At 47.1% G+C, this 66,448-nt stretch overlaps 1 protein-coding gene across 1 annotated transcript; it reads left to right on the forward strand.

The window, feature by feature from the left end:
* The first annotated feature begins 19,441 nt into the window (after positions 1-19,441).
* On the forward strand, positions 19,442-32,659 carry LOC8041644. Its single transcript, XM_042289190.1, has 3 exons — positions 19,442-19,496; positions 31,000-31,281; positions 32,316-32,659. The coding sequence occupies exons 1-3, from the start codon at positions 19,442-19,444 to the stop codon at positions 32,657-32,659; spliced, it is 681 nt and encodes a 226-aa protein (XP_042145124.1).
* Positions 32,660-66,448: the final 33,789 nt, after the last annotated feature.

Raw genomic sequence — 66,448 nt, forward strand, 5'->3', positions numbered from 1 at the left:
TACAATAAGTACATCGTACTCAAAGTACTACTTCAAGTAGGTTGAGAAAACTTGTACGTTACTTAAGGTACATCCTCTGAGCATGTACTTGTACTTTACTAAAGTAGTTTTCTGGTACTTTCCGAGGGACAAATTCAACTCCCGACTTAAAAGTGCATTCTCCAAATTTGAAAAAAAAAAAAAATGGCGTATTATCATGTGAAAACGCGCTATATTCCTTCAAAACGCCACCTGGTCATTTCGCTAAGTAAAGTAATGGCGGCTGTAAGACTGAGAGAAATAAGTGCCTTGTAAGTTGATTGTGTTCAATAGTTCGTCAGCGGGAGTAAAACAACTATTCTGCGGCGACTTGACTTCATCCCAATATTTGCTGCCATTTCCAAAAAAAAAAAAAAAACTGATACACCCCCCCCCCCCCATTACCCTTGGAGCAATGCACATCAGTTAAAAAAAAACTGTATAGGGGATGAAAGGGCATCATGAAAGATTCTGTTAAAATGTACTTGTACTTCACATTGAAAGTACATTTTATTTATAGAACTTTACTTCAAGTACATTGCACCAGGTAGTTACTACTTTAGTTGAAGTACATAACCTCTCATTTACTATGTACTTTACTTCAAGTGTCTGTTTAGATGTACTTTGCGCAACCATGTAAACAAGCAAAACACTATCTGTAATATCAAGCTCACGCAGTGCTAAACCTCAAAGTAGAAGTGATATGATACATCAGCAGCACATCGTTGACCGAAAAAAAAAAGTGCAAAACATTTAGGCAGGCAGAAGCAGAACCAGCTATTAAAGCATATCTGTGAAAACGCAAGCTGCTTTATATCTGGCTAGCAGAATTTCGCTAACGGACCAAAGCCTATGTACCTTCTTATCATAAAAATATAAAAGTAACTTCAAAAGTAATTCGCTATCTTTTTACGGTGGTTAGTAATTTACTACATTACTTTCCATCTGAGTAATTTCTACTCTACTCAAATTACTTTTGAGGCCAATACTCGACAACTTAACTTAATTACTTTTTTGAGTAACTTGTACGTGTCTGGTCTAAAACAAGTCGTGCCGCGCCATGTGCCAGCTCAACGTACAACGCTCGGGTTCGAGCAGTCAAGCATTGTACTCCAAATCGTTTGCCCGAATCTTTATTCGTTACGTTTCAAACCTGCGGCGAAGTGTTGGCATAAGCGACCTTCCAGAGGCTCGATTTTTTCCGGGGAAGCGTTGGAAAGATTACGGTGCTGATGAGCGTCGATAAACGCGCAATGTCAAGTTTACGTGGTAGCGTTGCTTGTGTTCAGAGCGACCTGAGAAACACGCCGACACGACAGTGACAACTGTTCCGACGAGCGACGAACAAAACTCTCGAAAGTTCAGTTCATTGTTTTCCCGCTATGTGCCGACCGTATGGGCCTCCTGCGCTGAAGCTTTGAAGAAGCTGTGGCGCCCTCGTTTTGGGTAGTACAAGCTTGTGGCTCCTTCTCTGTGATTTTTTTTTTTTTCCTTTTGTGTATTACAGAAGAACTGAAAAAACACCTTTGGGCGTCCGAAATCGGCTACATTCAACGCCGCAAGACAGTCGAAAGTTCCGGATTCATGCCACCACCGGTACGCGTCTCGTACCTCTAAGCGGTGACGTTAGAACATCTGGCGTCCCGACGTTTTTTTTTGTTTTTTTTCCCTCCCCTCTATGTTTCTTTGGGACGCGTGATACGGCGTTTCTTAATTCGCGCTCTTATCGTCCTAGCTTTGGCCTGTGCTTCGACAGCGTTAGTTAGCATTTTTCGTTGTTTTTTTTTTTTTTTTTCCCTTTTTTTGTTATCATGCTTCGCGCCAGAGCAGGCACGCTTCTATATGTGTGGCAGTCTGAGTCGCTCAAGTTTGTACTACCCAGAACAAGTCCTAACAAGTAATTTTTCGCAGCGCCTCCTGGGCAACGCAGGATGCCTATTGCAGGAGCCGCGAACAGTAAGATCAGTGTTCGCAAATACGCAGCTAGAGGGAGGAGAAGGAGGAAGGGCCGAGTGCATCGGTGCATGCCCCGCTAGCCTCTGGAGCCGGGCCAGAAAGCAAGGGGGACGCAAGAGTGACGACGAGAACGGATCACGCCACCTCCCCCGACGATGTCCGAGCGAGCGATAACGGGCCGCCACACCGCGCGGCGACGATTGACGGTCCAAAACAAACGAAAGAGGGAACTCCTCCGCGTGACCGGCGTCTCACGGTCTGCTTGCCCGCATCGTGGGGAGCCGTGGCAATGTTCCTGCCGGCACCCCGGCGCCGACCACCTGCGGCAGCAAGGCGAAGGACACCCTTATCGCTGTCCCGCTTATCTGCGTCCCCGCGTATCGCGTTCATCTGTGCACCTAAAAAGGTTACGGGCATCGCTTTGGTGAGAACCGCGGCCATTAAACGGACCGCCGAGATGACAACTCCCCCTCCTCCCCCCTGATTTCCCCGTTGACGCACTTCTTGGGACATCCAGGGATATCGCACTCAGTGGCAGGGAGGGGGAGGGCATCTGAGGACGAGTGATGTTAGCGCGCCCCAGCTTGGAGTACGTGGAGCGAAAGCTCGCGCCGCAGAAGAAGGTAAAGATTCGGGGTTCAATCAATACTGCTTAGAAGACAGGACCTCCTTAAACATAATCCACCATACACAGCGCCTCACAGCGATAGCGACGAGAAGGGGACGCGTCTGCCGTTTTGCCATGAGATCTCGCTGAGCTTCAGTAGGAAGATTTGCCGTGGGAAGGGGGCGAAGGGGGGGGGGGGGGGGGGGGGGTTGAGTTGAGGATCCACTGATCTCTATGACAATTGCTGGATCGCGTTTGCCCGCTCCGCGAATGCGGCCACTGGCGGCAATGTTTTTCGTAGAGTTATATTACCTCTGACCAATGTAAGCTGCTGCAGCCGCTATTATCCATCCATGGCAGACAGCGTTGTGGTAGTTGTGGTGGCAGGCTGCCATCAAAATTGCGTGGGTGATATTTCGTGCTTGATTGAAATTGTTTGACGAAACCTATTTTTGAAACTCTGCGTGAACGGCAGCCCGATCTTTGAGGACCCGGTGAAAGTTTCACGAAATCGCAGCACCGGGGAAAAGCAGCACAGCACGCATCGAAAGTCGCGTCGAAAGAAGCATCGAAAGGAGACGCCGATACGGAGTCTGCTTTCGATGCGAGCTGCGCTGCTTTCCCCCGGTGCTGCGCTTTTGTAGAACCTTCGCCGGGTCCTCAAAGATGAGGCTACCGTTCACGCCGGGTTTCAAGAATCTGCTTTGTCGAACAACTTCAATCAAGCACAAAATATCACCCATGGTACAGTGTACTAGATCCACGGCTATATTATGGCAACCTGCCGCCATTACGCTGTCCGCCATATTACTATGATGGCTAGAGATAATATAACTCTACCAAAAAGATGGCCGACCGTGGCCGCATTTCCGTCCATAGGTGGAGCTGGTCAAACGCGATCCAGCAAATAGACATAGAGATCAGTGTGAGGATCTATCAACGATGACGCCATGCACAGGCCTTGTCTTCTAGGTCGTGCCCGTGTCCGTTTCGATCCATGTGGATGAGCATCGTACCGGCGTGCCGTCCTGTAATCACTTCTGCGTGGTGCACGTTAAATAACCGAGGCTAGCGGTCATCTACAGCGGAGATACCAGGCGCCCATTGGCGCTGACTAACTTCCCACCGTCAAAAGAATCACTCAACACATTTTTTTGTTTTTTGTTTTCTTTTACTCTGTGGCACAAAACAGCTATACTCGTTTTTACGCCACGAGCCCCATGTACGATTACTGTAATGTCACGAGAGATGGCCCACCTAAAATAGGAAGCAAATCGGGTGAAAATAGGGCGAGTGGGTTAACTTCGAAAGCACAATTAAGAAAAGTTGAAAAAAAAGAAGCTATTTATAGATCATGTTTTCCTGCCAAACTTGTTATCGCGGCGAGGGACAATGAAGCAAAGATGGCTGTACTTCCCAGTCAGAAACGTTCTCTTATATCCCGCCATAGTATAACTAGTGACCTTTGCGCCGAGGTCATCATTGATCCGAATACTACGATTACTAGTAGTAGGCCATTTTTCCGTGTTTAAAAGAAAACAGAAAATCGAGTCAAAAAAAAAAGAGGGGGGGGGGGGGTACCTTTTGACGGTGGAGCATTTCATGGTATATGACGATATGCTGTTATTCTTGTTATTTAATCGAAACCTACGCGTTTGGAGGTGCAAAAACCAGTGTTAGTTCTCTATCAAATCTTGCGATAACTATAATCACTACCGGATTAAGGAGCACAGGACATGGCGAGTCCAGAGCATCTCATTATCTCTCTGCAGCCAATCAGATTGCGGCATTCGACCGCAAGCAAGCCGGACAACCAATCACGAAGCAGGAAACACGAATTGACTTAATAGGCCACGCCTTGCGTTTCTCAAGCTGTCACGCGGTCCTGGCGTCATGTACCGTTGTGGTGGCACTGGTGTCGGCACGGCGCATCCGCAGAAGGTTTATCCCACGCTAACCTGGTTTCCGCGCACAGGCAGTGTGCGCACACCCGGTGTGGGCCAAGCACGGACTTGTTTGTAACCAGACACACTGGCGAACAGACACACCATTCATCAATGTGTTTCTCGTTTTTTTTTTTTTTTAATATTTTGGAGAGTAGAAGTTACGCTAGATAAAGCTATTCCTTGAAGGACCGCAGTGTCCGCTATTTAGCGCTAACAGAGAGCAATCGCGCCCACCCCCACGAGAACGGCCGTCTGCGTGTATCGGACCACCTCCCTTCCAGGAGGATTTGCAAACAAACATGCCACGGGAGGTTGCCAACAGTTTCGTTCGCTCCAAAGCGAACTGCACGATGACAACAGGCACCATGCACTATGTCCATGACAACAAAAGGCGATGCGATCAGTGTGTTCGTATAACTGAAACTCAACACGCGCAACAGACAGTTTTCTTTAGCTTCTTTTTGACACGGGTTGTGTTTTATCGGGCCAAATACCACGAGAAAACCGTCACAACGAAACGTCAAGAAGAACCGTCACGTCGATTCCCTCGCTAAATTTAGCGGGAAAATTCATGTGGCGCGGCCACGTCCTGGTACCTGCAGTCAGGTGACCTCAAGTCACGTGATGTCAATTTCCACCACTAAATATATTGGGAAAATAACCTGACGTGACCACCTCGTGTTACCCGGAGTCACGTCACGTCGATTGACGTGATGGCCTATATAGGCGGCGCGCATATAGTTCTTATTAAAAAGGCTGTATAATCCAGATGATCGTCGTAGAACGGCAGTATGAGGTTGGGTCTGCGACGAGTAGATGATGCTTATTTTGTAAAATTCGAGCGATATAAGAGCCGTACCTGATTCTTCTACGCCAAGGGGGGGGGGGGGGGGGGCGGTAAACAAGCACCTTCATTCGGATGCGAATCATCCAGGAGCCAGGGAGCGCGATTCTCACTACGTGTTGTAACTGTACAGGCCGGTTATAACGATTTCGGTTATAACGAAATAGCGGATATAGCGAAGTGATTTTCCGATTCTCGTTGACTTCGTTATAACAGGTCTCAACAGTACCACCATCGCTGAAAGCTGAGAATAGTTTGCGAGCGTCACATTTGGCGCTCCTTGGTCTCTGTCAGCATGATGAAGCTCTATAATCTACCCGCCATACCCACCGGGCAACGCAATTTTCGTTTGACAAGTAGCCCTATCTTATGGGTAATTTTCGCAACTCTGAGATGGCACGCGGCCGCGATCATCGGACCCGATCTCGAGCACCAATCTTCCAGAGCGCCGTTCCGAACTCTAACGGAGCGCTCGTGTCCAATTGCTCGATTACAACACGGCCATCCTAATAGTTGCCCTTTTTGCCCACCAGCTGCGCTGGCCGGCAGCCGACCGAGGCGCCTCCTGGTCCACTGCCCTGTGGCTGCAGTCTGCTGGGGGTGACGAAAAGCGGGGCAAACTCCACGCACAAAGCTTCCCGCTCGTCGTAATAGACCATATGCGAAATGTAGAGCGCCATCTAGTAGCACGCCGAGAACTACGTCCGCCATCTTGGTAGCGGCGAGAAAATGAAACCAGTGATCCGACCGGCAAAGACCCGATCTAAACAAGCGACCGCGCTTTGTGCGAGACATGCGATGCCAACGCATTTTTGCGTTCCGCTGCGGATGCTGCGATAAACCTTCGATTCGTGCATTCTTGCGTGACGTAAACCCAAACGTAAACAAGGTTCACAGTTTTTTTTTTTTCTTTGTGCATAACGGGCGAAATTTTTGTGTCAAAAGGGAGCCTTCGTAGATCGCTTCTTTAGCTCCGAATCTCGTAGCGGAGGTAGACGCTGCTACTGAGCATGCGCACCGCTAGCTTTGTCTGCACAATTCCAGCGATTATTTCCGGAGGCCGTAAGATAGCGGGAGGGCGGGTGTGGTTGCAGCTTTCGGCGCCTTGTCAGCTTACCAGGTGAACGGTAAGCTGACACTTTCTCTTTTTTAAATACAATATTTTATTTTTACAAGGACTACCATAATACGGGCGTATGAGAAATGAAAAGTAGTGTTGCAGAACATTTTTTTAAAAATATCAAAATTGTGTCTATTGTTTTCTGGATAAGTACACAGAAAAAGTAACGTTAAAGTAATTTGTAAAGTAACGAGTAATGTAATCCGTTACATTTGAGCGAAAGGAATTTGTAACGGTAATCCATTACATTTGAGGCTCGGTAATGTGTAATTGTAGCCCTTTACACTTTTCTAGTAACGAGCACAAGCCAGGGTAAAACAAATAAAAACGTGTAACCGTTCTTTCTTTTTTTATATATATATATTTATATATAACAGCTGAAAGTTTGTCATGAAACTCTGACCGGTAAAAATATGATTTCGCCGAACCACGCGGAACGAAATGCGAAAAGAAGAACACCGAGGTTGCCTTCACAATTGTCCTAAAAGGAGGCACGGGTTGTATGTTTAATCCGGAGCGCAAGTTCGTCTGCTCCTCTCACGTGGGTTGCGGTGATACCAGAACGCCGAGCTCTTATTGGCTCATTGAAAATTATCGTGGGTAGGGACCTGAAGGTATTTAGCATCGAGGTCTATCTACGGTACTTTCAATCAAAGCCAATCAGAACTCTGCGTCATTCTCACCGCAACCCCTGCGCAAGAAGCAGACGACTTGCTCTCCGCATAGCTTTCACACGACTCCTACGACGATCTGGCACACGTTGTATATGCGCACATCATCCTTGATCACGGGAAAATTGCAATATTATCGCGAAATAATAAATAAATACATTTTCTTATGGGAAAAACATGTGTGAATGTGTTCAATGAGCATAGGATGACCTATAAGATCGAAAAATACACGCAGGTCTGAAGCTAACATGCTTCGAAAATTCTTGATGCCTGTCCGCAGGTCATTCTGTCATCATGTATGCAAGTGTCTTTGTGTATGTGATGTACGAGTCGTGCGAATGCTGCTTTAGACAATAAAAAGAGCTCGTGCATAAGTTCTTTAAAGCTGCACTCAGACTGCTTATGCGTCATATAAAAAAAAAATACAAGAAAACAACAACACGGTGTTTGTGTGACAGTAGGCGATGTGACGCCAGCGAGAGGTATATTACTCGTACCCGGGGAAGCACCGCGGAACCTTGGGCTCTTTGTCTGGAAAGCCTCGTGGCCGTCTGCAAGAGGCGATGACGTATACACCTCAGCTGGACTCGTTCCAGGGGCTCGATGGTGTAGGCTATAGCGGCCGCAGTCCTGACCCGCTAGGTTTGTCAACATGGAGCTCTTTTAAGCACTCCCCTCCCTATGCCGCTTCACGGTGTTCTGGCCCGCGGCCCAAAAAAAGTCAAGCACCGCGACAACTGTTCAAGTGTTCTGGCAAAACTGTTTCCTTCTTCTTTGTATTTTTCTTTTGCTCTTTGTTATTTTAGGTAGACGGGACGTCTGCATCTGTAGGTATATTCGAAGGAAAGTCAGTGAGTGCGGTGCCACCGAGCCGTCTCCTCCAAAACAAAATACCACGAGGTATCTTCAAAAATAAAAGAAAGGTATCTCCAAAGCAGCAGAGTTTACCAAAATATATTTTACGAAGTGGGAAAGCCTGCCAAGAAGAATCTCGCAAAGCAGCAACGTTTAAAGTATCTTGTAAAGTAGCAAACTATATCAAAATGTATCCCGCGAAGTAGCAAAGCTCAGCAAAAGGTATCTTTGATAGTAGCGAAGTATATCAAACTGTATCTCGCAGTGAATAAAAGCGTACCAAAAGGTATTCTTCGAAATAGCAAAGTATACCAATATGTATCTTGCAAAGTAACAAAGTCCACCAAAAGGTATCTTGCGATTCTCTCACAAAGTTTGTTGTCCTACTTTTGGGCTTTTTCCCTCAAGCTGGCAACGAGCCTGAAGAAATCAGACCGTTCCTCCTTCCCGCCCTCTATACTTCAAAAAAAAGGAATAAAGTTACGTGTTCAATTTGAATACAGCCTCTGTATCCATGATAAACATCACTTTACTGACAAGAGCTGAGAAATTGCGCAAGTTAGGTCAACTGAGTCCAGCCTTCCTTTCTTTCTTTTTTTCCTGACAAAAAGCGTCACAACACAAAAAATTGATGAGGCCCGCGCGTTTCCTTCATACATTGGTATGCTACGAACATGTCTGGCCAATAGTTTTTGTATGACCAACGTATGCGCAGAAGTTCTATTCTAAAACTTTCCATATGATCTCGGTAGGAGGCAGAATATATTTTATTAAAGAGGAAATAGTTTTTTTACGGCCATTAGTGAAATGCCGACCACAACGACTCTTTCGACAAGCGCAGGTTGCCCGTTTCACAGAACGCGGCAACGCGCGCTCTAGACCTATAGCCTATATCGGACAACCTGATAACTTCCCCAACAACAAACATCGGCCGGGCAGAGGCCGCAGCACGGTGTATGAAGCAACACCCCCCCCCCCCCCCCCCCCTTCCTTCTGACTGTTGCTCCTGACGCCCTTGAGGCTAATCGCCACGCGACTCTGAACGAAAACATTGTGGAAAGACAGAACGAAGGGAATTTGTCACTGCGCGCACAGAATGACCTGCTTTCACGAGTCGTGCCCGATGAGCTGATGGGCGCGGAAAAACACGTAGCTATCTGCGTCACCTCTTTTGTAATCGTTCGCGGCCCTGACTTCAAAACCTCGCGTTTCTCACGTCGCGCCAAAGTGTAAAAAAAAAAAAAATAATAATAATAAAGGAAAACGTAAACAACAAATGCTGCGCACGACAGAGCGTGTGAGTGGCTGTCCGGACCCACGTTATTAGCATGCTCTATGTCTCAGCCCAAAGACGGAAGAAAAAATAGCTCCCCTCCCCCCCTTTTGGGTATAAGGACAAAAAACGGAAACATCCCAACACAAACCGAGACAGGAGGAAAACCTCCACTTCCGGTATTGCAAATGCTGTAAACTGCAGGAAACGTGTCTTGTTTGGACAGCTCTTTAGGCGGTAATTTGCGAGAGTTCATACGCTCAGAAAAAAAGAATTTGCGCAGTGCCCACCGCGTTTGTGGTCAAAACAAGTTTATCCTAAAACAATTTTATCCTAAAGAAAGAAAAAAAAGACTTATAGATTCATGTACCATATAGAAGAACCACATGTCATGTTATATGCAATTTGATCAATGAAATTTCCGAGGACATCTAAGCACTCCTTATGTGTTGTGAATGCGAAAGCAACCCTGGCTCGTTGGTGACTGCCGCGCCCCTGGGTGAGGCAGCGGCGGGAGTGCGAAGCTCGGCGCGGCGCGGGCTGAGATCACGTGTCTTCTCATCATCATCATTGCCCTAGCTGCAAGTACAGGTTGACGACGTTAGACCTCAAAGCGTAACTTTAGGCCTAACGTTAGGTCTAACGTGCGATAAGTGCATACCCGCGCCCCCCTTCTCGCTGCGCCGCCAGCAGTTCGGCTGGTTCCTTAGCTATGATGACGCTGTTGCTATGGGATCAGATGACGCGTTGCAGCCAATGGGAATTTAGGCGCCGTCTATCGCTACTACAGGCAACGAGAACGCCGGCTTCAGACTCAGATAACACCGGATCGCTACATCAGCCATTTAATGTGTTCGCATTAAAACCGTGTTGGTCAATGTTACGTCCTTGGTTATCTGCCATGATCTGCCTTTCAAATGTCACTTATATCGCATCATCTTCTACCATCTGTCTATCACTGTTTACACACAAAAAAAAAACGATATTGCAACTTAATAAATGTGGCGCACAGCAGCCTATATCTTTTCTGCTTTATGTGTATAATACGCACATAGGATGAGGTAGATTGTCTTCAACTACTTAAAATTGTAAAGTTCATCGAACAAAAAAACTACTTAATTTTCAGATTGTTGGTCAAATTACTCTTTGATGTGTATTTCTTGGAATATATGGCGTATATGGTGTGTGTGTGTTTGTGTGTGTCTGTGTGTGTGTGCGTGCGTGCGTGCGTGCGTGCGTGCGTGCCTGTGCGTGTGCGTGCGTGCGTGTCTGTTTGTGTGTGTGTGTGTGTGTGTGTGTGTGTGTGTGTGTGTGTGTGTGTGTGTGTGTGTGTGTGTGTGTGTGTGTGTGGGTTTCAGTAGGAACATAACCATTTAATTGAGATATACTTCGTAAGCCAACTGTGAAAATTAAAAAGAAATGAAAACCGCCCTGAGTTAAACACAATTTCCGATCCCCAATTCCACGATTTTGATTACTCGTTATTTTTTTGTGTTTTGGTGGAGACTACAAACTTTGCAATCTCGAAAAGTTTGTAATTGCTCAAGAAAACGTTTCCTGTCGGCTTACACCAGACATCTACAAGCTACTAAAACAAAAGTAATTTTGGCGCGTATTGTTCGGTCTGAACGTGTTCAAACAAGCAGTCTCACACCGGGCACACCAATATCTTGTTAAAAAAGACAAGAAAGGGATTTTTTTTTTTCAATATACGATTAGCAAAGAGCACCTAGTGTATGTCGCTAAAGCCTCGTTTGTAATGCACGTCTAAGAACCTTGACAGGGAGTGACGATAACTGTCTCGGGAAAGCTATACATGCTTTGAACCTGACGTCCTTCTGACAGCTACACGGTCAGCACAACAGAAGAGAGGAGGAAGGAACTCTCCTCTCAAACGTACTCTTTTTTGTGCGTCCCAAAAGTCGCTACTCTCCCTCTACAAAATTATAGATGCATAACCTATCACTCAAAATTCACACAAAGGCAAATTTGCGGTTAGTGGCGGTGGCCCAATGGGTGGCGTGCTTCGACCGCATGGGTGGCTGGAACGTCTAGGACATCCTGACGTCAGCCTCGACGCAGCTTTGCTCATCCCGAGACAGACAACGTCACGATTGCGCTGGATGTGACGTCCTCTCTGCTGGCTGCTCTCCGAGCGCTTGCCAGAGTGGGCCGTTTATAACGAATAATACAGCCATCAAGCTCAAAATACTAACGTGCGATTGTCATTTTCGGATATTGTGGATCATATTCAGCCTATTTCTGAACACGACGGGTATATTTCCATTTACGTGGAAGTATTGCTTTAAGTTACTAAGTACTGGCCTCAAAAGTAATTGTAGTAGAGTAGAAATTACCCAAATGGAAAGTAATTGAGTAATTTACTAACAACCGTAAAAGTAGCAAATTGCTTTTGAAGTTACTTTTATATGTTTTTTATGATAACGAGAAAGTATATAGGTTTTGATCCGTTAGCGAAGTTCTGCTAGCCAAATATAAAGCGGCTTGTGTTTTCACCAAATATAAAGCGACCTGTGTTCTCACACAAATGCTCTAACAGCTGGTTCCACTCCTGCGTGCCTAATTCTTTTCTACTTTTTCGTTTTCTGGCCAATGTTTCACTGCGAACGTATCATTTCTACTTTGAGGTTTAGCACTGCCTGAGCTTGCTTTTGCAGAGTGTTTGCTCGTTTACAGTTTTGCGCAAAGTACATCTAAAAAGTACTTGAAGTACAAAGTAAATGAGAGGTTATATGTACTTCTAGTAAAGTAGTAAGTACACCAAGCGCAATGTTCTTGAAGTAAAGTACTATAAATACATTGTACTTTCAAAGTAAAGTATATAACACAATATTTCATGATGCCGTTTCATCCCCTTTACAGTGTTTCTTTTTCTTTTCTTTTTAACTGGTAAGCATTGCTCCATGGGTAATCAAAAGTGCATCCGTTTTTTTAGAGCGCAGCTCTTAGGGGCCCGTTTCCGGCTTGAGCGGCGGCGCCGTCGGCGTCGGCGTCGGCGTAACCGCGCGGTGCATCATGGGAAATGTCCCATAATGCACCGCGCGAGCCCCCCACCAAGGTCACGTGACCTCGTGGGGGGTCACGTGACCCCCCGAAGTCACGTGACTCCCCTGAGGTCACGTGGCCCCCTCGAGGTCACGTGACCCCCCGATGACGTCATCGTCACTGATGACGTCACCGGCATCCACATCGTCATCGTCATCATCACTGATGACGTCACCGGCATCCACATCGTCATCATCACTGATGACGTCACCGGCATCCACATCGTCATCGTCATCACTGATGACGTCACCGGCATCCGCATCGTCATCGTCATCATCACTGATGACGTCACCGGCATCCACATCGTCATCATCACTGATGACGTCACCGGCATCCACATCGTCATCGTCATCATCACTGATGACGTCACCGGCATCCGCATCGTCATCGTCATCATCACTGATGACGTCACCGGCATCCACATCGTCATCGTCATCATCACTGATGACGTCACCGGCATCCACATCGTCATCGTCATCATCACTGATGACGTCACCGGCATCCACATCGTCATCGTCATCATCACTGATGACGTCACCGACATCCGCATTGTCATCGTCATCATCACTGATGACGTCATCAGTGACGTCACTGATGTCGTCACCGGCATCCGCATCGTCATCGTCATCATCACTGATGACGTCATCAGCGACGTCACTGATGACGTCACCGACATTCGCATCGTCATCGTCATCATCACTGGTGAAGTCATCAGTGACGTCACTAATGACGTCATCGGTACCCGCATCGTCATCGTCACTGATGACGTCATCAGTGACGTCAGTGATGACATCATCGGCATTGGGGGTCACGTGACCCCCAAGGTAACGTGACCCCCCCTGGTTAGTTTAACCCCGCCCCCCCCCCCCCAGTGCCCTTCCCTCCTCCTCCTCAAGAGCTGCGCTCTAATTCGGCGTTACAGGGAGTTGTAAGCGGCTTTCATTTTTTTGTTTTTTTTTTAATGGCGGCAAATATTAGATAAAGTCAAGTCGCCACAGAGCAGTTGTTTTACTTTCGCTGACGAAGTATTTTACACACTAAACTCATAACTCACTTATTTGTATCAGGTTGTAGTCGCCATTACTTATTTCAGAGAAATGACGAGATGATGTCTCGAAAAACGATAGCGCATTTTCACATAACAATACGCCTTTAAAAAAAAAAAAAAAAATGGGGAATGTACATTTGAAGTTGGGGGTTGTATCTTCTTCGGAAAGTACCAGAACAAATAAAGTTCAGTAAAGTACAAGTACATATGCTCAAAGAATGTACTTCAAGTAAAGTTAATAAGGTTTCCGAGCGATCTTCAAATCATGGAATACCTGCATATACTGAGTTTTGGAAAGAAAGGCTACGCTAAGAAGTCAACTTTGTATTGCCCTTCAGCACGCGAATCTTCAAGTACAGCAGAAACTGCGGGAGCACCAGATTAGCTTCAGAGCGGGTGCTGCATGTTGTTGCCTCTTCTGAGTGAGGATGCAGTGTGTGGGAGCACCAGATGAGCTTCAGAGTGGGTGCTGCATGTTGTTGCCTCCTCTGAGTGAGGATGCAGTGTGTGGGAGCACCAGATGAGTTTCACAGTGGGTGCTGCATGTTGTTGCCTCCTCTGAGTGAGGATGCAGCGTGTGGTACACACTGCATCCTAACTTAGAGGAGGCAACAACATGCAGCATCCACTCTGAAGCTCATTTGGTGCTCCCGTAGTTTCTGCTGTACTTGAAGAATCGCGTGCTAAAGGGCAACGCAAAGTTGACCTCTTTGCGTTGCCAAAAACGCCAGAAGACTGGCGTTTCTTTGTGTCCCGAAGCTCAAGGAGACTTGACGCATTTGAAGAAAGGGCTTATCCCCGCTTTTCCCCAACGTAGGAACTCTCGTCCACTACAGGAGGTGTTCCTGTAGTGGGCGAGAGTTCCTACGTTGGGGAGAAGCAGAGACAAGCCCTTTCTTCAAATGCGTCAAGTCTCCTTGAGCTTCGGGACACAAAGAAACGCCAGTCTTCGACGTTAATCCCGCAGTTACTCGGCCTCACTACCCGCGCCTCGTAGCAGAGTTGCTGCAGGGAGGGGCTCGTGAAAATTTTTGGGGGTTTCGGACCCTGAAAATTACCCCGCCTTCCCCACATGATTTCCTTTCTTAGCTCTTTTTGTGCAAAAATATTTGCTGATAAGCAAACCTACAACAACAATTCAAAAGTACCTCGTAATTTTAGTTGAAGTTATTCGAAAAAAGTAATTTAAGTAAAGATTCTAATTATTGACCTTAAAATGTAATTGAAACTACTCAGAAAAGTAGTTAAATTACAGTAACTTTAGTAGAGTAGTGGCACTAAATACAGGTCTGACTTAAACCTCCAATCAAATATTTCTCATTTATATAGGCAGTGATTAATACACAGGCCCATGACACACCCCCCCCCCCCCCCCCCCCCCCAGGTGCCTATACTTTGTCTCATCCTACGATGGACTAAAGGCCAAAGCCACAGGCCGCCAGGTCCAATCACGTTCCACACTATACTATGACACGCTTAGCATTGATTAGGGGTGGACGAATAATGCTCGAATCCAAAAGCGCCACATCATTTCTGTAGCTTCGACGCTGCAAAGAGCCTATATGTCGTGGCTTTCTTTGCGATGTAAAATTGTTGAGTCACTCAGTGCTCTTCGATTCGAACCACTGTCCACCCGTCCCCCTCATCAGTGTTCCGGGACGCGGGCACCGATTCGTGCATCGAAGGGAAATACCGCACAATATCAAAGTGGCTCGTGATTGGATCTGGCGGTCCGTAGCTTTTGCCTTTAGTCCATCGTAGGGTGAGACGAAGTATGGGCAAAGTATGGAAATAAGTATTACACTGGTCCCCCAGGAATCTCCCGGAACTTGTTACCACCGGCCACCTCCCCCTTCCCCCGAGTGAAGATTCTTCATAAACCCCCGCGTCAACTACTTAAATCCTGCTCTGTGCTCTGCGGGGAGCACCAATAAAGGCAAGTTGAAATCGACGCATTGAAGCGCGAATTTACGTCTAAGAAAATTGGACACGGTCTTGAGATTCCCCAATCTCCGTTGTTAGGGACACCGAAAACTTGGAAAAACGGCCCTACACCAATAAGAAAACAAAACGAGATAAGTACAACACGAGAGGGTTAGTAACAATATCCATCACAAGGAAGGTAACTTGAAGCAGGGGACGGACAACAATGACTTCCAGAAATTCACCGGGTTCAAACTCCGATGTCGATTGCTTGCGACAAGACATAAGAGCTCGCGTGAACGAATTTAGTATACAAAACGAGCGTGTTAGTAACAATATCCACCTTATGGAAGGTAACACGGAGAAGGGGACGGACAACAATGACTTCCTTGTTGTTGTTGTCGTCATTGTTATCGGTCCCCCTCTCCGCGTTACCTTCCTTATGGTGAAAAACGAGATAAGATGCCTGGTTCCAAAGGAAGAAGCATCGCAGGCCGTACATTGGAGGCGGCGTTCCGGGCAGACTTCTACGATACTCGTGAAAGTAATCAAATTATTTGTAATCAGTTACTTTTTGAAGTAATTTTGTAATTATTTGATTACGTTTATTATAAGGTAACCACCGGAGTATTCTAACTACTTTTGGAAGTACAAAAATCACTTGTACCGTTGCTTTTTTTTTTTTTCTATCCTTTTCCTAAAGTCGCCCTTTGCTTGTTTCCTACTAAGGAGAGAGAGAGAGAATTAGCATTCATTGAAAAAAAAAAAACGGCAATGTCAGCCAGCGCTTTGTGCCGGCTTGCTACGCTGTGCCCTACTAAGTAATCCTCAAACCAAGTCTCGGAGAGGAGGTTGGTTTACCCAAAATGGTAGATTAAGAAGAGAAGTAGCTCAAACTTCAGTGATTCTACTCCGACAATGGACAGCAGGAATGACCCGTCTTTAAAACCGGCAGGAAAGTCTGTATTTTTGAAAATCGGAAGTAATCGGAAAAGTATGGTTGCTCTTTCAAATAACCGCCAATTACTTGTCTTCTCGAGTAATTAAGGAATAGAATAGAATACTTTTTTTAACCAAGAAGAGTCGTATTTGTAATCGGTTACTTGTTTTCGAGTAACTTGTACAAGACTTGCTCCAGGTCAACACAATATAAAGCTGCACAGAGAATTTTTTTCTTGTGAAACTTTTTTAATTAGTTATTTAAGTGCAGTTCTGATTTGATGTTTATCCATTTTTCCCGATTTCGATAAGACCCACTTGCGGGTTAATGTTCGTGGTCTATCAGCGTCTATCGAAAACACGGAACACTGAATATGACCCACCTACATCTACGTTTTCAGCCCTTATCGAAGCCGGTGGAAATTAGAACGGAACTCATGATATTCATTTGCGTCGTGTTTGCCAAACTTCCGAGGCAGTATTCCTCTCTGCAACAGACAGATAAATGATAAAATCATAAAGTATCGAGATAAATTCCCGTTTACAGCAAACAGGACCAGGGAGTTTGAGATAAGTAAATCGCAACCCGCTAACAAACATTTCTTTCTTTTTTTTTCTTTTTTTTTACATTGCTTGTACTATGTCATTATATCATTATGTCATTTTATCATTATCTGGTGTGCCCCAGGGCTCTAACCTTGGGCCGTTGTTATTTTTAGTGTTCATCAACGACTTGCCGTCGCAGGTGCTGCACTCCAAAGCATTATTGTACGCAGATGACTTGAAGCTGTTCAGGAGGGTAGAGGATGTAAAGGATTGTCTGTTGTTACAAAACGACGTATGTTTAATTGAGCAGTGGCGCATAACAAATAGACTACAGCTTAATCTCAAGAAGACTTCAGTCATGTCAATCAGCAGGAAACATGAGAGCATAGTGTTCAGCTACAACCTTTCCGGAGGGCACATAAAGCGTGTGTCTCTTGTACGGGATCTTGGTGTTCAAGTGGACTCCAGGCTGTTTTTTCATCAACATGTGTCACAGATAGTTAATCAAGGCCTGCGATGTCTTGGTGCGATGTCACGGATAACTAGAAAATTTAGAAGCCCTCATTGTGTTCTCTCTTTATATTGTTCACTTGTCCGGCCGCGTTTAGAGTTCGCATCCGTAATATGGAACTCTGTTTCTCTCGGCTACAGCAATGTAATCGAAGAGGTACAGCGGAAATTTATTCGTACTGTGTACGATAGGCACATTGGTCGTCGGCGTTTTTACAGCTATAGCTCGGTATTAAGCGCGATCCAAACCAACGCTTCTTTTTGCGCCTGTAGGTCGTGCGGCTGCGGATGTGACGTATTTTCGTGACGTCGCGCCTCTTCTTCGCTCCTTCCGGGCGCGCACAAAAAAGTTGGATGATTTCAACTTCTTCTCAACGCGCACAAAAACGCGCGGTGACGTAGTAGGGCGCTCCTGTGTCCCGGCCAATCGGTGGAGGGCAAGCTAGTTCCGGCTCCGCGTTTCTCGCCGTCTGGCTGCCCTCTCCTCCCCCCCCCCCCCCCCCCCTTTTATTCTCTTCCAACATGACAACGCGATCTCTCTCTCTCTCTTTCTCTCGCCGTCTGGCAGGCCAGTCTGTCGCAGTTGCACTTTGCTTGTGCGCTCGTGCCGAAGTTTCGCCCGTCCAAACCAAAGCGCACGGTTCTGACTCAGAAAGCGCGCGCCCGGAAACAGCAAAAACGCCACGAAATGCGTCACATCCGCAGCCGCACGACCTACAGGCGCAAAAAGAAGCGTTGGTTTGGATCGCGCTTTAGCAGACATAGGCCTCCAGTCTCTTCACGACAGGAGGCTTGCACATGATATGAACTTTTTGAGAAAAGTTGTGCATGGCACTCTTGATTGCGACGAGTTGTTGTCATCATTGTGCTTCCGTGTCCCATCTGGGAAGGCGTGTAAATGTATTCACACATTTTATACAGATATTCATTCAAAGTGTGCAATGACTCGGTTACAAGATACATACAATTCAATGTTTTTACAAGATGACATATTCACTTGATTTTATCTTAGTGTGCCCGTGGCAACCACTTTTATTTTTAACTAACCAGGATTTGATGACGCGTCAGACTGATTTCTATTGTGCTCCTCGGCAACCACACTGTCCTATGTAATACCCCTTTTTATTGTTAACGCCACTGTGCGAAACATGACAAAGTGTACTGTCCTGTAGGCCTCACGGCTGTTGACCGGCACTAAATAAACTATCTATCTATCTATGACAGATATGAAAATATTGCCCTAGAAGGGTGTCCGCTTACATATTTGGCCGTAAAAATGACATTTCTATTGAATGTTTATATATACCTCGGGTTTTTTCCCCAATTCAAATATTTGCTTCCGTCCAGATGTAAGCTCTTTTGTTAGACCGTTGTCGGAAACTTGGCTCTGTATGTCGACCGGGGCCCGATTACTCTCGATGCCAAACTCGATTAGCGGAAAAAGGCGAACAATAGATCGTTTTCAAAAGTTAATCAAGCAACATTTGCAACCGCCACTTTGTTGGGAACGAAGCCAGTGATTGGATCCGAGTCCTCGCCGAACGATGACGTCACACTCGTGTCCAATACGCTGAGCTATAAGTTCAAGCCGAAGGCCGACGTCACCTTCGTGTGCAGTATGCACCCAAACAATGGCGAACTCGGGTAATTGTCGCATTTGCTACTAGGTGGCGCACCCTTTTGAAAAGGGTTAGGGTGCCTAGATGTCTGTCTGTCTCAGGGTGAAGACATCCATTGTTGTCCGGAATGTACCAGCGCGTGACGCTCTCGCGCACTCGGTGCGTGACTTGGGCGGTAAGATGGCGTCTATGCATCAGCCAAAGCTACGCGCTCGAGCTGAGTGACACCGGATTGCGCGCACTTCAAAATGCATAAAAAAACGATTGGGCGGAAAAATGGCTGAGATGTCACCACTCAAGCAAAAGCGCGCGTGTGTATGCAGGCACTCTAAAAAGGGTCTCTTTTAAACTTCGAAGCGCGCCTGCTTGGAGGTGTCGATCGATCTTTGCGAAAGCGGTTTGCTGAACCTTCTTATTCACAAATATGAGTTCACCTATTATCTCCGAAGGTAATTATACAATAACCTGTGCGAAAAACTACTCGACAACAGTGTAATGAAATGACCACGAAATTACTTCAAAACGTATTCATCGTTAGGAATGATGCGACCACTGGTAAGTGACTTGGAAGCACCGGCGGCAGAAACCATCGGTGTCCAACAAGATATGGCGGCACGTACGTCATTTGAACGAGACCACTTTAGAGAAAAATGTGTAACCCATTGACGTCACGCCGCTACAGCGGCGCTGCTATCACCAGACACTTCAGGCGAATCTGGTTTCTGCGCAAGCGCTGTGCGGGCGAACGCGGGCTTGATTGTAAACAGCGCATTGGCGTTTTAGCCCAAAAGCCGACTTTTGGCGTGTCAACGCTTGCTTAGACCACAAATTGAGAAGAATACGATGTTAATTGTTTTTTTCTTATGTGTGTGTGTGTGTGTGTGTGTGTGTGTGTGTGTGTGTGTGTGTGTGTGTGTGTGTGTGTGTGTGTGTGTGTGTGTGTGTGTGTGTGTGTGTGTGTGTGTGTGTGTGTGTGTGTGTGTGTGTGTGTGTGTGTGTGTGTGTGTGTGTGTGTGTGTGTGTGTGTGTGTGTGTGTGTGTGTGTGTGTGTGTGTGTGTGTGTGTGTGTGTGTGTGTGTGTGTGTGTGTGTGTGTGTGTGTGTGTGTGTGTGTGTGTGTGTGTGTGTGTGTGTGTGTGTGTGTGTGTGTGTGTGTGTGTGTGTGTGTGTGTGTGTGTGTGTGTGTGTGTGTGTGTGTGTGTGTGTGTGTGTGTGTGTGTGTGTGTGTGTGTGTGTGTGTGTGTGTGTGTGTGTGTGTGTGTGTGTGTGTGTGTGTGTGTGTGTGTGTGTGTGTGTGTGTGTGTGTGTGTGTGTGTGTGTGTGTGTGTGTGTGTGTGTGTGTGTGTGTGTGTGTGTGTGTGTGTGTGTGTGTGTGTGTGTGTGTGTGTGTGTGTGTGTGTGTGTGTGTGTGTGTGTGTGTGTGTGTGTGTGTGTGTGTGTGTGTGTGTGTGTCATTTATCAAATGGAACCGAAAGCGAATCCGTGTTTGTGCTGCGGGACTGGAGGGACGAGTTGAAAGCTGATCCGGCGGAGGGTGTCTGTGTCGGTGTTCACGAAGTAAACTACGTTCAAGGTTGTACCACTCCCCTCTTTTGCTGATCGGTACTCCAAACAACGTCACCTCTTGTCGATGGCTTCCGTTGCCGAGTGCCACGACGTCTATCGCGGTTGCAGTTTTGTTGCTCCATTCTATTTCCTTCCCACCTTTAGAGTTGTTGGGTATCTGCTAGTCGTGGTTTCAAAGTAGATAAAACAGCTGGCTACAGGACGTTCTTACCTTGTGGCCCGTAAGTAACTCGGCGGGACACTATCTATGGCCCAATGGTGTTGTTGCACGATAGGACTGCAAGGCGGTGTAGCTGTCGGACTCCTTTTTGAGGCTGGTGCCCTCCGAGTTGTTAATAACTAAGAACACTATCTTGCATGCTATGAACATCAGAGATGAGGTCTAAACAATATTAGGCGAACTCGACAAATAATTCTTTGATAACCCAAGGCAACGCCGTGCCACAGCACCCGATTTGCTGGTGAATGCGGGTATCCCTCCCAGTGATTAAAATAGCTGCAAGAGAGATTCTGAGGTCACGTGACTTAGAATAATAATTTGGGTGTGTAGATATTTATACAGCGAATTGGGTTTTGGGGATATTTATACAGGTGGTCAGCCATTAAAGTTGCGACGAGTCACACGCTGTAGATGAGCAATTTAGCCAGTGCAGTACAACCACTAGCCTGGGGTCTTTAACGTGCACCACGCAGTAGTGACACACGACCGCACGCCGGTACGATGCTCATCCAGATCGAAACGGGCAAAGGTGGGACTCGAACCCAGGATCCCTGGGTTCCGCAGCGCGAGCTTTCGCTCCACGCCTGTCGAGCTGGCTGTGCGCTTTGGCCCACTCGGCCACCGATCCCCCCATTTATACAGGGTGTAGTTGGTCAGCCATTTCAGAGTTGCGTCGAGTCACTCGCTGTAGATGATCAATTTAGCCAGTGCTGTACAGCCCCTAGCTTGGGGTCTTTAACGTGCACCACTTAGTAGTGATACACGATCGCACGCCGGTACGATGCTTCATGCATATCGAAACGAGCAGGGGTGGGGAATGAACCCAGGATCCCTGGTTTCTGCAGCGCGAGCTTTCGTTCCACGTGCTCCGAGCGGCTGTGCGCTAGCCCACCCGGCCACCGATCCCCCTCACGTGACCTAGAACCCCTCATTGTGTTGGCGTTTTTCTTGCAAGTTGCGTCTAATTTGGTCTAATGCGCCAGTGCACGAGGCCCGTGCCTCGAGCTGCCCTTGGAAGCAAATGGCGGCGGAGCACTAAAATGAGCGGCCCTTGGAAGCGAGTGTGTGTGTGTGTGTGTGTGGGGGGGGGGGGGGGGGGGGGGGATCGGTGACTGAGTGGGCTAGCGCACACCAGCTCGGAGCACGTGGAGCGAAAGCTCGCACTGCAGAACCCAGGATCCTGGGCTCAATCCCCTCCCCTGCCCGTTTCGATCTGGATGAGCATTGTACCGGCGTGCGGTCGTGTGTCACTACTGCGTGATGCACGTTAAAGACCCCAGGCTAGCGGTTGTACTGCACTGGCGAAATTGCTCATCTACAGCTGGGAGACTCGTCGCCCCTTGAGGCAGACCAAGTTCTAGGCTGTATAAACGTACAAACAACCGAATTTTTTTAAGCGAATGGCGGCGGAGCACCTGCTCGTGGCACGTGTCTTGCGCGTTTCCACAAAAATGGTTGGCAGTACTTGCAAGCGTGAATTTTATCAAGAAACTTTAGCTAAACCCCGTGGTCCGTGGCTCCGGCAGGTAGGGTGACTGTCTCAAGCTAGGGCTAGCAGACAATACATCTTGAGTTAGCAGACCTCACTCTCAGGCAATGTAGCAGTGATGCTTCTCTTGGAAGCTTGCCGGCACCGCGAGCTTCCAAGCTCGGAGCTTGCAATCCCCCATGCTTCGAGCTGGTCTGAGCTCGGAGATATTGTGCACAGTTGACAAGTACAGGGTGTCACAAAAGAAAATTTACACGGTCTTTTTTACCGCAAAAATAAACTAGGCATCGCTGAACACTCATTCTCCGCCCAAAGGTAGAGCTAGAGGTCACAACCAGATGCCAACGTTTCAGCCCGATCCGATAACCTAATCAAAAGTTATAAGTGATTTTCTGAAAATTTCAATGGGAAAATGGCGGCCGACGGAGTTTTCAAACACATGGGGCTCTATGGCACCAGAAACCGAAAACGGGTAAAAATGGGCTCCATTTTCCCATTCAAATTTTCAGAAAATCACTTATAACTTTCGATTAAGTTATCGGATCGGGCTGAAACTTTGGCATCTGGTTGTGACCTCTAGCTCTACCTTTCGGCGGAAAATGAGCGTTCGGCGATGCCTAGTTTATTTTTGCGGTAAAAAAGACCGTGTAAATTTTCTTTTGTGACACCCTGTATGTGACTTGAGTTGATGGGCAACTAAGCCGGGGTTACACCGCTTATATACCATACAAAAGACAGTCTGCATACAGATTTGAACGCGAGTCACTGCGAGATTCGTGCCTCGAGTGCCGCATGGCAATGAGTTAAAGGAGAAAGCTGGGCACGCGGCATTCGAACCACGAATATTGCGGGGACTCGTTTTTGCAGACTGCCTTTTGAATAATCTACGATGTAGCAGTGTGACCCAGGGCGTACCCCGGCCGGCTCTAGCAGCAAGTGGAGCGAAATCTCGCACTGCAGAACTCAGGGATTCTAGCTTCAATCCAAATCCAAACTAAAACTAAAACTCTTTATTTCTCTCCGTTTGAAGAGGGGAGACAGAGAAAAAAACAACTCAGTTGTTGCTGGACGAGCCTCTACCTCCCCACAGCAGCAAAAGAGGACAGCATGTACATATACATAATGATTTTCACAAGCATACTTATAATGCAGAAATAAACAGCATTAGGTGGGGGTAGGGGAGGCGGGGGAGAAAGGTAATCGATTTACCTAAGTTTTCAAATTTTAGGGGCACTCTCTCTATAACATGGAGCGTACAATTTTTAGGGATTCACTCAAAACTTCTACATTCAATTCAGTCAGGCGATTTAAAAAACGAGGTACTGTATATTTCAACATCTGATTACCGCAGTTCGTTCTGGAGTTCGGTACTAACCATGTGTCTACAGACCGAGTTTAATAGGCAAGCTCTCTTATCCTAAGGTTGACAATTTACATGAATACATTTTCTTTTTTGGCAAAAATACCTTTTTAATGCTAGAAAAAGTTTACAATAATACTGATTAGGAAACTGTACAATATTCAATCTACTAAATAATAGACTAGTGGGACTGTCATACGCAGTATTACATATAATGTGAACAGCTTTTTTTTTTTTTTTTTGTAGTATGCATCAGTTTAATGTTTGTAGCGGTCGTAATCCAGTAAAGGAGGGAATCGTATATAAGAAGCATAACCGAAATTGGCATGATCGGGCGATATTTGTACACTGTACGTACAACTCTTGATAGTCTTTTACATGTCGGTTGTACAGCCTCGTTCCATGACATGTATTGAGTAAATATAATTCCCCGAACCTTTACGCTTTCAACTATATCTATGCAGTGTGTTCCAAGAGAAAGAATAGACGTATAGAAACCGTTTATATTTCGTGATCTAGATAAAACGCCCTTTGTTTTACTGCCATTCATTTTAAGGAATTAGAATTTGTCCAGGCATTTAACTTTTCCAAAAATTATTTGCGGTACTTATTATCTGATCAGTATCATCACCTAAAAGAATATACTGGCATCATCAGCGTAAATAATTAGACTTACATTGTTATCAATTATTACGATGTCATTGATGTATAGATTAAAAAGAAGTGACGTCCCAGTATGCTCCCTTGCGGCACGCCGGCAGTTTGTTGCCTAAGATCCAATTATTTTTTTTTATTTATTTGTACGTACTAGTATCGATAACGAAGATAACTTCTAATATCTAGAGCAACGCTACGAAGACCATAAATATGCAGTTTTTGAAGTAGTGTCATGATTTATCCGGTCAAACGCCTTTGAAATCTATGAATGCACCGATCGTTAATAACATTTTTCAATGTTGTTTCAAATTAATTTCCTTTGTTTTAACAATCCACCCCCCCCCCCCCCCCCTTGCATGTTTTGATCTGGATGAGCGTCGTGCATCGTACTGGCTTGCGTTCGAGTAATCACTACTGGGCGATGTACGTTAAAGACCCCAGTCGTACTTCACATGCTAAGTTTACCATCTATAGCATAACCCTATTTGTTTTTACCTTAAAGGCAGACCGACGTTGCACTGTCTAAACACAAATATCTATTTCCCTCTTTTTTATTTATTTATTTTTTCAGGGGGGAGGGGGGGGGGGGATCGCAGAAGCAGACAGCTTATCAGCAACCCCTTAGTGTGTGTGGCGTTTCTGGTAAAACTGAGTACAAATCAGGGGCTTGACTCGTTGTACTGTCGAAGAGGGACAGTGGGCATGTTGAGACGATGGGTACCAGAAACGAGGACATCAGACTTTTTAGTTTTTACGATGCCAATCTGTGCTGACAGTACAACCTTTTCATTCCCTATCATAGCAATGTCTGCTGACAATAACTGAAAAGAAAGTACAGTCCGTTTTCTAAACCTTCCTGACAGCTGCAACAGCGGAGGGGAGGGGCGGCCAATGTAATGCCGCGGTTTTGTGGTTTTGGAGAAGATATAAAGGAAGATCTCGAATCCGTCAGGATGACTGCTCTTCCTGAAGCCCTTGTTCGCACAAGTAAATAGCTCCAGGACATTACGGCTGCGGCTTTAGGAACTACCACCAGGCAGTGTAAATGACAGGAATTTTCTGACAGCCTCTGATATTTCTAAATGTTGCTAAAAAAAAGGCAAACGCGGGAGTTAAGCGAGTAATTAGGATTATACTAATACCCTCTAGCGTGCTGCCATATGAGACATCATGATTTCGCGCTAGGTGGCTGTCAGCGCGCTCACTGCCTAAAGTCCCTTCATGTTTCAAAAATAGCGCAAGGTGCGTCGACGCACGTACCACGAGCAACGTGCAGCCTTTGGGAAGATCATGGCGGCACAACGCAGCACTGAGCTCGATTTCAGACGCCGTGTTCTTCCCGGAAGTGAGGAGCGGCACGGGTCTCGAGCGTTTCCACAACAATGAATGGCAGCACTTCCTATTGATAAATTACCCAAACACCAAGGTGAATGCAGGGATTGGTGTTCCACGCGCCGCACGTGCTGGCCTCAGTAGTAATAACTTTTCTCAAGCAAACGCTTAAATTGCATCTTGCACGCGCGTTCGTCAGCGCTTTATTTTGGTTATTTACTTCGAATCTTTTATACGGGGAAGGCGTGCGCGTGTAGCGCGTGGAACACCATTCCTTGCATTCTCCTTGATGCTTGGCTAATAGACCATTTGCTATATTGCCCAAGCATCAAAGCGAATGCAGGGATTGGTGTTCCACGCGCCACACGTGCACGCCTTCCCCGTATAAAAGATTCGAAGTAAATAACCAAAATAAAGCGTTGACGAACACGCGTGCAAGACGCCATTGGTTCTATGTATTTGCTTTAGAAGAATTACAACTGCTGACGCCAGCACGTGCGGCGCGTGGAACACCGATCCCCGCATTCTCCTTGATGCTTGAGTAATATAGCAGTAGGTCTATTGAATGCCCACGCAGGGACTCGTGTTCGCTGTATATGAGCCGCATTTAAATATGGGGAGTATTCACTGGCGGCCATATCCGTGTGCGCTGCTGCTGAGCGCGTGCTGATGGCGAGCTTCCGCAGTCCTTTTGGAGCGTGCATTTAGCACCATCAAGGTTGCCGGTCTTAGCAGGCTATTAATGTGAGCTCGTTCTGAGCATGCGCTCTAAACATCGCCCTCAAATATGGCGTCCAGTGAATACCTCCTATAGCAATAGGTCGATTTAGCGATAGGTCTACTGAGGAGTTTTGTCACTACGCCGGGGCAGAGTCGTACATAAAGAGAGTTTGGCCATTCATTGGGAAGTACAGTCATGTCTCGTTAATATAAACCCCGTTAATATGGACACCCCGCTATATGAACACCACTTTCGGGGACAAACTGGAAAAATATGTGCATTTTTGTCTCATAATTGTGGACAACTCACATTATGGACTTTTTTTTTTTTTACGGGAACGGAGGTGTCCATATTAACGAGACATCACTGTACAAGAGGCAAATGAGCAGGCGCTATTGGCCGAAAGCGGGATGGCCGTGTTCCAGGGCGTCTACGTACAGGTTCAAGTATGGCCAGCCAGAAGCCGCGAATAATGCCCTGGCGGTGGTCGCGAGAAAAAAAATTAATAAGGGCGTCACAGTAACTCTCGATGACTGAAAATAGGATGCATGAGGTTTTTCCAACACGGTCATGCATAATCAAAATCTAGGCGAACGATCGACGTGACCCGTACGCCAGGCGTCGAGGGCCGGGAAAATGCCGTCCGAGCGTTCAGATTCCGACTGAGAAAAACAGTGTTCGAGGGGCACATTCGATTCTTCCATTTTTTTGCAAGATCATAATCGAAACATCACGCGTACGATATTTTCAACCACGAAGATTTACTCCCTCTAACTCTTACGCACTTACTAAAAGTGTCCCTCACTACCACGGCTAGGGCATCCTTTTCGGCTTCCGGTAGGCCGAGAGAGCACGGCAAACCTTCTATCTGCGTCTCGTGCACGCCTGGCGCTGCCCGCTCCTCCCATTTGACCAAACTCTCTCTATATACGGCTCTATTCCGGGGAAAACCGGATCACTTCTCGGGACTACGACTACACTTGCTGACAGAGCGAGAACGGGGGGGGGGGGGGGGCGTGTCTTTCGAACGCCAGGCCTCCAGCACACTGTCCACGCCTTCCCCGTTGTTTGGTTGCTCGCGCACGAGATGCCAAAGCGTTATGGAAAGTATACACGAAGCTCGCGAATCAGGCGGGACCACCGAAGCTCCTCCCTGCCGTTCGTCACCCTGTCCGTGACTGTGCTGGAAACATTTCCAGCGTATCTCGGAAGCTCACATGCCGCTCCCTACAGCATTGAGGAGTCGTTATCGCAACTTCCCATTTTACAGTATTGACGCAGTTTGATCACCGTCTGAAGCTATGGGACGTTACGGTATCTTTGGTTTTACGAACGAATAAACCCTTTCTTCTTTTCTTCTTCTTCTTTTTTTTTTTTTTTTTTTTTTTTTTACTGCATGCGACCGGGTGACGCTAGTCACCCACGCACATCATTGCTCGCTGCGTGCAAGCTGACACGGAGGCTACGTCCCTCACGTCCCATAAAACACCTCACTGACAGAGATAACGACCCGGAGCACAACGACCTCGATCACACACACACGCGCGCGCTGGACAGGCGTGCGTCGGAAGTAACGCGAATAAAACTGTTTGTGGCGGCTTTTCCGCGAGAGGTTTCTATGGCAATTGCCGTCCCAAGACTTCCGCCCGGTACAGAGGAAGACACGAACGCGGGAAAGACGGCCTTCTGTTGGCAGCTCTGGAATCCCTTTACGATAGCAGACTAAAACGGCAACGTCACGGCACGCGTTGGGTTGCATTAGAAGGCAAACACACACTTACAAAAAAAGTAATGATCGCAGTGACGTTACACCTTGGAAGCACGCGCTCTGACGTTCGCTATCTTATGGAACGACTTGCACGTTGCACGATGTCAGTTGTTCCGCCACTGTTGAAGTGGTTCCAACCTTCTAATATTCATCACGTGACTTTCGAAAGGGGTTTATATATACTCTTTTCCTGCGCTCAAGCTACAAGGAGTGTGTAGAGGGCAACTCAACTCTCTGACGTCACACCGTGGCGGTGGCGCTGCAGTCGGCTCTGCGCACTCGCAGATGCTTCGCCCCGGGCGAATGTGGTTTCTGCGCACGCGCACTGCGCGCGCTCGGTGTAGGCAGACGGTATGCGACGTAACGAAGCCCATCGAGTGGCACCAAAGCTGCATCGTCATGGCGATCGTCGTTTTTTTGGCGATTGTTGACGCGGGCCAAACCAACCACACACAAAGCAGGGAATAACGACGATCACGCCGCATTCACTGCGCGTGATTTGTTTAGCCGGTGATGTCAAGTGCACAAAGTCGACCAGCGCGCCGTGACAAAGCACCTACGACGCTGCCCGATTTCCTCCCTCGGATCGTCTGCGACCGGGCTTAGTGTGAAACATGCTAAGCGGAGCGCAAGTTCGTCAGCTTGTTTTTGCAGGAGTTGTGGTGACGTCAGTAAGACACCGAGCTCTGATTGGCTCTGATTGATAGATAGCGGGTACACCTCGAGGCAGCTTGCTTTGAGGTCTACCCACCATTCTTTCATCAGAGCCAATCATAGCTCGGCGTTTTTCTGAAGTCACCACAACCCCTGCAAAAGAAGCAGACGAACTTGCTCTTGCGTAGTTTCCCCTTCCCCAGGGGCGGCTGCGTTCTTTCCGTTTCACTTCTTTTGTGTGCATGGTGCAATTTATCGCCATTCCCATGAAGGTCTTTATTTTTTCCCTTTTATACTCATTCATAAAGAAGGAGTTATAGTTGCCAGATCCTGGTTCCTTGTCGTTTGAGGACCACTCTCGGTGGATACTAGGGGCACATCGGTGGCCGAGTATGTTATCTACTCCGTTCGCCCTCGGCCTTCAGTGCGAGGTCGCTGGCTTCCGCAGTGCTTTGGTTGCGCGTGCCTGCGCGTTCACAATTGTGTTAGCCAGGACAGAAAGCTCGCGCTTAAGGCGGAGCTTCTAGTCTCACCGCAGCTCGGAGTACGCAGAGCGAAAGCTCGCGCCGCAGAACTTCAGATTCCTTGCTCAGTCCACGCTCGTTTAGATTTTATAGATCATCGTACAGGGGTGCGGTCGTTTATCGCTACTACCTGGTGGACGTTAAAGGGTTGATGAACCAAACATTCCAGTGGCGCACTACCTTTCCATGAGTCAGCAGCCGCCAGTGGGCGCGAGCACACGCAACGAAATTGACGTCATCATATCCCCTAGTCAAGCTTATTAAGCTTGAATGAGGGGGGGGGGGGGATATGATGACATCGATTTCGTTGTGTGTGCTCGCGCCCACCGGCGACTGATGACTTATGAAAAGATAGTGCGCCACCTATTATAGACACTGTTATGTTTGGTTTAGCATCCCTTTAAAGACCCCAGGCTAGCAGAGATACTGCACTGTCTGAGTGTTTCATCTGCAACAGAAACAGCAGACGCCCTTTGCGGCTGAATAACTTCTCGCTGTCTAGACATACACGCAACACAATTAGTTTTATTTCTTTTTTTTTTCTTTACTTGATTCCCGGAACCAGAGCAGGAATGTGAACGTCGGTCATATAGCAGAAATAGACAATCAGAAAGGCTCGAGTAAACGAACGAACACTCCTCTTATTCATGTACTACAGATCCACTCACCTTCGTCAACTTTCGGTTGCCTCTTGGCGTCAATTTTTCTTTCAACATTTTGTGCGATGGAGTTGCGTCAATAAGTGTTTATGTTACTTTAATAAGATACACGGTCAATTTATTACGGCAAAATATTAAAAACATTCAGTAAAGAAATTTAATGCTCTTGGGTTTTTAGACGATCAATCTGGAAAACACATGTGGCTAATGTGCAGCCAAGATCGATGGAAGGTGCGGGACAGTGTTGTACTCGTGGCCAAAAATAAATAACAAAACAGAGTGACTCGTTAATTCGTCAAGGACTAACGCGTTACTGATACGCGTTACCGACATTCAAAATGTGAAGAAGTACGGCTCGCGTTGCTTTCAGAATTAACGAACGATGCTTTTGCGTTGCTTTCTATTTCATTTGGCAGCAATATGCTGCGGATACAAACTTCCCACAGCAATTAAACTTGGATAGAGTAATCTCATAGTGCTCGTTGTATTTTTGAATAAAATTTGCAGAATACATTTTTTTTTCTTAATCGTATTGAAGAAACGATTCCGCGGAGAAGAAACTATAATATTTTTCCCTTTTCGGTAAAGTCTACAAAATGCGAATTAATTTTTTTTTTTTTTAAGCTGAAGCAAGAACAATACTAACCAAAAGTAACGAGGAACGTCACTCGATAGACTATTGCGTAAGATAGTAACAAAAGTATTTTACCTGTTAGTCATTTACAAAATTTAAAGACCGCGCTACTGCGTTACTGCAGAAATTAACGCGTTGCAAGTAGCGTAGCTACTCCGAACGCGTGACTTGCAAACACTAGTGCAGCCTCACACGGGGAGTCCGCGACCCTTACACGTCCCTTTTAACCTGACAGTCATCTAGCATGCTCCGAGATAAGAAAACGACGCCGCAGACCTAAACTCCTCCCATATGTCATACGACGTCGGCAGCACGCGCGGAGGCCCAACCCTAATCGAGCCATATTACGGCGCGAGAGCCAAAAAGCCTTATCGCCAGCTCGAAGAGGGAGAGGGGAGCCTATCTATCAGAGCGGAAACATTGAGTTGCGTGTGATCGCTGTGTAACACCTGACCACAGCAGCGTGGGCGGTGAGGCTCAGACGGCTCTCAACTAGCTCGGGCGAGGATTGGTCTGCAGAAGACGTCCAGTGCTGTGGTGCAGCTCCGCGGTAGTTGTGCCTTTGCTTGCCGTTGGAACCGATCCGGTGTTCAAGTTGTGCCAGAAGGAACCGGCAGGAAACAAACTACCAAGGACGCGTTCCTCCCTCGACAGCACTGCGCAGTGATATCCTGGTTACTGTGTATACGTTTCTGCGCGTTCATCGTGTACGGTTTTGCACACGGCATCGCGTCTTCAAGGATCGTCGCCGGTTACGGTAAGAGAATATGACTGCTTTCAGCTATCGGCTCAAGTACGCGCACTTGGTTTTTCTGGACATCGCGATCGCTAGTTTTGGTGCCCAATCAATTTACCCTTCCTCGCCGTAGTTAAAATATATATATATGACGTCCGCTATTGCATGCAAGACACTGTGGCGTAGGAGGAATCAGTGTCTCACATATACCTGATGATACCGCTGAGTCACTTGGATTTTAGTCATCGATTAGTAGCAGATGATCTTCATCGTAAATGGAGCACCGGGACTGTGCCAATGTCTTTTTTTTTTTTTTTGGGGGGGGGGGGGGGGGATGTTATCAGCTTTAACATTTGTCATTGAGTGATCCGAGTCAGAATTTGGGGCTTTTCTTATGTAATGGAACATTTCGTTGGATCAGCAGTGCGACGCTAACGTTGGAAGCCAATGCTTCCAACTGCCCGGTTCCACCTATTTTCACGATATGTTGGTTACGACCTACAAAAGAATCAGTGCCTAGTAAATTTTTATCTCTCGCAACGTTTTCAAAAGTTCCGGAGGCCCGACAACCACTCCTGTGAGATGCGACTTGGAGCAATGGCTATAGTCAATTTTCACAGCGCCTCCCTCGATGGGAGGTTCCAAGAATAGCAGTACCTTTAGAAGTTGACATATGTGCTGCCGACAAGCGGGGAGAAATAAAGTGTAGAGCCCGAGTCATATTTCGAGTACATCATAAAAAATACAGTCTGCCGACAGTGTCTGTGGCGTGTTTCTTTCTGTTGCGACGGTACAGTCACGTTGATCATACAGAAACTCTCTGCAGACATGTCCGAAGTTGACGCGCTTCGAAGATGCTTGAGCCGTGTCCGCAGATAATGCTGCCATCGTGTCCGCGGAGAAACTCCGTGTCTTTTGTACGAGGTACGAACAGTGCGACAGCGGCTTTCGGGTATACGAGCAGTGTCCCGTGTTCGATGTCCGCGCAACACCATGCGCACCTTGTGTCGAACCGTTGCTCGACCTCACCTCCGGCTTTCTCTGTCTTGCAGCAGACGCCATGTCTCTGTCGATCGTCGTGTTCCTGTCCACGCTTGCCTCCCTGGTGATGACAACAGCGCCGGGCTGCCAGGCGATGCCGCTGCACACGAACGGCGGCGACCGCTTCGGCCGCAACGTGGTAGGACCGGCCGTCGGTAACTGCACCAAGGACTCCAAGGCCAAGGCTGTCTGCGACGAGTGCATCTTCGTCACCGGAGCCCGTGAATCCTACGAGCCTTGCTGCAGGAACACCAACCACCTGCAGGAGTACTGCGAACATTTCCTGCGGTACGCGCCGAGGTCGCTCGTGAACGTAACGGCGACAGAGCGCCAGCCGCTGGCAAGAACTGGGGTCTAGATCGACGTCATCTGCATGAAACCACGCGTACGCACAACGTCCGGAGAGGTGGCCGCTGACACTACGGTCATCGCCTGCTTCGTGAATGTGCCGGAAACAAGATGGCTGTTGGCACCTAAATTGTTGTCTGCTCTGTGGTGCTACGTCCTGCACAGTTCACAGGGGGATGACGTCCTCCGCCCGGAGCGTCGTCTGCTCCGTGGACGTGCCACATCCAAGATAGCTGCCGGTGTTCAGAACATCACCTGCTTCGCGATACTGCGTCGCGACTGGCTCGATGACGTCACTCACGCCTAAATAAGACCGGGTGTTTTGCGCGAAGAATGCTTCGTCATTCTAGGCTTTTGGAGCGCAAACATTGGCCCACATGGTATGGCCTGCCTTTGCACTCATGAGACTATGAATGATGCCGTGCTAATTGCCGTGGGTCTTAGCGCTTGTGGACGTCCCCTTCGCATGCCAGCAAGTGGCGACCCTATTTAGATCTGCGAACTTTGAATGCCAACACAGGCGCTGTTGGCGTGCCTGACTTGGAACAAAAACGGAGTGCGCGGTACTTTTGCCCGGTCGCTCCAGTGTCATTGTAAAAATTCCATCTCCAATCATTGTACGCGCCTTCCCTCCGCAGCGCACTCTCGGTGTTCATCTCGCTAGTTCAAAACACTTGTCGTCATCGACATTCGACAGTTTTGTGAATAGCGTTTCGTCAAGAACAAATGTTTTGTTTCACCTTGTATTTAAGGATCCTTCTTTATTCAGTCAACTATCCCGTCTGGCATGTCCCATGCCACGGCATCTTGCACTTAAAATGAGTCATCGGATGGAAAAAAAGGAATATACGATACAAAACGCCAACCTCGTGCAATCTGAGCTTGGAAAGCAATCTCTGGAATTATCTTAGTGGCAGCCACAGCTTTTCTGGAAACTTTTTTTTCTAAGCTAACAAGGTAATCGTTCTGCATATAAAAAAAAAACTAAATTTGGTTATCAATCCGAGGTTCCCAGGATGTTTCTTCCTTAACGTTTTAAGAAAGATGTACCAGCTCCCATCAATGAGAGCTGGTATGTCTGGCTCTAATTGGCCAGGATACAGTTGATCACAATATATCCCTGTAAAATAGCTTCATTTTTCTGTCTCGTTCACACTCGTGCTGTCATTTCAGGCTGTCAATAGTAATTTAAGCTGGTGGTTCTCATTACAATAAACGTCTTCGTTGCCTCAATGAGCCCGAGTCCTGTTTCTTTCAAAACGCAAAAGCCACAGTTATAGGGAGAGGGGTAAAGCGTACACGTTCTGCACGAATCTCTTTCAATCGTTTGGTGGCTCGTTCAACTATAGTCGGATAAAAGTTCAGAATGCAGCAGAAACTTCTCCTGCATCCTCATTACCGCAAAGGCAGTGTTTCTCTACCGATGCGCATATTGTTCTGCCTGTGTGGGGCACCGGTCCATAAATAGAGCCCTTTCGAAATACTGCCCTATGATGGCAGCTGTGGAATCCCTGCACAATGGTGGACTAAAACCTTAACGTCACGGTACACTGAAAATAACACATCCAAACAAAAAGGTGATGAGCGCAGTTATGTTGCACTTTCCGCGCTGTTTATTGGCTCGTCGGTTTGTGCTGTTGGCCGCGCTCCGACGTTTGCTATCTCATAGAATGAGTTGCACGTTCCTCGAAGCACTTGTTTCCCCATTGTTCGATGATTCCGACCTTCTAATAATCGGCACGTGACTTTCGAAAGGGGTTTATACTGCCAGTGACTCCTATAAACGTTCAGTGCCTGGCAAAAGAAACTGAAAACAATCAGCCACCGCCGTCGTCGCAAGTGTAACGTTTCGCCGCTAGGCGCGCTGTTGAGACAAGGTCGTTGGTCGCCCGGCACTGCTTTACCCCCTGTACCACGCACGGCAATAGCGCAACACCATCCAGAATAAGGAAATCCTCCGCATCGCCTTCTCTCCCTTTATGAAACGTTATCACGTCGGATCGCGCTAACTCGGCTATTGGGCCCGAATCCGACCTTCGACGCGCTGATTGAACACGAGCCCCGGCCGAACACTGACGCAGCACTCGTGCCCAATCTCAGGCCTTGATAGATCTGACTGTGATGACGGTGCAGAGGCCTTCTGCTTATCTAGGTAGTGTTGAGTTACGGCGGACGACCGCCACTCTGTGTCGAAATCGTAACGTTTTTACTTTCACTTTTTTTTATATACTGATATGCTGTTCCAACTGAAAATGGGCTTATGATCTGAGTCATCGCCATTTTTCTCCAAGAAAAAAGTATCTTTTTAAAGGAATATTGCATTTCTTTGAGTAACATAACGTCGCATTTGGTGTCCTGTCTCGTCGGATAGGAAAAATCCACTTTTCACTTAGGTCGGTGTCAGCAGGGACTTCATGAAAGAAACTTCTGGATTTTTTTTTTCATCTGATTTTTTGGGAGTACACAGAAAGTGTGTAATTTCAAGAGATCTCCACGGCAAGATCACGCTAACTGTGTCGAACGCAGAAGGCAAACTAGACCGAAGCAGACGACACAGACACTGCCTAGTGTGCCTGGATTTCAGTGTTTCCAACTGCTTTCTACATTTCCACTTGGCGTGACACGTGGAACACAAGACTATTTCCTGCAATACCAATTGGTGTGGCACGTGGAAAATGAAACTAAACATTGCTAAGGGCCATCATTTTTTTTCACTCGAAAACGTAAGCCTTTTATGTTGAAATATACCATGGAGCGGAAATTCATTGACAATAGTGTCTGAAGTAAAGTATCTTGGCATATATTTTACAAAAAAAACTTTTACTGGGCCAAGCATATAACCTAACTTACTGCTAAGGTTTCTTCTATCTTGAACTTCATTAAACGAAACTTCAAAGACTGCCCCAAAGGCGTTAAATGAACAATATATGTAACATATATTGGCCTATTTTAGAATACGCCTGTGTCTCATAAGATCCTCACCAGGCATATCTTATAGACCAATTATAAAAAGTTCAAAACAGGGCTGCCAAGTTTATAACGGACGATCGAGTATGTTCTCCCTTCTAAGGAAATTTTGATGAAATGCGAGGTTCTGCTTTTTAGTCCCACTCTCTTTGCTTCTCGAATGATCAACTTGTGGGGTACAGAGTCGAATGCTGATATCGATTGCAATGATCGCACCTGGGTGTTTGAGCTTGCTTCCTTTGCATCGGATGATACCGGCCGAAATGAAAATAAGGCTTTCTTGTGTACCCAGCTAGGCCGGGGCAAAAGCCGGTCTGTGCAGGGTGGAAGGCGCTAGTAGACTCCAGGAACCATTCCATGCAAGTGGGTATCATCCTTTCCATGGTTTTGCAAATGCAGGAAGTCATCTAGATGGATCTGTAATTGCCGATGTTTCCCTTGGCCTTCCCTGGCTTGGGAACGGGAGTTACGGAGGAATGTTTCCAGTGAGCTGGAAGCTTCCCTGTGCTCCAGATATGATTGATACATTCTAAGAGCTTAAAGGGGCCCTGCAAGGACTTTTTACTGTTTTTTTCATTTGCACCGAACCTGAGCGCACTGAACGTAGTAAGTTAGTGAAACTTTTCTTTTCGCGAAATTCGCTTTATTTTAAAAGTTATAGGCAATTTAGAATTACAAAAACAAGCAAAAAATAACCTTCTTCATGACGTCGTAGGTCCTGGCTTGAGTGGCCGTGAACTAGACGAGGAATAGTGAGCTCATCGAGCGCTCACGGCCGCCGCACTCCGTGTCAACGGCGCCAGAGGGCGCCACTAAAGCATATTCTGGATAGGCTGTATGCAGCGGGCTGCCAAAGCGGCTTTCATTGCGTTTGCTGCGCGATTAAACACTAATTCGGCATGACACTTCATTGGCCACAAACGATAGCAAACACGGGGTAAAGATCAGTTCAGAATGGGAGCCCACTTCGCGCTGCCATACCGCGAAACGGCCAAACCGCAAAACAAAGCCTCTCGCGGAAGGCCTTCGGAACGCTCGGAGCCGGTCGGATCCTCCTGTCCATACGACTGCAGCGCCACCGCGTACATCCGGGATTTTTCCGTGTCGGCGCCTTATCCCACTACATTTTTCTAGTATGCGCCGCCTTTTCCACCGCTTGGCGGCGGGTATGTTGACGGGTCATTTCTTGTTTCCGTACTTCATAAACTGCATTTCTTTCTTTTTTTCATCTATAATAGTGAACAAAAACTACTTTTATAAATAATTGAAACGGTTCGCACCACTTATATTTTGTATTTCGACCAAAAAGAAGTTTTTAGTGGCTCTGACCAGTAGTAAGCCCAGGACCAAAGACGTCACATTTTGCGCGCTTTCGGTACCGTGGGTCGCCCTCGTCGGTGGGGGAGGTTTCCGTGTCGTCCAGTTAAAATATGGCGCACTGATATTTAGCTACTCTTTCCGTGCCCGCTGGCTTGCCCGAACCCCAAGAGACGTGGAAACCGCATAAAAGGTAGACGCTTAAATATGATTGCAGGGCCCCTTTAAGTTTCGCGTTTTCTGGCAGATTTTTCAACATTGCCGAAGTGATCTTGTCCGGTCCTGGCGCCAATCGGGGCTTTTCCTTGTGGATGGCCCACTCGAGTTCTCTTTCCGTAAACGGTCGGTTCATACCGTGGTCCGGGACTGTGATTTCTTTTAAGTACGTCGAGGTCCGGCTGAGGAAAGAACGTACCGCCAGCCAAATCCGACAGTTCGTCTTCGGACTTGTTCATTTTGAGTGCTGACGTGTGAAACGCTCCTTTGGTTTTCGCCTTCCCAAGAAGTACCCGGCTTTTGATCCAAAGTCTCTTCACGGAGGATTTTTCGGAAAGCGAGAAGCTGAAGTACAATCATCGATTGTTTCCTAGTTTCCTGGCGTACACTTTAGCCTCCACCGTAGCCCTCGTGATAGTTTGGCGAGCTGCAGGGGTCTTCCCACCCTTGCGGTACTTTCGTACCGACTGAGCCGCTTAGCCCAGAGCTTGAGAAGATGAAGGTCAGGTGCAGGGGCGTCTTCTTCGACGCTGGATTATATGATGGGTCCTTGGAGCGCGTTGTGCACAAGATTTTCAAAGCCGGAGTCTGCGAAGTCGCCTCCCGTCAGGAGTTCTTTGAATTTATCCCAGTGCAAGATTTTTACCTTCCTCTTTATCGTGCCGTCCTTCAGTTTACGAGTTGGCGAGAACTCGATTACTATCGGGAAGTGGTCACTACTCCAGTTGTCCGGGAGGCATTTCCATTTGTGATGATGCGTGAACGTGTTCGAAGTCCAAGTCAGGTCCGGCGAGATGTCCTTCTGCCCGGCTCTCGCTGCCATCCTGGTCTTCGCGCCTTGTTTATTCATAAGATGAAGTCGGAATGTCTGCATTTCGCCCAGCAGATCGTCCGCTCTTTTTATCTGGTAATTGTAGCCCCAAGCCGTGTGTTGGAAATTAAAATCTCGGCCGTACAGCTTCTGCTTTCTCGGGTACATGTAGACGGTGTAGGTGGGCTATCCAGCCGTGGTCGACTTTCTTCTTGATGCCCATCCTGTAGCAGACCGACACCAATATGATGTTGTGGTGCTTATGAACCGAGTTTCGCACCGCGATGACTTCTTGGTTTTCAGTGCAAAACTGTCCGAGTTCAATTTGGTGCTGAGGCCAGTCGCTGCGCTCGTAGGCCACTGCATAACCTGGTTTGGATGGGGATGACGGGTCTGTCTGTCCTCTCACAGTGGTGATCGTAGGGCACGCATAGCACGAATACCCCCGAAGTTTCAGTTGTATGGAGTGAGTTTCTTGAAGTAAAAGAACGTCAGGGCGCTCGTTGTAGTCTTAGTCGTAGCTCAGCCGCTCGCTGGCCGAGACGCCGGCAGTTCCACAGGAGAACCCTTATCATGCTATTGTGGGGACCGGCTGAAGAGTGATCTGGCCTTAGTCAGGATCGACTGGTGTTTCCTGTTTTCCTCTTGCTGTGTCTTGAGGGCCGCGTTGACCCTGTCCAGCCCAGCCTTCAGGAAGTTGAACTTGTTGCGTAGTTCTTGAATTTCGGCCGTCGCGTTCGATGGCGGTGACGGCATTGTGCATTGCTTCGCTTTGTTGATCCACAAGGAGCCGCTTGGGAAGATCGAGACTCTGCTGGCCCTGACCTCGGCTTCGGATTGTTGTTGCTGCAGCTGCTGCTGGTGCTGCCGCTGCCGCTGTTGAAGCAGTTGCTGTTGTTGCTGCAGCTTCCCTTACAAAAATGGCATATCTGGACTAATATATAAAAAAAAAACAGATATGGTTATATAAAAAATTGGGCATATCTGGTCATATGAAGCATATCAGTTATGGGGTTCTTTATGGAGGTCGCTCTAGTAATAATGGCCGCCCGATCGGTATACGCGCTTCGCTCGTCACCCAGCGAGTGACAACACAACGAGAAGGCAGCGAATGGGTTTACTGTACCTCCCGGTTGCCCGTCGTTGAGAGCCGGTTGTCCGGGCCCGCCGACCCTTGTTGTCGCCCGTCGATCAGTGCTTGCAGTTGGAGTCCGTGTCCAGGCCTGCGGACCGCCCTTCCCATCCACGCCAGCGCTGCGTAGGCTGGCCGCCCTACTGAAAAAAAGTATATGAATCTATATAAGAACTTATATGAAATATCCAAAAACTGATATGCGATATAAGAACTGATATGAAATACCCAAAGACTGATATGCGACATATAAGAACTGATATGCAACATATGCCAACTGATATGAAATATCCAAAAACTGATATGCGATATAAAAACTGATATGAAATACCCAAAAACTGATATGCGACATATAAGAACTCATATGCAACATATGCCAACTGATATGAATGTGTCCAATAAACATATAAGAAATAAATTCATATAATTTTTTTTTTCGGTATACGATGTGCCGCGCGGGAAAGCAAACACGTGGCTTGGAACCGCAGTGGAGCGGCTTGATTTACCGGCATTCAAATAATTACGGCATGAGCGTTTACTTTTTATAAAGAGATTCGTCCCCTGAGCCGTTCTAAATACTCTCAGAGGTACGACATTACTGAAAAAGATCCAACAAGCTGAAAATGTTATTTATTGCGTAGGTGGTCACCGAAAAACTCCGTACTTACAAAACGACAAAACGACCTGTATAAAAGGCGGAAACGCTGAGCTCCGTAGTAGTTATTGGGTGTGCTGTTGTATTCATGTTTGTTGTGCCGTGTATGTGTATGAGCTCTATGTATTTGTTCAACTGATGCTAGTGGTATGCGTAATGTATCACGTGGTGGCGTGAGTAAATTTATATATTTTTGCAGCACATGAATTGGGCGGTACCTAGCGCCACCTAGCCACCTAGTGTGACTGATATGCGGCATATGAAACTGATATGAAATAATAAGTTCTGATATGAAAAATGTATCCAATAAACATATCAGAAAAAATGCATATAACTTTTTTTCAGTAGGGTGTCCCGGGCTATCATAGTCCGAGTCTCGCTGCGGAACCACCCCACGATCGTCATGGCCCAGGTCGGTATGGCCAGGGCTCGCCGTTCCCACCGGTCTTGCTCCAAACCTCGCTGGTGGACCCCTCCGGGGTTCCCCATGGGCCAGACCAGCAAGACAGGCTCCATCGTTCCTGCCCAGCTCCAAAAAAACTGCACTGTCTCGCGCCAGCTCCTGTCTCCTCCGCCGACCGCCTGTCACGTGCCCTATGCCTCGTCTTCCACCCTCGTCTCCCCCCCCCCCCCCCCCCCCTCAAGGCCTGGACTTCGGGGGACTTCCGATACACGGGACTTCATGGGCCTCAGGGAGGAGTCCTTCCACGTCGATGGAGTGGAGGGGCAGGTGGACACTCTGGTCGGCGCCGTGTATGGTGTCGAAGGGGCGGCCGCTGTTGTTGTTGCCGGAGTGGCCACGTTGCCGCGTCCGAAAGTGGCGTAGGTGGTGGTGGGACGCTCGGCGTCTTTCTCGGTGCCGGCATCAGCGGGCTCTTCTAGCAGAGCCGGCAGACAATGCCGTCGCTCGCTGTTCTACTCACCGCGATGCAGCATGGAGCCTGCTCTAAGCTGGTCCCCCCGACGCGCACGGACCTGCCCCGTTCCGCTTAGAGGTCGTAGCGGGCTTAGAACTTCCCGCGTGAACCGTTCGTCAGGTCGAACAAGTGTCAGTCACCCTGAGCACTTGGGAAAACGAATGGGCCCGTGTTTCCTCCCAGTAGGCTTCCTGGATTACGCCGTCTATGGCCATCTTTTCAAGAAGTCATTCTGCGCTGAACGAAGTGTTAAAACAACACACAACGAACAAATATTCTGCCACCGATTGTGGCAGTGGCCATAGCCTCCGCCGCCAAATTGCTTGCCGACGGGTTCGTGTACCATATGGCTAACTCGGCGAATCCGCTTTCCAGAGCTCGCTCCTGGTTCGCCAGGAACAGGGGATTTCTTGTGTCCTACCGCAACTTCATGTTAATCGTCTTCCCCATCGCGACGACGGATAGTATCCTTTCAAGTCAGCGATGTGACCCGGACGAGACTCCTCGTTTGTATCTCGCCGAGTCTAGAATTAAGATACGATGTTCGCGTCTTTACCTCTTAGGGCCCTCTCACCTCGGAGCAAGCGATGCGTCAAAACCATTAGCTGCGTTCCTCAGAGAGTGAGTTTCCTCAGGACTAGTTAATGATGGTGTAAACTTAGTCCATTTTTTGCGCAAGCGAAGGGATCCAAAGCGTGTGGCGGTATGGCCATATACCATTCGCGCGTTCCGCAACGACTACGTATACCATGTGCTACGCGATGTAAGCGTCAGCGTCCTTTCCGTCCACGCGCACAGGAGCTCTCGGGACTGATCGGTCCTCGGAGGGGGCGGCAGCTCAGCGAGCAAGCCCGCTTGAACAGTTCACGCCTCAAGGCATTGTGTACAGCTACAAGCCCACCTAAATATCTACCGCCTCATTCCCGGCCAGGTCGTGGCGCGACATAACTTATTAAGAGTCTTGCTGTCACTGCCACGACCGCCCAGAGTGAAGTCGCAAAAGCATCCTCTAAGTCGGCTTTGTAGTTTTCTATAGGGGCGACCCCACTGAAGGGAGAGCCGTTCCTCTGTCCTTCGTCGATTGTTGTAAGGACGCAAAGGAACTAGCCGTCTAGGCCTGCAGTTACAAATCATAGTGCTAATTACCTCGCCTCCCAGCGTTCTCGGTGTGAACTACTATCCCCACAATTTTTCCGACACCCACGGACAAAAACCCATCTGCACCGCGGGCCTCGACAAGCGCTTGCTTGCTTACTGCATCACCCTAAGTCTAAATCCTAAATCTGCAATGAGTCCTGGCTGTTGCCCCTTTTGCCAGTCGTTAACCTGCCTTCCAGCGAACATTCCATGCCTCTCCTCTGCCTCCGAAGACGACTTTCTTATATCTTAACCGCGCTTCTCGTCTTCCCTCCCGTTGCATCACCTCCTGCCAACCACTATTCTGGGGTACCCAAGAAAGCGCGTCCGCAACCTCGTCCTTTGAGCCCTTTAAGTTCTCGATTCGAGGAGACACCTGCGGAGCTCTGCTGTGAGACAAGTCGCCAAAATTCCAACATACTTTGTCTCAACGGGCATTTCTAGTGTTAGTGAACAACCCGCTCAACAAATCTGTGGGGCTCCCTGGGTACGACTGGAAGCAGAGGCATACCGAACGGGCCCCACGTTGGATGCGCCATTTTGTTGCGGGGTTCTTTAGGGAGGTCACTCTACTGATAACCGCCGCTCGATCGGTATGCGCTTCGCTCGTCGTCCAGGGAGTGACATAACGCAACGAGAAGACAGAAAATGGGTTTACTGTACCTCCCGGTTGCCCATCGTCGAGAGCCGGCAGTCCGGGCCGCCGGCCCTTGTTGTCGCTCGTCGATCAGAGCTCGCAATCGGAGTCCGTGTCCAGGCCTGCGGATTGCCCTTCCTTACGCCAGCGCTGCGTACGTAGGCTGGCTGTCCCAGATATCATAGTCCGAATCTCGCTGCGGAACCACCCCAGGATCGTCATAGCCCAGGTCGGTATGGCCAGGGCTCGCCGTTTCCACCGGTCTTGCTCTATACCGCGCTGGTGGACCACTCCGGGGTTCGCCATGGGTCAGACCAGGCAGACCGGCTCCATCGTTCCTGCCCAGCTCCAGCCTCGCTCAGCACGCCCTGTCTCGCGCCAGGTCGCGTCTTCTCAGCCGACCGCTTGCCACGTGCCCTCTGCCTCGTCTTCCACCCTCGTCTCCCACACAGTTTATATAAGGCATATCTGGCCAGATAAAGCATATCAGTTTATATAAGGCATATCTGCCCAGACATGCCCATTTTTCTATTAATACATATCGGGGTCTTCCAAATAGGGGTATATCTTCCTCTTATATAAGACCAGATATGTCCCAATCAAATAAGGCAACCTTTATATATATTGTTGTTTTCCACAAACATCTACCAAAAGTGGCTTTTCATCTGGATAAGAAAAATACCAATTGGTGAGCATGTACCAACTTTTCTTAATTTTTACATAAGCTGCGCTTTACGCCACTCCCGATTTCGCTCAACTTAATTCCCAGGGAAAGCAGGATTATCGACATTCCCGTAACGAATGTCGATGAAACGTTAATGTCGACGAAACGTGTGGCCATGAAACGTGTATCCACGAGGAGGTGACCGTGGAACGTGTTATCACGAAACGCAGGGACAATAAAAAAAATTAAGTATTCTACCTGCAGTTGTGACATGATTTCAGACGGCCAATGGCAGGTGACTGCTGGTAGAATTTTGAAGAAATTATTCTCTCGGTTGCCAGGAAATAGACACGGCCTAATTCTAGAGGTAATCTGAAATAGTACCTGTAGGAAAACGATCAATTGTCGCGAGGTAGGTTGCAGCGCACTTACGTTGACGATGCCGGACTTGAAAGGTGTAAACCCAGATATATGTCGACACGGGCACGGCAGAACAGCCAGTCAAACACAAAAACGAAAAGGAAGGTGTCCGTGAAGATTCAACACGATGTAGCAGAAGCTGTCATTTGTGGAACCGAGCACTAAACACGTCACAAAATATTCTTGGGCTTGTTTGAAGAATTCGCTTGTTGCCAATATACGGGTAGGAGTTTTCGAACGAGATACTATTTAATACAGAAGTAGAATCCACAGCAGGGCCTTTTCAGATAAGATCAAACAACCATGTGCGGTGACCATTTTTAACTTTGATGAAAAAAATGTATTTTGCAGGCTTTATGCCCAGAAGAATAAAACCAATCCTTCCCTTCGAAAAAAAAAAATTGTAAGCACCCCCTCAGTCACGTGCGGGCTTGGCGTATCGCGCGACGTTGACATTTCGGGTGGCTTTGCCCAAAACACTGTTCTGGCTACGGGTCTAGAAATATTCATTGCCAAACTATACACAGGAAGGATTCGGAAAAAGTATTAATCACCGAGTATTAGGGTCGTTATTTTGAGAAAAAAACATCGCAAACACGGCACATTGCGCAATAACGCTCTGGATTAAAGAATAATTTTCTTCGTATTTATAAAAGCTAAGGTCTTCAAACTTTTCCAGTTTGTTGCCCTGTATGTAGTTAATCTTTGCGTGAACTATTGTTGTCCTGGTTAGTAGGAGAAATTGACAAGAATTGCTCACAGAGGGACATTTAACTGAAATTGCATTATTTTGAAAATCATTTTAAAGAAAAGGCCATCTTTAATATTCTTTAAATTCTTTGAAATTAACACTTGTAATATGCACTAAGAGAGCCTTCAAAAACATGATGCAATATTTGTGTGACTTTTAAGTTGACGCTAACGCGGTTGCCATAAATGGGGCGTGCACATACCTTTCACAATTTCATTATTTTTAAAAAGCGTAAAAATGCTACGGGGTGGTAAGGAAAAGACAATTTGACAACACAGAGGCGGACGGTAGTTTTGAAGAGAAACTTCCGCATACGTTTTTGTAGAACCGACCCAAAAATGCCCATGTGCCGGAGCGATCGCGGTGCGCCACCCTGTAACATGCTTCGCGGCGCCTGTTTCAACACCCGGCGTATGGCGTCTCCGTCTATACGCGACGTAAAGGAAGCAACCGGAGCGACTTTGCAAACATATCAACCTGCAACCTTGGCGTTAACGTGATATAGGAAGTAGGGCGCGGCAGAACCTGAACCTGCGCCGCCTGTGAGCGCCAATAGATCCCGCGACGTGGAGGGCCGCACAACGCGTATAAAATAAACGATATTTAAAAAAAAAATCCGATTGCCTGAGATTGTTTGTATTAAGCGTTTTCAGATAGGATCGAGCGACCATGTCCGGTCGACTTTTTTTTTAATTATACCAAAAGATGTATTTTTACTTGTTGTGCAAGCACAAAAACTTATTGAAACGTTTTTGCGGAAAATAAAATTTATCTTGAGACAATAAAAGTCACAAAGTCGCTGTCGGTATACGGGCACGTTTTGGCGACTTGCGTGGAACTATCCTTTTAGATATTAATGCAAAAGCATTAACTGTCCCATCGAGCGAGCCGACGCCATCAGTTTGAGGCGCGAAAACGGCACCTAGTTTCCCTGATCCCGAAGGTTTCATTGGCTGGCGTGCGGCGACGAGGCACTCGGTGCGTGACTTGGGCGGTAAAATGGCGTCCATGCATTAGCCAAGCTAGGCGTTCGAGCTGAGTGACACCGGATTTCGGGCACTTCAAAATGCATAAAAAAGACAATTGGGCGGAAAACTGGCTGAGATGTCACCACTCAAGCAAAAGCGCGCGTGTGTATGAAGGCACTCTAGTGCCGCCAGTGCGCCGATAAAACTAAGCGCCGCAACCCCGTGCCACTACGGGCCCCACGCCGGTTAAAACGTACACGTTGGCGCGCGCTCGGAGGCTTCTGCTCGTCTCGCCGCCGACGAACATAGCGCCGCCTCTAGCGTCCACATCGTCAGACATTCATGCTTTCGCATTCACAACTCATAAGAAGTGCTTAGGTGTCTTCCTACTTTTTCATTAAAGAAAAACTGCTGTCGTCTTAGGTTTAATATTTCTTGTGCAGAGACTCTACATAAAATAAAAGGAGGTAAACATGCGTTATCGATTACGAAGCAATTCTGAGCTTTATGGATCCGATCTTAAGATACGGGAGAGATAATTTTGTTAAATGATTTGGACGCGCATCTGTTCTATTTTCGCATAATTTGTCATTGAAATTGAAAACTACAACCTTTTTAAAAAGAAATACAGAAATGTAGACAGGTTGCCGATTTCGCTATAATTGAAAAATCAGTTTAAAATGAAGGCCATCGCAATTTTTCTTCTACTTTTAACAGATCAAGGCTAATAATTTGTCCTATCAAGCCCTTCAAAAATGCTTTGAAATATTTTTTTTCTACAGGGCTTTAAATATACAGCATTGCCGTAACTGCAGTAGAGAAAGATAGAACGTTGCCGATTTCAAACAAGGGCAAGCAAGGGGTCAAAAAATGTAAGAAGTCTGTGAAGAGAAAGCACTGTGACTGGAGTTCGTGAAAAATAAGAATTCATACAAAAGATTACAGGTGAGTTTGAAGCACAAGTTAACAATTTAAATACAGATTTCTCGGATGAGTGAATTTCGGAGCCTACTCTTCGTGGGGAGGCTGGGCTTCTGACGACCAGGTTTAAATAGTGATAAGAAAGAACACCTGTTATTAACCAAGATCCTGTGCGCACATTCGGAGCTTGTCGCGTGAATTGTTTCTGTCGGACGCTGACCTGAGTCGGTCACGGCGCTCTCCTGGCACTCCGAGGAACACATTTTCCCGTTTTGCCTGTAGCGATCACTGTTCGTTTCTTCTCAGTGGCACCGCAAGCTCGCGACCTCGATCTGTTTTTCGCAACCATAGGAGACTTTACTTTTTAAAGATATATCTTTTCGGCGTCTACTGTTCTTGCTAAAACAGCTGTGGCTGCGAACTGTCAGATCGCGCACACTGCCACAAATGACAGGACTGAATTCCACGCACAACGGAAACAGAGTACCAGTCCTTCGCTTTCATGTCCCTGAACGCTTTGACGTCAGCTTTCGGTAGGTGGATTAGTTTCAGGTTCGGCAGTTTAGTGTTCAGTGGGGCAACCATCTCTGACGCCTACTTGATCACCGACTTGGTGGGCCTTCGGAGGTTGTACAACGTTGCCTGGTGCTTGACACGACCCCCGATTCAATCGCAGGCACTCTTGCCATCTCTAGTTGCGGAAAAAATACACCTCGCTGACGTGTACTTGTGGCTCTGCAGCTAGTGTAGTTGACACTCGTTCTTAAAATGGCTTGTTGCACCATTACTTACTTAGAACACATGAGCATACCCAAACTAGATTTCACGATTCTCCAAACCGCTGTCTTATAAATTAAGTTACAGGCAATCTCATTCAATCGCAATTATTTTTTTTATGGATCTTTATTTTCTTCGCGCTGCGCGGCCCTCCACGGCGGCGTATCTATCGGCGCTCACAGGCGGCGCAGGTTCAGTTTCTGCTTCGCCCTACCTCCTATATCATGTTAACGCCAAGATTGTAGGCTGATTTGTTTGCAAAGTCGTTCCGGTTGCTTCCTTTAGGTCGCGCAGAGAGCCTTCATGTGCGCTTTGCTAGGGTGATGCCACCCTTTGTAATACCACCCGCCGACAAACCAGCAGCCATTTTGTTCCTCGGCGATAATCCGTGGGGCTAATAACCCTCCCGGAAACAAGCACCTTATCTCAGAAGTTCGGAGCAGCGTTGTTGAACCCACGGAGGGAGGATTAGCATTTTCCCCCTCGGATGGGATTACCGATGGACACAAAGGCCACTTTCCGGCGCACGGGGAAACAATGAGAGGAACAAAATGGCGGTGGAAGAGGGTGTGGGAAAGCGAAACAGGCAGTTGGCATCTCTCTATGCGAAGCGCACATGAAGGCACTCTAGTTCAAACAGGCACCGCGAAGCATGTTACAGGCTGGCGCACCTCGATCGCTCCAACGCATGGGCATTTGGGTCGGTTCTACGAAACTTTATTACGAATTTTCTTTTCAAAACTGCCGTCCACCTCTTTGCTGTCGATTTGTCTTTTCCTGACCACCCCGTAGCATTTTTACGCTTTTTAATAATGAAATTGTAAAGAACGGCACGCAACATTTACGGCAACAGCGTTAGCGTCAATTGGGCCATGTTTCTCGCTTTATAACTTAAAAGCCACACAAATATTGCATCATGTTTTGTCGGTCTCTGTTAGTGCATATTATAAACGTTAATTTCAGAGAGTTTAAAGAATATTAAAGATGGCCTTTGTTTTTAAATGTTTTTCAAAATATTAAAGGGACAATGAAGGCAATTTCGCACATCTTTTTGACGATTGAACTGGGTTCCAGGCACGTCTCATGTCACGCTGCCCAAAGTTCAGCCGAAACCGGCGCTTCTATGCCGCGCAAATCAATTAAACAGTTGCGGTAATAATCGTACCGGGATCGACTGGAGCGACGCCCCGAGAGTTGCGGGAGAAGCCAGGAGAAGAGGAGCTCACGTGACCGATGCGGGGCCAAGAAGCGCGACGTCACAAGAGACGCGTCAGCGATTGGTCGAAACGAGAAACGTGTCCTCGGTCACGTTTTGGTTCGCGATTTTTAGGAATACTGTTCCAATTTCCGCTTGAATAACCATGAAAAGTATAAATCGGACCGAAAATGATTACTAAACCGTAAATAAAGCAGCATAATTGTTGTTTGCTTTGCTACGCTGGACGCGAAGCGGGCAACGAACAACTATGGGCAAACAAAATAAAATAGAAAAGAACACGGTACTGAAAGGATTCTGCAAAATTGTAGCTGTAGATGGCTGTTCCAACGGTCGACTGACGACCAGTATTCGTTCGGGCGACGCTAGTTTTGTGTTCTTAGACGACGAAAAGAGGACGTCCGCGGAGAAACCGGATCCCGGAACGGCCGGATCGCTGCCGCTTTCCCCTCCGCGTCTCCCCGCGTCCGTCCTTCGGCATGCGGGCCACTGGTTGCCGGCTGGGCGGTCTCCGTCGGGTGATGGCAGAGGCCGCCACACATGTACTCCCGTTCCGTTGGTGTTCGGTCACTGAACGGAGGCTCGAACTCGCTCGCGAAAGCGGCATTGCCGTAGATGTTGACAGATTCGGCGAAACGACCGCCCCACCGCGCTGCTATAACCCACCGTGGTAACCAGAGTCTCGATCTCCTAAATGCTACCGATACCGACTATTCACATCTGACGTCACTCCCTACGTCACCTCCGTTTTCGGAGGCCCAGAAACGAGAACGGAGATAGTTCAGTTTCGGTTTCTTTACTTCTTTCGTAGGCACAAAAATACGCGTCACAAATGTCTACAAAAAATTGGTCAGCATGCTATGTTCCCAAGAAGCATAAAAACACCATTTAAAAAAATTAAATAAAATCGTCTTCATTGTCCCTTTAAATGCCCCTGTGTGAGCAACTCTTGTAAATTTCTCCCGCTAACCAGGACAACAATATTTCACGCAAAGATTAACTATATACAGAGCAACACACTGGCAACGGCTTAAGACCTTAGCTTTTATAAATAAAAAGAAAAATATTCTTAAATCCAGAGCGTTATTGCGCAATGTGCCGCGTTTGCGATTTTCTTTCTCAGAATAACTACCCTAATACTCGGTTATTAATACTTTTGTCAATCCTTCCTATGCCTATGTTCTGTCGAAAGAGAATAAAGAAGAAGTAGTCTGTGTGAGAAGACGAAGGAGAAGATGCAGACCTATCTGAATGACGGCGTTCCTTCTTGATTTAACTCGGCTACACCACATAATGGCGTCGAGGTAAAGTGGATTTCTCTTCATTAATGCTGCAGCGCATGCCATGCGAAGACAAGAATGAGTCACGCAACGCTGCCACCGCTCCCTTCTTTCCTTGAACGGCCTGGAAGACCCGCGGTTCCATGGGACCAATGGCGATGCATGTTCGAGAACTACCTCGACTGCGTCGATGAGGCTTCCCTTACGTCGAAACGGAAAAAGGCACTGCTGCTACATGCCTTAGGAACAGAAGGACAGCGAGTCTTCTTCACGTTGCCTCACGTCACTGCCGCTTCCCTTCCTACACTACCTACTGCAGCGACGTCCACAGCAAGTGATGCTGCATCCACATCAAGTGTTACCATTACTACTGACGTGTATCAGGATGCTATTGCGACTCTGGAGGCACGGTACGCCGCGACGTACAACGTCATTACAGAACGCCGCAAGTTTCGCCAGCGTACTCAAGCTCCTGGTGAAACTATTGATGAATTCCTCACTGCATTACGGGGACTTTCTCAGACTTGCAATTTCGGCTCGTCGTCCGACGAAGCAATACGTGACCAACTGGTAGAAGGAGCTTCCATGTCTCACGTTCGTGAAAGACTCCTCTTGGAAGGTTCTGCTCTTACCCTAGAAAGAGCTTTGAAATTGGCCCGCAGCGTGGAACGGTCCAAAAAAGAAGTACAAACACAAAGGACGCTCCTGCGGTTGTTCAGAAACTTCGCAAAGCCGGAGGAAAGAACTCGAAGTTCAAATCCCAACCAGGCGTTGACGCATCAGCCAAACATCAGAGAAGATGCTATCGCTGCGGATCAGCAGATCACCTTGCAAATGCTACTACGCGTCTAGCAAGGAACAAAACCTGTTCCAAATGCAGAAAGCAGGGTCACTTGAGCTCTGTTTGTCGTGGCACAGCGTCAGCAATGGAGGTGGTGAGTACCAGGAACTTCAGTTCGCTTGAAGAAATAGAAGAAACTGATCCGGTCACGAAAGTCTTGGAAGTTGCAGAAGTTCGCAATACCGGAATCTACGTGACAATGCAGGTAGAACAGCAAAATGTCAAATTCCTGCTTGACACTGGTTCTGCAGTATCTATCCTTTCTCACGACATCTACCAGAAGAAATTTTCTAGTCAGCATCCACTTCAACCAGCTGCAGTACACCTACAAAACTACTCAAGGCAACGCATCCCACTACTTGGATGTTTTGTGGCAACAGTCACCTACCAAGGTTCTTCAGCCCAACTTGTGCTTTACGTCGTGACACAAGGAACAACCCTGATGGGACTGGATGGACTTCCAGCATTGCGACTCCGCATTGAGGGATCTACACTGCAGTGCATGGAAACCTCAGCACCGACTTCCACTGATTTAAAAACTATCGTGGACTCTACCTATGCTCACCTGTTTACTTCAGGTATAGGTCTTGCAAAAGGGTATGAGCACCAAGTCAAGGTGAAGAAAGAAGTTGCTCCTGTGGCAGTTAAACTCCGTCGATTGCCGCTGACGGTTCGAGATAAAGTGTCTAAGGAACTTCAAAGGTTACTAGACATGGCCATAATAGAACCAATCAACGCATCTGAGTGGGTATCACCCATCGTTGTTGCAAGAAAGAAGGATGGAAAACTACGACTCTGCGTGCATCTCCGTGCTCCAAACAAAGCGATCGCCGTCGACTGCTTTCCACTACCGAACACGGAAGAACTGCTGAATGCCTTGCATGGAGCCAAGGTATTCTCCAAGCTGGATTTAACATCAGCTTACCATCAAGTCCTTCTACCACCTGAGAGCCGCGACCTTACCGCCTTCATCACTCATGATTGCCTCTACCGCTTCAAGAGAGTGTGCTTTGGTCTGGCGTCAGCGCCCTCCGCTTTCCAGAAATTGATGTCAGACATCTTTGTCGGATGTTCGGGAGTTCTTTGCTATCTCGACGACATCATCATTTTCGGTGTTGACGCAGACGACCATGCAAAGAACCTGCTGAGGGTTCTACAGCTCATTTCAGACACTGGTCTGAAGCTAAATGACAAGTGTGTCTTCGGACTAACGGAATTGACTTTCGTTGGACATACGGTCACTCCAGAAGGTGTTACTCCTCTACAAGCAAACGTCAAGGCCATACAAAAGGCACCTGCGCCAAAGGACCATCATTCCTTGCGCTCTTTTTTGGGACTTGCTCGCTACTACGCTAGGTTCCTTCGCAACTACGCAGACGAAGTAGAGCCACTAAGAGACTTACTGCGTGGTGAGAAAGCGTTCGTTTGGACAAACGAAGCTCAGCTGTGTTTCGAAAGAATCAAGCTGCTAATCGCCCACTGCAGAGCACTTTCTATGTTCAGCCCAGAATTGCCAGTCCTCGTTACGACGGACGCACCTGCGTACGGCATTGGCGCAGTCCTCCAACAAGCAAACGGATCAGAACTGCAAACCATTGCGTTTGCTTCAAGGACACTTTCACCAGCAGAACGTAAATATTCTGCTGGGGAACAAGAAGCCTTTGCGGGCATTTGGGCGCTAGAACATTGGCATGTCTACCTTTGGGAACGACCTTTCACCCTCTTCACAGATCATCAGGCGCTAACCGCATTACTGAGCTCGCACGGGTCACCGTCCGCTCAGATTTGCTCGATGGACAGCACGCCTTCTAAACTACAACTTTACTGTGCGCTACAAGAGGGGCGAGGACAACGTCATCGCAGATGCTCTTTCCCGAATGCCATTACCTGCAGTGTCACCAGACACATTGGACGAGGAAGTTATTTCCGTCACAGAACAACAGCCTATCTTCAAGGACGATATGCAGACTGCTACATCCAAAGATCCTGTGCTACAAAAAGTTCTGCACTTTCTTGCTACGACATGGCCATCAAAGGTCAAGCTGGGTAACGATTTCCTACCATACCGTCAAGTGAGATCCGAGCTGTCAGAGGTCGATGGATTCCTTCTACGGGGAGAACGGATTGTAGTTCCCCAGGCAATGACTTCCAAGATCATCGCCCTGGCACATGATTCACATCTAGGAATCGTCCGTACCAAACAACGATTGAGGCAGTGGTACTGGTGGCCAGCCATGGATGCCGCTGTAGAACGTGCGGTTCATGGTTGCTTAACTTGCCAGACTGCTGACAAGTCTGCAAAGACTTTTGCTGCTCCTTTGCATCCAATACCACTTCCCGCACATCCTTGGGACAAGCTTGGTATTGACATTGTGGGCCCAATTGAGAGAGCCTCACAACGTCGTCGCTTCATCATCACAGTCATGGACTATTACAGTCGCTGGCCTGAAATTGCTTTTGCCAGTACGGTAACATCAAACTCAGTGACCAGCTTCCTACTGACTCTCTTCAGCCGTGAAGGTTATCCGACTGAGATTGTCTCGGATCACGGAAGCCAATTTACATCGGAAGAGTTTGAAGGTTTTCTACGGGAGCGTGGCATTCGTCACAACTTCTCATCGGTTTACTATCCACAGTCTAACTGAATGATAGAAAGATTCAACAGGGTTTTGAAAGGTTTTATTCAGCTGGCAGTTCTCGAAGAACGAAACCTCGAGGAGGCACTTACCGAATACATCGGTGTTTACCGTGCAACGCCACACTCAGCTACGGGTGTGTCACCAGCATTTCTGTTGCACAATCGGCACCCCAGAACGAAGCTGAACATCGTCGGAGGGCCATCAGAAAACTTCTTCACGAACCCGACAAGCGCGATGAGTGAGCTGAAAGAGTGAATCAAGAAGCGACAGTGCGCCTCGCAAGAGTACGCGGACGACAAGCGGGGTGCACGTATACCGGCCTTTCAGCCAGGCGACTTTGTCCGTGTGAAACTTGCGGGACATCATGCGAAAGGAAACATGCGTTATTCAAAACCAAGGAAAATACTAGATCATCGGGGACCTAACGCATTCCTACTCGACGATGGAAAGGTCTGGAACGCAAGCAAGCTTTCTAAAGTTCCATGGGAGGTCTTGCCACAGCTTACCTCAGAGAAGGACAACGGGATATCACCTGCGATCTCGTGGAATCCGTCACAAGGTGCACTCCAGCCACACGATTCTCTTCCGGCAGGAGAACAACAGCGACTGACATCGCAGCCAAATGTTCCTGACACCGACCGACAAGAACCGCAACCACTTCGTCGGAGTTGCTGACGGCGACGACAGCCGGGAAGATTTGGCGACTATGTGACATGAACAGTGCCATTGGCGAACTGGGATTTTGGTTAAGCGATTAATTTCATTTCTTTTATTACTACTTCTTTTTGCCTTTTTGATATGACATATGCATATCCTTTTGAAAACGGGGGGAAATGTTCTGTCGAAAGAGAATAAAGAAGAAGTAGTCTGTGTGAGAAGATGAAGGAGAAGATGCAGACCTATCTGAATGACTGCGTTCCTTCTTGATTTAACTCGGCTACACCACAGCCTAATTGGTCAGTGAATATTTCTAGACCCGTAGCCGGAACAGTGTTTTGGGGGAAGCCGCCCGAAATGCCAACATCGCGCGATAGGCAAAACGCGCACGTGACGGCGAGGGTGCTTACACATTTTTTTTCGCTGAAAACTCTTCTTCCGAAAACTAGGATTGGTTTTATTCTTCTGGGCATAAAGCCAGCAAAATATTTTTTCATCGAAATATAAAAGGTCATTGGACATGGTTGTTCGATCTCATCTGAAAACGCTCAGCAGCCATGAAGGGCGCACCACGCGCCAAACTAAGTCCGCAAGCAAGCATTCCGAGTTGCCAACGGCTAATGCGTCATTCGTCACACAACGCGACCACGCTTCAGCCATTTCCCGCGCACAGAGAGCGCAGTCAAGCTATAAAAAGTCTACGGCTGATTGCTTCCGCAAGGGTCACGTTCTACCACGCTTTCAGCTTAGGGAGAAAACAAAAGGAGAGAAGGCCAATACGGGAGTGCACATACAAAAGGCTTATCTCCTGGGGCATGCCAACAATGACCACAACGAGAGGATTTGTCAATTGTACCCAAGGTTGATAGTGCAGTGAATGCTATGCGTGGGCCTTGGGCTTCAGGCAGGTGCCGTGTTCTCCCTTATCACCAGCTTCTAGAGTCACTGCAGTCACGTGACGCTAACCGGAGACACGATTGGCCTAAAACACGCATAGCGTCTACCCTGCTGCCAATACCGAGTGAACAGGACAGCTCTATGAAGTCCAGCTTTTGAACTTTCAAAGCTGTCCAGCCCGAAAGTGACCCAAAACGATGCAAGTTTGAAGATACCATGTTTTACGCCGTATAACCCACAATATAATTTTAAATAAAAAACTAAGCACGTCTATATTTTGCGTACAATGTCCACTAAATATACATACATATATTATTATGTGTACTCTGTCAGGTTCGCGTTTTTAAACTTCAGCTTTTTACGAAAGAGTTGCACATCAAAGACACCACGGACAGCCCATCTTCCGACTTTCAACACACGATGAATCGCCGACGCTCGCAAACGGAAGGTTGCGATGCTGCGCGGACTGTTTTTGAAAGATGCTGCGTAGGGCACTCCGGGCGCAACGGCTTCGCAGCCGTTCAAAGGGAAAAGAATTCGCGACGACGAAGTAGCGTCTTGCACATTCAGTAAGCTAACGGTTCATATTTCCCCGCTAAATTTAGCGGGGAAACATAAACAAAAGTAGTTTCACTGCTAGATTTAGCCTGAAAATTGACATCACGTGACATAAACACCAATTCAATTTCCCGCTAAATTTAGCGGGGCGGCTACACCAATGCTAACGGCGATGCCGACACCGCTTAACGCGGAAACGGGCGCCTAAGAGCTGCGATCTAAAACCCATTATTTGATTAACTCGCTTTCCGATCTTATGCACTTCGTCATTTTGTCATACGTCAAACATACAACCGAATTTAATTTATCTTTCTATGTTCAAAATGCGCATTTGATTAATTGGTCCAAATATCTGCAATAACCTCACTTTAAGGATGTTAACAATAGTTAACCAGTTACATGAGATTCGTGTAATATAGATAAATCAACTAGCGTCTTCGCGAGTACATATGACTTTTTGCAGCACACCTGAAACGGGCCTATATCATTATAAGGGGATACATTTTTACTATATATATCGTCAACGGGCTATATATGGCAGTATTTGACCTTTTATACAGTGATATATGGCCGAATTTGCACGTGTATATGTCGATATATGGCCGTATTTACGCACTTATATGGCCATATATGGCAGTATTTGCCAGCTTATATGGCAATATCTGGCCGTATTTGCTCGCATATATTGCGGTATATGGCCATATTTTACTCTTTATATTATAATATATATGGGCCCTATATAAAATCTATCAGGGCCATATATGACATTTTCGTGCGGGTTGTGCTGCTCTCGGTAGCTATAGACTTCCTCTCTCATCTTCTTGTTGATCTCTTGCCACGTCGGACATCGGCGGTTCGTCCCAAGATTTTCTTGCATCCTTGGCAGAAAGGGGTAGAGTCTGGGCATGCAGGTTCTTGCGTACGACTGATCGGGGCTGGGTGTTGAGTTCCGCAGCGTGGACACACGGAATCGTTGGGGCAGATGCCACCGGTGCGGTGGCATTGGATGCATGTAAAAGCTTTGGCTGGTATGGGAACGATCGCATGAACCTCTTCCTGTAGAGCCCGGATCTTGGTAGTTTCTCATCGTTAAAAGTGAGGATTGTAGTATTTGATTTCCTGAGCCGGCGAGCCGCGACTACGTGAACCTCCTTGCACTCAATGCGAGGAGGTCCTCGTATTGAGGTCCTCGTATCGACACTGTCGCATGGCGGCGCCCAGCGACAGTGTGGAAGTGTTCGATCTTGGAACAATCCCGCTGGCTTCCCCGACATTTTGTCGAGCTTGAACGTCGCAGCTTTGGAAAACCAGTCCCCACCTCTCCCCAAAACCAAAAACCAAGCACTGCGAGCGGAGAGGTGTGCTCAACAGTGGTACCCACTAACACCAACTCGCGAAGACCCGTGTTGCATTCTAGCAGCTCGGCGAAGCCTACTCCTTTAATTCGCCCTCCCATAACTACACCGTGGATATCAACTTCCAAATACCACAGACCGTATGCTGTGCAACAACCTCTGCAAGCAACTGCTCTGAATCGTTGGGTAGTATAAACCCCTTCAGATGCAGTTCCTCCAAGGCACTGTTCTGCCCCACCGCCATGAAGAGTACATCTATCTCATCATAACAAACCGACCGGCGCAGGGAAAGCTTTTTCAGGCTATTGCTCTCTGCAAAGACAACACCAGATTCGGTCTTCAGAACATAATCATCGGACGATAGAACCGTAATCTTCAGCAAACGTTTCAGGCTTTGGACTAACTTCATGCCTTAATGAGTATTTCTGAAACGCTGATCAATGAAAGGTAGCGTGAGGGTATGCAGTGCCGAAATCTCCAAGAGGGCACCTCGCAGGTCAGCCAACGCAAGTGAAGGCAAGCAAGCATGGCCCATATCCAGCTCCTCCTGATTTGCAAGTGTTCCAATGGCAGGAATGATGTTGTAGAATCTTTCTATTTCCCGCAAGTCCCAAATTGTCGTCAAGTTCGGCCACCTCAGTGTCAGCTTGTTCAGCCCACAGTTCAGTGCATCAGACAAGAGGCCCTGATCCTTAGGGTCTGTTGTCCGGGGTAGCATCAGGGTTTTGATGCAACGGTGCTCTTGAAGCAACCGGTGTAGCAGGATCCACCCACGAATGCATAGGCAACCTTTCCAACCACCAAATGGCTCTTCCAAAAGAAGCCGAATTCTCCGGGCTCGACTTCTTTCAGCTCCACATCGATCAGCCGCAGGTAGACGTTGCAGAAACTGGGGTACTCCACAATGTAGCAGAGCTGGGCGCCATTTGCAGAGCAAGGTGCAAGCTCGGCATTTGTTTTGTTGTTGGCTTCGTTGAGGAACCACTGAATCTCAGCAGACGAGGCACCAGGACACCACTGTTTGACGTGCGCAGCATATCGATGCAGCATTTCGCTGTTCTTGGTGGCCGTTCTACAAGGAGATAAAAAAAAGGAATTGCCTACGTCAATATTGAACGCCGGTTTAATTTGCATGGACAGGAATGTACTAAATGTCACAAAAAAATTACAGGGTTTTTTTTTTTTTTTTTGCCGCAAAATAAGCTAGGCATCGCTGAACGCTCATTCTCCGCTCTAAGGTAGCGCTAAAGGTCACAACCAGATGCCAAAGTTTCATCCCGATTCGATACCTAATTCAAAAGTTATAAGTGATTTTCTGAACATTTCAATGAGAAAATGGAGCCCCTTTTCGCCCGTTTTCGGTTTCTGGTGCCCATAGAGCCCCATGTATTCGAAAACTCCGTCGACCGCCTTTTTCCCATTGAAATTTTCAGAAAATCATTTATAACTTTTGATTCAGTTATCGGGTCGGGTTGAAACTTTGGCATCTGGTTGTGACCTCTAGTTCTAACTTTGGGCGGAGAATGAGCGTTCGGCGATGCCTAGTTTATTTTTGCGGTAAAAAAGAACGTGTACATTTTTTTTTTACATCCTGTTTACTGACTTTTGATCCGACATCAAGTTACTCTGAAATACACAGCACGAGGGCCAGCAGGTACGATCTTGGACAGGTAGCCGAAGATATGCTTTTGCAGATGCCAACAGTTGGAACTTAGTTAAACCCCCAACTAACTAGGCGCTTTCTAATACACTGCAGGCGCAACAACGCTGTTCGCTCCGAGGGGCGATTTCTCAGTCGAGGAGGCATTCTTGGCATTGGAAGGGCTTGGAGAGTAATCAGAGTGGGGGCTGCAACTGACGTGATTTCCGAACGGTAGGTGCCAACAGCACGTTGCGGTATAAGCGTTCAACAATCGCGCTTAAAGCAAAGAATTTAGTGCAAGTGGCGCACGTTCTTTCAACGAGCCAGCAGCCGCCGGTGTGCGCAAGCACACGCAACGAAACCTTGCGTCGTATACATTGAATTGAACAAGCTGGCAGGTCGTCTGCTTGTCGCTGGTTGGGATTAGCGTTTAAACGGGTCACGAAACAGTGAAATGTATGGGCTTCGGGCCAAAGGAGAATAAAGACAGGCTTTTCATCTCTACAAGTGAAAGCTACGTGCTTGTTAGACCAATTGATCGCTTACCTTTTACACCAGACACCACTGTGTAGATAAAATCCTGTCTTTATTCTCTTTTGGCCCGAAGCCGATACATTTCACTGTCAACTTAACCGGGAATGGAGGTCTTTGACATCACTTCTGTTGCGTGTGCTCGCGCACAACGGCGGCTGCTGGCTCGTGGAAAGAACGTGCGCCACTTATTGTGCACACTAAATTCCTTGGTTCAGTATCCCTTTAACACCTACGCAACGCCGTCCAAGAACGCAAAATGCGCCGAAGAACGCGCGCGCGGATGGCGCGGAATCAAGGGATAAAAAAAAAAAGAGATAAGTAAAAAAAAGAAACAGAATTAGGCAGTTTTATGCGCCACCTATTGCATAACAAAGGCAGTCTCGCAGTGCCTCGATTACTTCGGTTATTTCCGAACGTTTTACGAGACGAATTCGGTAATTCCGGAGTGAGGGAATTCGGCCAACTCGTCGAAAACCAAGTCGTCGACGGCCAATTCGTCGATATCGGCGATTCGTAATAAGGCAATTCGTCGAAGGGCAACCTAGCGAAGGGGGCCATCTGTCGAAGGGCGATTCGTCGAATGCAGGGGCGGATCCAAGGGGGAGGGGGAGGGGGGGGGGGGAAGGCGACGGGGGCGGCCACCCGTCCCCCCCCCCCCCCTCCCCTCCTCCCTTCTCGGTGGCAATTCGGACAGGTGGACCCCCGGTGCATACGAAAGAACGGGAGAATAGTATCCTTCCAAATTTTCCGCCCCCCCCTCCCCCTCCCCTCTCCCCCAAAACGGAGTTCTGGGTCCGCCCCTGGTCGAATGGGTTGAATGACAGTCCGAGGTAAAAGCTCGTGGTCTCTTGGGCGCATTCACACTGCGGAAAAACGCGCGTCGTGGGGTGATTTTTTTTAATGTTTTATATTGAAAAAAGTCGCGCGCCGAGTAGGCCGGACCACAGTGGGCCGGACGGATGACACAGGGAGACGACGTGTTCAGTAGCGGCTTCCTCAGCTGCAAACGAAGTAACTCAAGTCAGAGACCTCGGAGTCTAATTGCCTAATTGCCTAATGAGCAAAAAACAAAAAAACGCGGATTTTTAGTTGTTTTTCTCAGTTTCCGCTTTCTTCCCTGTGCCAGACGGTATCCGGATAAAATGGAAGCAGACGATGCCGAGCACGATCGCTTTTATTATTATTATAATAATAATTATTATTATTATTATTATTATTATTAAATAATAATATCGAAAATATCGAAAACAAACATGAAAGTGGAATAAATATTGTTATTATTATTATTATTATTATTATTATTATTATTATTATTCACTGTGATTGACTATTTCTGTCACTGGCATGTAGATATCTATATGTGTGCTTTGTGTGTCTCTACATGTACCTGTACATATGTCTATAATGTTTCTACCGGTCTACTGTGATTTACTATCTCTATCCGTGCCATGTACAAAGTGACTGACTACCCACCGCCTCCCCTCCCCCATCCCGGACAACTATGACTATTTATCGGTGTTTGTTAACTAGATGTATATAATCGCTTACTACCTCTTCCGGGCCATGTCCCACAAGCCTACTTTGGCTTTGACGAGCCCGAAAATATTGAAAACAAACATGAAAGTGGAATAAATATTGTTGTTGCTGTTGTTGTTGTTGTTGTTGTTGTTGTTGTTGTTGTTGTTGTTGTTGTTGTTGTCACAGCAGGCATCAGTACACAAGTGACAGGTTCATCTGAGCCATTATAGGCTTGTACGACTGAACCGGGCAAGTCGGACAGGCGACCAAAGAGAACCCCAACCATTTACTCATACAAGAAAGCTTTCAATAAACAACCCCAAAACAAAACAAAACAAATAACAAAAAAATCTCGCAAGGATTAGCGAGCTTTCAAAATTATTTGAACGAAGCCATTTTTTTAACATAGCCTTGCCAGTAATACTGTATATATCCTCAGGAAGAGCACTAAAGACCTCTGAAACATAAGAACGGCGCAGTCTTTTCCCATATCTAGTCACACATCGCTTAAAGGGGTACTCCGCCGATTTCTTCATGGTCCCCGACTTGCTTGAAATTTTGCTAAACTCGCCAAACAACATCGCCAAAGTAGTATCCCAAATATTAGGTCAAAATATTTTTTTTCACGAAGTTATTGAATTTACAATTTTGGTCGTCACCGTGTTTTTCAAACTGAAAGTCTCTACTGGCAACAACGAAAAAGTGACGTCAGTGGAAGTGCAGGGGTTCATTCTTTGGAGTGTAGAATTTGTTCCCAACTGATTCGAAGCAGTTTCATGGTGTCAAATGAATGCTTTGGAAGCTCGCTCCAGTCCCCGCGCTCCAGCACGGAACAAATGATTGGCATATTCTACTTTTTAGACCGCTCGCCCGACTGGCAAGCTTGCCTTCCACTGACGTCACGGCACTGAAAAGGGCGGGTATATTTGAATGTTGGTTTTTGCATCATTTTCATTTGCCGATTTCGCAATAACTATTATGAATTTCACGATACTAAATAGCATACTAGAAAGGGTAAATGCCGGGGAGTCAGAAAATATAGTTAGTTGAGGTAGCTCAAAAATCGGCGGAGTAACCCTTTAAAGCGAGGAGAAACACGAAGAAGGCGTGCAGGCTTGTGAAGCGTTTTGAAATTGTCATTTCAAAAGTGTCGGAGCACTACTGTCTCCTTAAATAAATGAAGCAATGAAGGCATCTGCATGTGACTAAACAAATTTTCACCAAATGAGAAAGTAGAATTGTATGCAATACTACGCAAGATTCCTTTCAGAAGACTATCAATTTTTAACCCGCCAGGACGCTGTGCAAAATGCATGAATCGTAACTCCGTATCTGAAAACGATGTAAGCAAGTGCATGGACAATAATTTTTTTTAACAGTGAAAGGTACAAACACTTTCATATTATACATCATTGTCGCAGAATTCGACTATTTTTCTATATTTTGGAGTTTTCGTGAAGGAGCGCATCCAGATGTCGGTCGCCCCCTTGCCCCGCGGGTTGAGCGGGAGAGCTGGGACCATCGGCTGATGCTGTTTCGCGGACCCCGTTCTCAGGAAGGGTGCGGCGGAATGTTCTGTCCCCAACTCGGGCGGTTTCTTCCTTTCTTTGCTGTTGTTGTTGTTTGTTTTGACAAGAAAATAGATGTTCCCGGAAAGTGAGGACCTCGGCTTGGTTTCAAACCGAGTCATGGCAGTGTGCGCGAAGACTTGGCCGGGGGGTGAACGCAACGCAAAGTTTGGGTGGGACTGCGGTAGCGACGGAAGGCTGTGCGCAGGAGGAGTTTGGGCTCCCTGGTCCAAACGCTGCTTTAGGCGCCCAAGTGTGTGTGCGTTCGTGGGTAAGTGTCTGTGCCGAGGAGCCACGCCGACAGCACCCAAGCGCACATCGATCTCCCGGGTTCGGTCGACATCGCAAGAGGCCGCGTCACCCCCATCACCCACCAGACTAAGGTTCGCGCCACTCGCCCCCATATCACTTTCTATAGTTTAGCCCCTTTTAATTGTTTTTTTTTTCTTTGAGTGCAAGGACTTCAGTGCAGAAAATGTTCTTTGAATGAGCGCTGTGTTTTCATGTATAGATATTATCGTATAAGGTAAGTCGCGGCTGAGCGCTTCCTCTGTGGGGCGGCGGTCCGTTGTGCCCTGCTGTCGGGAGTTTTGTTTGTTTTGTTTGATGTCTATCAGAATTTTAGTAAACCATTTTTGTGGTTAAAAGAAAGGAGTCTGTGTTGTTCCTTCTCCCCTCACCGTGAGCCCGTCACCAGGGCGTGGACCTATCGTCCGGTCAGCGGCCTGCCAAACGGCACGTCTGTTCACAGCACATTCAAACAAAGATCGACACAAAAATATGATGGACAGAACTTCCAGGTGGTTAGTCTAGTGGAGTCGCACAAAACATACACCACAGAAATGGGAGAAAAAAAATGACAGTTATACTTTTTTTTTAATATTATATGCACATGACGGAGGCGCTTTTTTTTAGTTTTTTCTTTGACGTATAAGGTTCCAGAGATCTGCTGGTAATTGATTAAAAATGTGTGGAACGTAGAAAGAAGGCATATTTTAGCCATGCCGTGCGTAGCATTTCGGGAGGAATAATAATAACAATAATAATAAGAATAATAATAATTGCACTTCAAAGGACGCAGGTGGTGGTGTGCGTGGCTGGACAGATAAGTGAGAACCACTGATCTCAATGACAATCCACGATTTGCAAGACAGCTGCTGCGCATGCGCGAGCAGAATGTGTGGTTGGAAACGGGTGCCTAAGAGCTGCGATCTAAAACCCATTATTTGATTAACTCGCTTTCCGATCTTAAGCACTTCGTCATATTGTCTCACGTCAAACATACAACCGAATTTCATTTATCTTTCCATCTTCAAAATGCGCATTTGATTAATTGGTCCAAATATCTGGAATAACTTCACTTTAAGGATGTTAACAATAGTTAACCAGTTACGTGAGATTCGTGCAATATAGGTAAATGAACTAGCGTCTTCGCGATTACATATGACTTTTTGCTTGCACAACCGAAACGGGCCCATATCATTATCAGGGGATACATTTTTAGCACATATGTCGTGAACGGTCTATATATGGCAGTATTTGACCTTTTATACAGCGATATATGGCCGAATTTGCACGTGTATATGTCAATATATGGCTGTATTTACGCACTTATATGGCCATATATGGCAGTATTTGCCAGCTTATATGGCGATATCTGGCCGTATTTGCTCGCATATATGGCGGTATATGGCCATATTTTACGCCTTATATTATAATATATATGGGCCCTATTCGCGACACCAGCGACCTATAGGGGACGCCACCACCAAACAAACAAGGCGGCTGAGTCCAGGTCGCGTCGGCTCGGCCGGGCTGCCTGAACGGGTGGCGCACTCAATTTAACAGATTTTCTTTTGTTTAATATCAAATTTTATAGGTATCTGAACTGAGACGGTTAAGTGTAGCCGGTTCACATAAACTTGCAGAACATAGTTTTGCTTTCCCTGTGTTTTTTGTTCTTTTCATGTCAAACTTTCGTTTCGGAGATTTCGTTCAAAACCGAAACTATAGGCTCCGGAGACGGTAATAGACTTCAATCAGTTGAAGGTAAACCTCTTCGACAGACGGCTGTCTGGTTGGGAAGTGATAATGGAAAAATATTTGACTCCGACCAAAAATTAAACTCGGACCCAACGTTTCAAAACCAGTTCGGTTTCTTCCATAGAGTTATTACAATAAACGCTAGAGGCTCAGCTGGCGCTAGTGTCTATGGGACTTCCGGTTGCAAATTGAAGCAGACAGCATGCAGTCTACTTTTCCAGTCTTCCTGTGTATTCCTATGGGAAAACGCGCGTGAATTTTGTCTCGTCGCCGGAAAATAACATAAATAACTTTTGTTATTGCGGTTGTACCGGGTAGTATGGACCTTTATTACTATTGTGAAAGTGTAATTGCTTTAGTTACAGCATTTTTCTTTACCACTGAACAATGTTAAACTTCGCTCTATTTCAGGCCCAAACCTCTGTTGCAAGGAAGGTATGTAAAAACGAGCGACGATTCCAAGCAAAATAACGATCGAAAGGAATGTAGAGTGTGTTCAAAGTTCGCCAGCATTCCGTTGGTGCTTATATATTGCTAATATGCCCGTCCTCTCACTATATGAAAATGACCCCGTCGTGCATCTTTACGAGTGGTTAAAAAAACGTTCGAATCGTAAAGAATAAAGTACGTGGGCTACGAAAGGTTATTTTCTTATTATTTCCTATGTTGGGCAGTTTTATCGCGCACCTGTTCTCTGGTTTCCCCCTATTTGCAAAGATTTGGAGCGTGCGGGTGATGATTTGAAGACAGAACAGGCATCTTCGCATGTATTCATGAGCAGAAAGAATAAAGCAGTACTTATTTATTGCAAATCGGACTATATTACGCGACTTTCAATTTATTTTGATCGTCTGCAAGCACAAGGAGTTACTTATCCAGTGTTACTGCGTAGTTCTTGCCGTCTCTCTTGGTTTTCCACATGTCCTTCGTTCGTTTGGCACGTAACCCCCTGGAAAGCGCCGGCACCGTGTTCGCGCTAACAGTGTCCGACAGTGCACATAAATACATGTAAGAAGCGGTTTTAGCACCGTTTTTCATGTCACGATTTTAAAATAAAAACGCCGTAACTGACCAATTATTTCATCTGCGTGCCTGGGAAATGTTTCAATGTGCCTAGTAGGTACGAATTATTCATGATATTTGCTCTTATAATCGAGCGCAAGGAGGAAATGCACTCGCTTTTTTCCGTAGAAATGCATTACCGGAAGTCAACTTCGGACTGCTTGCTGTCTGCTTCAATTTGCAACAGCACACTAGCGCCAGCTGAACCTCTAGCGTACATTATAATAACTCTATGGATTCTTCTTCAGGGGCGATTGATCTCGTGCGTGGGAGCAGCCTCGTCTTCTTTGGTGGTACGAATATCTTTAAATCGCGCTTCCGCCTTGCCTTCCAGTCTTTTTCTAATCACGTGTCGTAGTCCAATCACATAAACAGATGGTAAGATACCCATAGATATGTTGATCTATGGGTACTTCGCGAACGCGTCCGTTCTTGATGTTGAAAGCAATCTCCGAAAAAGACATCACCTTGAATCATGGCACATCCAAAATACACTAGGAAATATCAAAAGATCTATGGGTACCTTACCATCTGTTTATGTGAGTGGACTACGACACGTGATTAGAAAAAGAATGGAAGGAAAGGCGGAAGCGCGACTAGAAGATATTCGTACCACCAAAGATGAGGAGGCTGCTCCTACGCACGAGATCAATCGCCCCTGAAGAAGAAACCGAACTGGTTTTGAAACGTTGGGTCCGAGTTTAATTTTTGGTTGGAGTCAAATATTTTTCCATTAGACTTTAATCAGTTTTGATCATCTAAGGAAAGCGGCGATGACTACAGAATTGTTCCACCGAGAGCGATTTTCAGCTAACTCGCATGCCTCGACCATGCGACTTATCTGTCCACGAAATCGAGCTTTTGTGCGGTCAACACAGGCTGCAGGAAAATTACGAAAATTAAGCGAGCGTTTCTTGAGCCAAGGAGCATGTTAGCCCGCTGGCGCCCCACTACGCAGCTGATACTCCTGTTTCAATTCTGGTTTTAGTAGCAATCGAGAAGTCATTTTGACGAGCGGGTTATGTATTATATTACGCACTATGTCCCACTAAAGCGATATTAGTATATTCATCGGGTTGAAATATGAGTTTAGTTGACTAGCTATTAGGTGAACTGCTGAATAAAAGTATATTTGACAGGCAGAGAGACAGTAATTAAACTTAGCCAAAAATGGTTCTAGCCGGTAGCACGGAGACGAATGCGGACAAACTGAAGAGAGTCTTCATCGGAGATTCACGCAGAACCTTTCTGCATTGAACTTGACTTCGAATACTGAACGGAGAAAATGAGTATTTTCTGTGGCCGGTCAACCTGAGCAATGTAGACGTATATTGCTGATGGCTTCGACGGGGGTATAATATAAATATTGGAGGCGCGATAAATCATAATGCCGGGACAGCTTCTAACTTTGTGAGACGCGTCCCCCACCTTTTGAAAGCAGAAAATTTCCCTCATTAATCATATGCAGCGAGCAGTTTTTCCTGAATCAAGTAATTGCGAAATCAGCCCAACTCCTTCAGTGCGGTTCTGAGGCTTTTTCGGCGAAAAGCAGCCAAGATGAATAGCCAACGCACCGACCGGCGTGGGCGGTTCAAACTTGAAGCAAATCAAACACAACCAAACTCAAGAAAAGCAGCTGTCGAACCTTTTCATTCACTTGACTGCAACATTGGTGTTCCCTCCAGTGAAACACCTCGCA

The sequence above is a fragment of the Ixodes scapularis genome, unplaced genomic scaffold (genome assembly GCF_016920785.2).
Source record: "Ixodes scapularis isolate PalLabHiFi unplaced genomic scaffold, ASM1692078v2 PGA_scaffold12__126_contigs__length_90152505, whole genome shotgun sequence".
Classification (NCBI taxonomy): Eukaryota; Metazoa; Arthropoda; class Arachnida; order Ixodida; family Ixodidae; genus Ixodes; species Ixodes scapularis.

What these genes read in the sequence shown, in the direction of transcription:
- LOC8041644 (XM_042289190.1), top strand. Translation starts at nt 19,442, where the DNA reads ATGACCACGAAATTACTTCAAAACGTATTCATCGTTAGGAATGATGCG. An exon ending in TAGGAATGATGCGACCACTG is followed by an intron (nt 19,497 to 30,999) that starts GTAAGTGACTTG and finishes GTGGGCGGTGAG; the next exon opens with GCTCAGACGGCTCTCAACTA. An exon ending in AAGGATCGTCGCCGGTTACG is followed by an intron (nt 31,282 to 32,315) that starts GTAAGAGAATAT and finishes GTCTTGCAGCAG; the next exon opens with ACGCCATGTCTCTGTCGATC.